General features: G+C 35.4%; 1 protein-coding gene across 3 annotated transcripts; it reads left to right on the top strand.

Annotated features, from left to right (window-relative positions):
* Positions 1-12188: 12188 nt before the first annotated feature.
* MS3_00003030 (uncharacterized protein) lies at positions 12189-27752 on the top strand. 3 transcript variants are annotated; one of them, XM_051210706.1, is made up of 12 exons: positions 12189-18615; positions 19363-19459; positions 19499-19617; positions 19660-19755; positions 19798-19920; positions 19966-20010; positions 20043-20111; positions 20147-20248; positions 20283-20517; positions 21752-21963; positions 23851-24247; positions 26702-27752. In XM_051210706.1, the coding sequence occupies exons 2-12, from the start codon at positions 19450-19452 to the stop codon at positions 26848-26850; spliced, it is 1557 nt and encodes a 518-aa protein (XP_051070724.1). In that variant the 5' UTR covers positions 12189-18615; positions 19363-19449; the 3' UTR covers positions 26851-27752. The 3 variants fall into 3 exon arrangements, with proteins under 3 accessions (XP_051070724.1, XP_051070722.1, XP_051070723.1); XM_051210704.1 differs by having other exon boundaries at positions 12189-15086; positions 15118-19459; positions 23851-27752; XM_051210705.1 differs by having other exon boundaries at positions 12189-19459; positions 20043-20248.
* Positions 27753-51966: the final 24214 nt, after the last annotated feature.

Here is a 51966-nt window from a genome sequence, read left to right as displayed (position 1 = left end):
AGGCGTTGTAGCAAGTTTAGGCGAATACCTAAGCGGGGGAGTTGACCGGCAACCTGCCGTTATACTAGAAGCACCAGGAAACTTATTTACTTCCCTTATCATATTTCTTATTTTTGTCTGTTGAACGACGAGGGAATTTTCATGTGGGTCCGACCAAGGCTAAACCTTTCCATTTGCTTCAGAGTATGAATTGGATGAACTGCTTCAAATCTACAGATCTGAAGTCTTCGGTACCTCTACTTCAAACGAAGAACCGTCTCTTATCACCGTATGAAAGACGTATACGCTTAAACCACATATGGGTAAATTAGTTCCTGACTACTAACAGTGCTTTTCGAACGGTCTGAAATCTAAGGGTTTATTTTGGTCTTCACGAATATTTTGTGACGTCATTCAGAGTGCAGAAACATGGTGTTTTCACCCATATTCGAGGGATAAAAAAGTTTTGAATCGTATTATGACAACTAGCAGTGACCAAATTCAGTATGCTAACTATTAACTCATAACTGTCTAATAAAAGACCTGAAAGGGACTATCCGTCAGCACAAACATCAAACGTATCCCTTTAGTGGTCACAAAATTAGTTCCTGCTATCGATTTAAAAACCTGCGAATGAGCACACAAGTGTACTAAATCCCCGTCCTGCCAAGTATAAAAGGGAGTTTTACGTTAAACAAGGACTCGTTGCGTTTCTCTTCTAAGAATCTTTTAAATCAGCTGCTCAGATTCAGTCCAACCATCAGTCATTGAACGAACACATATAAGCTATAATTATTATGCGCTAGTAACCTACACATACCTAAGCGTTGTGAAAAAGCCATCTCGAGTTTCGTCATAAATACAGTCAGAAACGAGTTTCAAAAATGTTTACATAGTATTTACAACATTTCGACAGGTTTTTAAAATCTATAAGGATATTACCACAATACTATTTTATCCTGTAGCTATGATTGTAAAATAGAGCAAGTGGTGTCGTATGTATAACACCATAGTTCCAAACAAACAAACACTTTAGATCATGTTATGGAGTGCACTACGTATCCAGATGAATTAAAGTAATATGTAACAGGGATTGAAAGTGGAAAATTGAACTAAAGAGAAGGGGAAAGAAAACAAAGAACAAACGGAATAACAACAGGATTCAAAGAATGCTGAATTTTGTGGAGGGCGACTCAAGGAAGATATGTAAATGATGTATTTGATGCATTATTGTCATTACTAAAAAGGTACTGTATAATTTTGCATAAGACAATAAATTGGTTTACCATACTTGAGTTCTCGTTCATCACAATGTGAACGGTTATAAGAATGTGAATATGAGGGAATTTACATCTACTAAATCTTAAGAGATAAACGGGATATATTTCAACAAAAGACCAGGTATAAATAATTACCAGCAGACAGTTATGTAATAACTTGCCGTCGTATTCTAACTAGCCATAATGCTATCTCAGTAGAACAATCAATCGTTTAGATTGTAGAATCCTTATCTGATGGAACCGACTGGTCATGATTTGACTCTAATATTTATATAGAAGTCACACTGTTTCCATCCTTAGTCGCTCTATAGTGGAGCTCGGAATTTTTTAATTTATGAGGAGTTATGATTGACAAATACAGCCTTACGTACATAAAAACATACTTCATATAAAAACGAAACAAGTACTCAGGGTGACCGCTCTTTTATTCCCGGGCAAGACAACGTCAAATTGCTTCCATCGCCAACCTGAGCTTTCACACAACATTAGTACGCTAACGCTGAGGTACTAATTAAAGATACAGGCAACACACACATAACACCCGATATGATATTTGGAGGACTGAAGTCCCTTTGATCGAATAAGTCAGCACGTTCTCATTAAAACCGTCCTACAGTATAAAAACAATGCATACAGACCATTCTTATACCGGCACACATCTTATTTTAGGCGCCTATCGGAATCACGGGCTCCACCTGTAACTTTTCTAGGGTGACTGATGGTTCCAAGTCAGAGTAAATGAGTAGGGTTGATCATAAGGTCGGCAATCCCATCCCGTGGAAAACAACCCCACAAAAGAAACGCTTACCAGAAGAAAATCATTTAAACTCTGTCTTGGGAGTTGAAGCAGGTGTCATTTTATCAGATACTAGCCATCCCCTTCACTCTTATCTTTCTCCTTCTATATCTTCTGGTAGAACGAGACGTAATTACATTAAAATCCATGCACGCAAGGAAAAGTATAAATGTTCTATAATACCTTACCTAGCAAATATACTCTGTGACGAACAGGTTGTTAGAGTTAACCTAGCCAATAACCTGCATTCTTAACATGACTTTAATTTTAAATGTACTGTTTTTCAGGTTTTTTTTGAAACTTTTTTTGTCTTTGTTTCTGTTTTCTGTGTAAGAAACTTGCTGAAATACCCTGTGCTGAGAATTCTATATTGTACCAAAATATAATATTGAATAAAGCCATTAATAATAATAATAATCTGTAAGAAATATGACACCTAATATTGAGGGTCAAGATTCTTTGATATTCACAAAACCGATGCTCATTCTGACAACCAGAGAAATAGTTAACATAAGTATTTGGAACGTTTGGACACTCAGGGAAGCCAGGAGATCAGCCAAAGTGCCACGGAAATTAGGAGATAAGACGTGGCGGCGCTCCGAATCAGTGAAATTCATTGGACTCATGCTGGAAAGCAAAGGTTAGGTACAGGAGAGATGCTGTTGTACTCTGGTTATGAAGAAAATGTTTCAAACAGTTTGGGAGTTGCTCTGATACTGTCCAAACAAGCACGAAATGCACTTATTGGGTGGGAATCTCATGGATTCAGGATCACCGAGGTATCCTTCAAGACAAAGGAGGTGGGAATCACTATGAATGTTACCCAGGGTTACGCACAAGTCAGTGACAGCAACGAATGCAATAAGGATCAGTTCTGTGACAGGCTGCAAACAATCATAGCGAAGTGCCCACTTAAGGATCGCCCCATCCTGATGGGAGACCTAAACGCCAAAGTCGGGATAGATAACATTGGATGTGAAGATATCATGGGACGGCATGCACTGGGAGAGAGAATAAAAAATGGAGAGAGATTCGCAAACCTATGTGCACTCAACAAATGGCTTATAGACGGCAAAATATTACCACACAAACGCATACACAAACTACATGGACCTCATCGGACCACACCACGGAAAACCAGATAGATCATATTTATACCAACAAAAAATTCAGGACAATAGAAGATGTGGGGACCAGGAGAAGAACTGACGTAGCTTCAGACCACCACCTGGTTTTGATCAAGATGAAACTGAAGTTAAAGTAACACTAGACAGCCGGGGAAACAGCACTACAAAGATTGAATACAACCTCTCTACGAGACCTTAACAAACTCAACGAATTCAAGATATCTCTAGACAACAGGTTCCAAGCCTTACGAGATCTACAGAAAGAAAAAGAAACTACGATGGAGGACAACTGGAAAGGGATAAAAGAAGCATTAACTTCAACGTGCCAGGAAGTGCTGAGCCGCAAAAAGCATCATCATAAGGAGTGGATCTCTATCGAAACCCTGAACAGGATTCAAGGAAGGACGAACAGAAAGGTAACAATTAATAATATCCCAACACGAGCAGAGAAAGTCAAGACACAAGTTGAATACAAAAGCAAGTGAAGAAGAACATTGGAGCTGACAAGCAGAAATACTTAGAAGACCCAACAAAGACAGCGGAAAAGCAGCAAGAGAAGAAAATATGAGACAACTTTATGATACAATGAAGAAACTAGCGGGGAGATACGGTAAACCAGAGAGACCGGCCAAGGACAAAGAAGGCAATTCAATCACTGAAATTTAATAACAGAGGAACAGGTGAATAGAGTACTTTGGGGAACACTTGAGTAGACCGGCTCCATTGAATCCACCGGACATCGAAAAAGCACACACAGACATCAGACAAATCAAGTGCGAAAAAAAACAGAAGGACCTGACAACATATCAGCCGAAGCACTGAAATCAAACATAGAGGTAATTTCAAACATGCTCCACGTTCTATCCAGGAAGACGTGAGGTGGAACACGTTTCGATAGACTGGCAGGAATGATACTTCATCAAGATACCCGTTATAATTCGATCTTATTACAACTAAGCTACTCCTATTGCTTAGAATTCTTTACTCGACAGGTCATCAAATCAGAAAACGGTTGAACAGGAAAGAAATTATGTCCCAAATAACAAGGTTAGATGGAAGTAAGAAACACAATAGGAAAAACGCTAGTATATTTATGTTTTACGCAAGAAGATTCTATAGTGTTCTACAAGTATCGACTAGCGCTGATTAGATAAGAACCAGCCAATCAGCATGCACCGACGCGATCGTGCATCGAGCATGCTATAATCCAGTCTGTGTGCCGCTAACACCTCCCTTTTGAGCAGGTTCGTAGAATCTAGTGTTATGGTCCAAGTGTATACGCTGCCATGGTGACTGTGGTAATGGACATAATTGCAATTCTTCTTTTCACGATGCTTTTGTTGCTAATGTACATTTGGTACACGAACGGGACAGATGTTACAGTTGGGTGTCTAGATACAGTCAGTATACATAACTTCGTGTTAGTGCCTTCATGCGATTTACTCCAGGATGTTTAAGAACTGCTGGTTGCAGCTTCCTTGTGATTGTGATACGTTTGGCAAAGAGCAGGCAGTCATCCATGATTGAGGGACAGTCTACGCTGGTAAAACTGTTGGAGCTCTGTAGAACTGATCTTCGAGAGCCATCCTTCTAGATAGAACTTTCTAACTTCTTGTAGGATTGAGTCTCGAAGTGTTTCTTCTCTGATTTCATCTGACAGCACTGGAGTGTTTCGAATGCCATCTGCCACTATACTTCGTATTTCTGGATCCACTGCTGTGGAGGCGATGATTGTGTCCTCTGGTCAACAGTGATGAAATTCAGCAAATCGAGAGGGAGCGTCGGCTTGACCGATAGTATGTTTGAACTGAAACTTGATATTGTAGTCATAGCTCAGAACCATATGGACGGGAATTTCTTTCTTGGAAACGAAAACTGCGGTTAAAGGTTTGTAGTCTGTCAGTATAGTAAACGTACAGCCGTAGAGAATTTTATGGAGTCTTTTGACAGCGAAAGTGATTGAGAGGTCTTTTTTCGGGCTGTTTGTAGTTCCGCTCTGCTGGGGTGAGTGATCGTATAGCACGAACAATTTTTTTCTGATCTGTCTGGAAACACGACAATGCCCAAACTGGGATCGAAGTGAGTGAAAAGAAGCTTTGAGCTGAGCACTGGGTTGACTTTATTAAAAGATGCTTGTCATTCTGTTGACCACTGCCAAGGTTTATCTTTCGATAGTAATTCATTCAAGGAACCTTACACTCGATGTATTTCAGGCAGGAATGTGCTGTAGTGACTGATTAACCTCAAGAATGATTTTAATGAAAAGACATCGGTTGGTGCAGGTATCTTCTGAATGGCTTCGATGTTAGCAGGGTCTGGTCTGCAACCGTTCTTATCTAAGATGAAACCAAGGTATTTGATCGAATGCATGAAGAAGATACACTTTACTTCACGTAGTTGGAAACCACACTCCAACACTCGGTTAAGGACTTGATGTAGTCAATCAGAAAGTTCACTATCAGTTGAACCCGTAACCATGATATCATCTAGGTAAGCTGCTGTACCAGGTATAACTGTTAGCAACGTATCAACTATCTGCTGAAAGATGGCAGGTGCGGTCTTGATTACAAATGGTAAACGGGTGTATTGAAATAACCCTCGATGAGTGTTAATGGTCAGAAGATCTCTACTATCTTCATCCACTTCCACTTGCAGATAGGCATCGGATAAATCTATTTTCGCGAAACATGTCCCACCATTAAGCTTGGAAAATAGGTCCTCAGGAACTGGTAACAGATACTGATATACATCCAATGTAGCATTTAAACCGGTCGAGAAATCAACAAATATGCGTACAGCTCCATTGGCCTTCTTAATCGCTACAATCGGTGTGGCCGATGCAGAGTAGTTGACTGATTAGATTACACAAGCATGTTGCAAGCGATTAAGTTCTTGATCTGCTAGTTCAAGAGCAGCATATGGTACAGAACTTCTCGGACGAGAACTAAGTTTGGCATCTGCTTTCACTGGTGGGTGAGCTTTCATCTTGGTACAGTGGCCAAAGTTGTTCTGAAAGACAGAGACTAACTTTCTCATCAGTTTTTCTAGTAATTTTTCACCTGTCTTCTTTGCAAGTGCTGGAGTGTCCAATGATTAACACGCTACTTTGTAGACACTGTTAATGGGTGAATCCATCATTCTAAGTTTTTCTAACACATCTAGACCAAGAAGATCAAGGTTTGGCCGTTCTTTTAGATAACAAAGTCCTTAACATTAAGTTGCATTGAAGGAAAATTCACAAACCAGTTTTAGCACACCACCTGATGTATTTTTAGCCATTTTCTTAGATGGATTCAACGGCGGTTTTCCCAGCAAGTTATGCGTTTCTCTAGACAGTAAGGTGATAATCGATACGGCGTCAGTTTGAAGACGGGCTGATATGCTGTTTGTCTGGATAGTAACATACTTTCTCCGAATGTCATGGTTTGCTTGAAAAACTGCTACTAGAGAAAGAGATTTGGACTCGGCTGATTTCACCACCTATCGAGGACGTTTATATTTCTTCTTGGGCTGGGACGTACGATTCGGTAGACTATGACCTTCTTTATGTCCATGTTTGTTGCGCATCTGACATTTATGCTTCTTAAATAGACAGAATAGTACATAATGCCAATCACCACATAAACACCATGCAGTCGTTGATTTGTTACGAGTTTTTATCGGCTTCTGAACTTTTAACCTTGCAAATGTACGAACAAACCACAGAAGCACACTTATATTAATACTAGGAAGAGTTTTCAACAGGGTGTTGGTGAACCAGATGAAAGATTTTGGTAAGTGCCCGATTTCAACACGCCGGATTCCGTAAGGATGGGTCGGACACAGACCAAATCGCGACACTACAGGTCGTTGTTGTTCGACCAATCTCATGAAATTAGTCATTACGGCTCAACGCCCTTGATTAAAGAATGCGTTTGATAACCGAATAGAAACTAATTTGACACTATAATGTACCTGAGGAGATTGTCAATATCACGTGGAATTCATACGGTGGATTACACTGAAACGTCGTGGGTGCAGAACAGACTACAGACGCACTCCAAGCGAGGACCGGCGTTAGACAAAGCTGCTTACTTTCATCATTGTTCTTTTCTCTGGTGGTTGACTGGATTATGAAGACCTCAACATCTGTAGAGGTGCACGGATATCATCAGCAACAACCTACTGTGGCACGTAACAAAAAGAAAATTAGGAAATGACGTTGGAGGTAGATAGGACGAAGATTTCAGAAATCTCAAAATTGCATCACGAGACAAGTTCTAGCTTGGGATACTGAAGGGAAACGGGAAAATGTGAGACCAAGAGATACAACTAGTCGCGAATTGTGAGCAGACATCAAAAGAATAAATAGCAAATGAGAACAACTGGAAAGGTTTGTCCAGGTCGAAGTTCTGTGGAGAATGCTGATGGGCGGCCTATACTCCTCCATGAGGGGTCACAAGCGTAAAAGGTAAGTGCAAGTGTCCGAACAACATTCAAAATTATGTTATCTTTCAACCTTTAAATATGAGATTGGAGAGATCAAACTTTTTGCAAATCAGTCGCTCTTTTTATAATACGAACAAGGTTGTATAAGGACAAACCGTTGGTAAATTTAGCCAACATATAGGCAAGATGAGACTTTACACGAAGTCTAACAAATATCTGGGAAAGAAAATTTTCGGGCTCCTGACTACTCTCAGTGTCTGGAGGCTGGACAAACCATATAGAACCAGAGAAGGAATTCTACTCTTTTCAACACGCTCTCTTTGTAAACAAAGTTAGTGAAGTAGACTTTCCCGAATACTGTTATCTTTGCTTAAAAACTGTCTGAGTGATCAAATGTTTCTGAATAAAATAAAGGCACCATTATGGCACACCTCATTTCCTCATAAAAGATTTCCCAGGATCATGTATAAGCTCAAACTGCACATAAGTGGCTTGTTCAGAGGCTATACAAGTCTTCACTTTATACAAAGGTACGATGGTACACTCACCCAGGTACTAATGTAGAATTGTGGTCTACTGTAATATTAGCACTGCTCTAATAGTAGAAGCAGTGATGCAAAGACTAGAAGCCGCGATATTACAATTAATCAAGCCAAAAATTTGGATTCGCTATGTAGACGACACATTTGTCATCGTCAAAATGGATGGGCTGGAAAACACTTACAAGCTGATCAACAACGTCTTCGATGACGTCAAGTTCACAATGGAACAGGAGTCAAACAACAAGCTATCATTCTTCGATATATTAATCACTAGAACCGACACAGGAAAACTGGAAACTCAAATGTATAGGAAACCGACCCATACAGATCAAATTCTCAACTACAAAAGCAACAACCCAAGAGCTCACAAAATCAACTGCGTACACACTTTGTTCAAAAGGGCGAGGACACACTGCAGGACACTGGCAGCACGAAAAAATGAAGAGAAGTAGCTGAAGGACCTATTTCAAAAGAACGGCTACCCAATCAACTTCATCAAAAAATACCAACCGCACGTAGCATCAGAACCTAACTCAGGCACAGAAATCAACAAAATGATCGCCCTACCATACATAAAGGTCATATCGGAAACAGCAACAAGACTGCTGAAAACCTTCGGGATAGGTGTGGCACACAAAACGACAAAGGCACTACAATCAATTCTATGCAAACCAAAGGATGAAATAACAAAGGAAGACAAATCAAACATCATCTACAAAATAAATTATGCCAACTGCGAAAAACACTACATCGGACAAGGCGGACGCTCCCTTCACCTTCGCCTACATGAACATCAATTAGCAGTCAAACTCCGTGATATCTCCTCACTTATATCAATACACGTGAACAACTGAGGACACTCATTCGATTGGAAAAATGTGGAAATCTTGGACAGAGGAAATTCCAAAAACACCTGACACTCGGGTCAATCAGCGATCAACAAGCACACTGAAATTGATCCAATTTATCAACCAATCAGGAAAATTATGCAGAAATATAGGAACAAAAATCAAACCAATGGGGGATACAAGCAAAACAAAGAAGTAAACAATGATAAATTTAAGGTCAATAAGAACCAATCAACATCGAGGTGTACAGAACAAGCTGTGAAACGTATATGGAGAAATTCGAACACTTCACCTCTATCTGAAGTTTGCGCTGATGATGTCGTTCAGAAGAACGATGAAAGCTCCACGACCGAGCCATCCAGCTCAGAGAGCAAAACTCCATCAAAATGACGTGAGTCGGATATATACCCGGAGAATGGTAGATGAGTTGAAAACGTATATGATATAGACTTACTCTTTGTCGTGAGAAATCCTCTGATGATGTGAACAGAGGAACAAGAAGCCTTGACAAACTATGGAAGCTATTTTTGGGGACGTTATTTCATTTAATTCAGATCTTGTAAAACAGTAGCATTTATTTTTGATCCTATTTTGTTTTACAGACCATGAGCTTTCTTTTCATGTATGTTTGACTGCCATAACCTTGTCTGTTACAGAACTATTTTAATTCAAACGTAATATTTTTTACTCTATTTTCTATTTTAATCTCCAGTTCTGGATGTAATTGTATTTTCCTAGTTGTTTGTGCGTTATGGTCTGGTTAGTCATCTATTTATTCATGCATTTCTTTACACTGATCTGAGTCGAGAAACAGATCGGAATTAGGCATAAATCGGGTAGTGTTGACTTTTTTCTCTCTCGTGCTTGCCAGCCAATCAGGTGATAGAATCTTTTTCGTCTTTCTACCCTAAACAGTTCGTCTCACTTCGAGCTCACGCATACCAGCCTCAAGGTTTAGCCAATCAGTCTATCGCGTCAATGTCTTAATCTAGATTTAGACAAGTTATCCTCCGCATAGTAGTGGGTGGACAAATCGAGGCATAACAACTGAAGATGATTAGGCAACTTCAGTTGTAGTGTGTCCAGTAAAATTAATGTGGTCAGGATTAGTATCGCAAACGTACAAGACTACATATTTCGGGTATCGATTTACGGCCACATGGTTGTAAATTATGTTCGTATTAATTATTTAACTGAGATTGTTGTTATCCTCGATCTCTTTATAATTCCAATCCTAAAATCTTTCATATTGCAACTAACCGGCCAAATGCCGCATGGTGTAGTGGTTGTAATTTCTATAAACCCCATCGCCCTAACCTTCAAATTTCTGTCAAACGTACTAGGACTAATGCAGTCGAGCGACTAAACTGCTGACTTTAAAATATATTGAAGGCATAAGGATGTATCCTGGTATCAGGAAGTGATTGCAAGGAAATTAACTGTTTTTCATCAGCTCGTTATAAATATGTTGGATAGTGAAAAAGATACAGGAGGCAAACTTGGAATCGTTGGGTCTTTTTAAGGTAATATAGTACTTAATAAGAGAATACCTCATCAACGAGTTTAATTTATACTGTCAGTCTGGAGTTTCACTCATCAGTTGCCATCTCAGACAATGGAACTCTTGATACATTTTCAGACATGTGACCCATGTTAAATGTCGCGACTGAACTGATAACCCTAGGTATATTAACGACGTTGGTAACAACCTATGGATGTTGAAGTAGGCTTGGGTAGAGTAATAAATTAGTCATGTTTGCTTACATACAGTACATTATTTCTAACATTCAGATCAGTAAGATCCAATGTCCAATATCTTTCTCGCAATCCTATGTTATCCGATTGACTTCTTTGCGCTCGCTTCTTGTTTAGGCATGGTTCTAAGTTTTTGATAATATCAACTGGATGATAGTCTAGTCAATGGACTACCTTTATTCTAATAAGTTCGGTAGTTATTCGTAGATTTGCATATCTTGTAGTTGGGTGAGTGCGTTTGTCTCAAGGCAGTAGGGCTTATAGGTACCAGTGGCCACCACATCACCGGAGAGGAGGTTGGTTGATTGCAATGCGAAAATGACACAGTGATGGTTCAAATAGCAAGAGATGATTGTGTCAAGGGTAAATAAATAATTTACTTAAATGATTATGTGTAAAAAGGACAGAAATGAAAGTACAAGAGGGAAACGGAGACGATAATAAGATACATAGAAAGTAATTACTGGTTTCCACTAATTATAACTGTAGTAATTTGAGTCATGCATCAGACACAGCTAATCCGCGAAGGAGATGGTTTAATGAACGGAAACTTGGTGAGAAAAACCGATATATTGTTTCATGCAACTTACACAGTGCCTTGATAAAATACTAAAATCATAGATTGAATGCATTATTGCTACCACGTATTACTCATATCTGTCAGCATAAGCAATATACACAACCGTGGTAGTCTGTAAGTGAGTATATCTGTCAAGTCTTCTCTCAAAGCTATTCACTCATGGAGATGTGGTCACTTCGACTGGGAGAATATTCATAATAAGGGCAAGCCTTAATGAGAATAGTGAGGGCGTGAATAGACGTTCGCTCTTTCGTGTGCAGTCTTTCGATGGTTGTCACCATGAGAGAAGTGATGATGTTCCGTTAATTTAGTCGAATTGAAGCGGCTTGGTATACTTGATTTTCTTTAAGCTCAAAAAGCAGATTTCAAATTGAGGCCGTACGTACGTCTCAAACATCGTTCGGAACAAATCTGAGGTGATAAAATCATGTTGTCTTCGCATAAAGGGTAAATTTGTGTTTTCCACATCATCCATATTGTTTGATCTGCTGTCTCAGTTCTCTGTGGTTACGAGCCCGAGATCGCGATATGAGGAAACAACCAGGGGCGGATTTCCATAGAGGATGAATGCACCTTGAGTCAAATGGGACAGAATATTCATAACATGACGTTTTTACATGTTGCTTTTTAGCCGACTATCTACTGATCATTCCTCTATTGCTTGAAGATAAGTTACGCAAATTACATAAATACGAAATGATCAGTCGTCTGGTGTCAGATGAAGTAATGGTAACTATTATATTTTTATATAATCTGACAATACTATACTTTCGGATTAGTAAAGAAATAAGCTAGTCCATAGAAAATTCAAAGTCAGTAGTATCGATTTGTAAAGACAGATATCTGGCTCGATTTTTAAGTGACAACTGTACAAATGCATTTTAGGGTCATTTAGACCGCTGCGTACAACTAAGGTTCTATGTTATGTATTGTGCTTAAAGCATTATTCCACCTAATTCCAGTCTTAATCTCTAGGTTTTTTTCATTTTTGACTTGTATTGCCACTGATTAATGTCCCAAGTCTTGGGAAATCTTTGGGGTATTTTGGGGAAACTCCCGAAGTCAAGTGACCTTCACCAATGTTTGTGGAAATTTTGGAGTTTTTGTGCCATTTCCCCAAAGTTCACTATAGCTGCTTCCCCAAAATTGGGAGCTCGAGGTCTGTTAATCTCCTTACTGAGTGTATGTGGGTTTTGTGCTACCACTGTGCTGTCAACTATGCTTCATTTCCAGCTCTGTCCACGCACTACTCCGCACTCCCCTTTAATACCGAAGTGCCTACAGGCGGAACGTGAACCGTTACAATGTGATGAAAAGTAAAATCACACTTGTATATTGCCTAAAACGCTTGAAGAAAGCTGCAGCTTTATTCAAGAAATGGTTCTCATGAGAACTATTAATTAATACCATGTAGTAAAAATGATTACAAACACTTCACTCTGTCCCTGAAGACTGTATATGACCAATTGTATGTAATTGACTCGACCCCAGAATCCTGACCTTTAGTCCTGAATGTTGTATATAAGCTAATTATAGAGTTTCTCCCATATTATCGCATGAAGTTCATGAATCAGTATGACTACGTACCAATTTATGTTCGTATTACCACGCGTGCTATTTAAAAAGGACTGGTATTTTCTTTCGCTGGGTTGGTTTTCTTGTTTTGACCTTTTACTACGCATCGAGACTACTGTTTTCGTTTTAATTGGGTTTATTTTAAAGTAATCTCCCAAAGTACCTTTTTTAAAAAGTAATCTACCAACTGTACTTTTGAGTACATTGGTAGTTCTTGTATTTGATTCTACCCTTGGTTTAACAACTCAGTTCACTTTTCTATAGTGATCACTTTCTATTGTCTCTGGGTATTGTTTGTGTGGTTTCTTTTTTAAAACCTCTGACTGACAACTGGGCAGTGTAAAAAAGCAATTGTCAACTCCCAGACTGTCTATACCCTGTGCAAACCATCATGCAGTGCAATGAGTGCAAATGATAATATCACGAATCTAACGCTTGTAGCTTTCGAAGGGTTTAGTAAAATTAGTTGCATTTGATTTTGTCAGCAATGCTGTTCGGACGCGAAGCCATTGCAATGGTGATTGCTGCTAAAAGGAGTATTAACAAGCGTAGTTGAGACATTAAATGGTACTCTCTCGGTCGACATACAAATTGATGTAAAGTTACCTTAAATAAATTCAGAGTCGATTAACTTACGCGGACTGATTGAGGGAGGATAGAGTTCAAAGAGATCTGTTAGAAATAAAAGCTCAAAAAAGGAAGTTTTTCTGCTCCTCGCCCTTCGAATGGCAGCGGACAAAAAACACCTGCAGACCCAGTCGCAAGGCTAGGTCTATTTCTAGCGAGAAAAACAACAACCTAACTACCTAAGTTATCGACAGTTATCCAGGATACTACTGTATGTGTAACACGACTGTAATTGCTACTCCAATGAATGTAGATGGATGGGTAAAGATCAATCATAAAAAACGACTTAATGTTGCTAAGGAAAAGTTTGTCCCTGAAATAGCAGCTGAGAAATTGAAGACTGATCATATTGAAAGGTCAGTTGTCTTCAATCGAGTCAAGGAAAGTGAAAGCTCAGAACCCAGAACTCGTTTTGAGCATAACATTGAGTTGGTAAAATACGTACTAAACTAGCTAACGCCTCAGGATATCTCCAAAGTCACCTTATTAAGGGTTTATAGACTGGGTAGCCAAATGGACTTGAAACAATTAAACCAGGCTTCTAAAAGTATTAGTGAAAGGAACTTGATACTACGGTGGTCTTGAGTGCTGTTAGAGATATGAGGGCGATTACTACTTCCCGGATGCCCACACCGTGGAAGGGTTGTTCTGGAGGTACCTGAAAAGGAAATTGGATTAGAGGTGGTCTTAATGAATGGAATGGACATAAACTAAAGGGGTCAGGATTTTTGTCCTCAAAGAATTGCTGCTCGCGGACCATATAAAAAGATGAGTTGAAAACGAAGTAAAACTAGGGTTAGATGGTGGAAATAATGACCTTAAAATTGTAAATTTTCGGGTGGTGAGGCTCTGGAGCCACTTTGGGTGCATCATGGAGCCATTTAAATGGTCCTCAAATCTGTTATGCAAATGTCCGGAGCTACAGATAGACTCTACCAAGCCAGAAACTTGGCTGCTGCAGTCTATAGACAGTAGGGGACTAGTAGTAGCTCCATTCATTCGAAATACTATCCCATCTGTCGTTATTGATAACATGTCCTATAGAAGTGGGACGTGCTTATTAGTTAATTGCCACTTGAAATACAAAAGGGAAGAGCCGCTGATTGTTTTTAGTCTACCGAAGTCCAAACTTAAGTGAGTAAAGTCTTGTTAGACGGTTTCAGCTCTTGGTCATCAAGTGATCGGTGTTTAATCGTAGGAAACTTTAATGCACCTACGGTAGACTTGAAAAATCTGAAGACTGAACCGTCATAAAATTATTTCGAATAGAAACTCGTTGACCAGCCCGGTCATTAAGACCAAAGTCCTCCAGTGAAACGGCTTGGAACGCATCCAGAAATTCGTACATAAAAGTCACTGCACCACATATCCCTTGGACTACACCAAGGGGTCTGAGAAACTCCACCGTGGTTCAGTAAAGAGATTTGCACCCTTCTCTATAAGAGGGGAAAAATATCGCTGCTGACAAGACAATCTCAATATTGGGAAGCTCGAAATATTTATGCCTCGACCCTCCGCAAGTCTACAAGCTTATAAGAAGAAAAGCTTGGTAAGGAGTATTTTTTCGCGAATCCCTTAAGCACATGTTTTAATCTATCTGTATCCCAGGGTGGATTACCAAAAGGCTGGAAGAATGCCATAGTAAGTCTCGTTTTCAAAACAGGTACAAGACATAAACCTGAGGATTATTGACCCGTAAGCCTAACCAGCGTGACTGTTAAAATTTTAGAGAAGATTATTCAGAAGGAATTGTTTAAGTACCTCGACGAAAACCGGATTCTTTCTGAAAAGCGACATGACTTAAGAACAGGTAATTCATGTTCCACTAACTTATTAGTAGCCTGTGAAAGTTGGTACGCTCTTAAATACCGAAATTTACTCATAAACGTAGCTTACATTGACTTCAGCAAGGCTTTTGGCAAAGTTCCTCACAACTGGCTGTCATATAAGTCAAGTTATATCGGGGTTAGAGGCTTTTTATTTATATAGATAAGGGACTTCCTAGTTGGACGTCAACAAAGAGTACGGGTGAACTCGAAATTGTCTAGCTGGGAAACAGCTTAGTGGAGTGCTTCATTGTATAGTTTTGGGACCAGTGTTGTCCCTTCTCTATGAAATGACCTTCCTAGTCTCTCATCATCGGTCTTGTTATATGCTGACGATGTCAAGATATGGAGGGATAAAAAGTAAAGGTGATTGTTCGGCGCTTCAAAATGACCTGGAGAAATTATCTGAATGGTCTAAAATTTGTCGGTGGTCGATACATACACGATGGATAACAGTGAGCTATCTGTCGTCCAGACACATTAACTTGAAAGTCATCGTTAGCGAAAACTTAAAAACTACCGCACACTGCCATGCGATAGCCGGGGAATCTTATGGTCAATACGTGGGACCTTCAGCTGTGTCGATACTAAAACACCTTTAACTTCGTATACAGTATTCGTTCGTAATAAACTCGAGTACTGCATACAAGCAGCTATCCCTTGCCTAAAAGCAGACAGTGAGCTCCTGGAAGAGGCTCGAAGAACTGCAACTAAGCTGACTCCCGGAATAGCAAATCTCCCGTATGATGTTCGATTGGTTAAAATAAGCCTACTTACATTATCATATAAAAGAACCAGAGGCGAATCGATCACAGCTTTCAAATTACTGAATGGTAAATTTGCATCTGATATGCCCTCATTTTTGTTGTCTTTCAAAACAGAATTTACGAGGACATTAAGAAAATTCACAAGCCCAGAACAAATTACTTGTCAGTTGACTATCGACTTTCCCATGGAATCATCAACGAGTGGGATTCGTTACTTCAACACGTGGTCGACGCTTTCAAAATTAAGTTTGATCAACTGAGAGATCACCATTGCCAGGACTAACAAAGACCACTTAGCCTCCTATTCTTTTCGGACCAAAAGACTCCAACCCTTAACCTAATTATCTGAGCCTAACTAAGAAAAATATGAGGAATCTTGGAAGTCCGTTTAGGCCCTTAAAAGGGTTCGAGAAGATAGACGGTATCCACTGGGACGAGTTTATCGTTATGGGTGGAGTAACCGTAAGAAAAAATCAATAGACTTATTAATTAGATAACATCGGTTGACACTTTGCAATATTGCTGTTGAATTTTCCATAAATTATCCACATATAAGGTCTTTTCCGATTAGTCAGGAACTGATTGACTACTCGTTGCGGTTGTTTTAAGTTCATTCGGAAAGTATATTTTAATTAGTCAGGCTTACTGTACAGTTACACAGATAATAGCTCCATATAAACATGACTAAAAGCTCAATTCAAAGAACGTATTAATTGTTTGTTACTTCTCTTTACTTACATGCTTACCGTTTATTACTACAAAAAGGTACATGAAGACAATTATTTGTATTTTCCAGGTTAGCCCTAAATTTAAGTAAAATTTAATCCAAAGTTTTCGTAGTACCTTGAATCGATAGCTTTTTTGTCAGTCCGCCATTGCTAGGATTTCTTCTGCTGAATACTATTCTTTTGTTTTGTCGACTTTTGAATATTAAAGCTGATCCGGTTAAAATGATCCCTTACATAAGAGTAGAATTTCTGAATTGTTGACACTACTAGAATTAGAAAGCAAACTACAATAAACTAAGAGTAAAGGTGGGAATTTTGGCTGCGTTTACATTGAAAAAATCAATTGTCGTTGAATGCTAAATCAAAAATATCAACTGTAACTTAGCTAATGGTGTTCTCGTTTTCACGCTTGTTGTAGCTTATGTCATAATCCTCAATGATGTATCTACCTTGATTAGTTACGCTTAATCCAATCTATCAATTTGACCTTTAGAAGTTCATGATTTGTTTCCGAATTTCACATGTTTACACTGAGCCACAAACCATCTGTTTTAATGGCTTAAATGAGCTGATCCAGCTATAAACAGTATTCCATCACTCATTTGTCCATATCGGATATCCGTTTTGGCTACTTAGTCTGACGATCCCTTTGTAAGTTTTCGAATTTAGGCGTCGGTGTGCTGTAAGGAGCACGAAAATAACCACTAAAATTATATAGGACAACCTTCAGTAATATCTTTTTAGAAGAGTTTTAAAATAGTATCACTATTCATATACGATCTTTTGTGGATTGATGACAGATCTAAAATCCACTTCGTTTTTATATTGAATCACAACACGGATCAACAACCATTTTAAAATCAATATGGTCTTGCTAAATACTAAAGCTTGGAATTAGTCCAGTACGTACTGAAGTACTATTAACATCTTCAAGAATGATTTCTAAGCATCAGCAGCATTGTATATATGTACCTTAGAAACTAGTTAAGATCTAAGTGTCACAAGACTTCAAAAATGATGGATAGGTTGTCTATTTTATGGCCATTTAAATCATAAGTGTTAAACAAAGAATTTCGTATGATTATATTTTATAAGTGTACCTTGACAAACTTAAGCTCTAAGCATATTAGTTCGTCGATTCAAATTTTCACTTGTAGAAATTAAAGTAGGTTAAAACTGGCCTAAATAATAAAACCAGTGGATTTTCTAAAGTATAAAGAAGTGAATTAATATCCACCAATCATTAGGATAATCCATTAATAAGGAGAAAGCTACTCATATGTGTCGTTGAAATTTACTTTAGGTGAGATTACTCAGTCTAAAACCAGATTCTCTCGTGAAATGCATTCACTACGTTAACAGTTTCTCCCTGCTATTTAACTGTTATTAACTTTTTAAATTAATAATTCATCTTAGTCCGAGCTTTCCCGATAAAATAATCTCAGTTCATATAAGTTCTCAATCTCATCAGTCTATTCCGTTAAAGCTCATCACCTCCTCAACCCCCTTATGTTTTTATAGCCCAATGCTTTCACCAAAGATCATCGATTCTTACTGAACTTCAAGAATCCTACATACTGTTCCTATATATACTTAGCCTTTTCAGGTGAATTGGGTTATCACTCAGAAGACTTGAATTTCAATCATTAAGTTCCAAGTTCAGATCCCACTCTACACACTCAGTTTGATTTACAATGTTGTTCCACTGTTCCTCAAAAATAATAAAGGTATTCAGTTTTTCCAACAATGAAGGTAATGTAAGTTGATACCGGTTACTTAGAATTGTGTATTCATGCTGAAATTTATTTGGTGATCGAGACTGATGTAATTTACTAGAGATGCGAAGCGCTCAATGTGCTCAACTATCTTAACAACCTGAAATCAAACTTCATAATTCTGAAGTTCTTTGTACTTGTTAGGTGGAAAACTCATGATAAAAGTTTTAAGGATTTCCCTCTGTCTTCGGACAGTTGAATAGCTATGTAACTCAGTAACTACTTGCACTTTCATGTACTAGACCATAATCCATACATTGTGAGAGTCAACTATACATCCTGGTTACTCAACTCTATTAGGTGAATTTTGAGGGTATGGGATCTTCAAACAACTTTGGAGGAAGAAAGTCAAAACCAATTTAAAATGAGTTTTCTTCGCACCAATTTATTTAGTGTGAATTCTGTTCATAGACTTTCACTATGATTTGTGTTCATTCAAAACTACTCAGTTCCCAAATCATAATAATTGTAATCGACATATTATGGGTAATCTTAAATGCATTTTTGAATTTCTACTGTCTTAATCAACAAGGCTTTTTCACAACTAAACTTCTTAATCTTGTTAGCGGAACAGGGAAGAAGAGATTAGCAAAAGCCTCATGCACTATAGTGAGGTTGAAGCTAATAATAGCATCTTCACTTTTACCGAAATTTCAACAGATATTTTTACATTATAAACGAGCTGTGCTTTAATTGTGTAATTTGTTGAGTTTTTCCTACTTATTTCAGATGGACTACATGATAAGTACAGTCGATATATTCATTTCTTGTTAACAAAAGAAGGCCGCTCCTCATAATCAATTCATTTCTTTCTCAATGAGGCTAAGTAAATATAAAATTTTATCTTACAGAACTTTAAAACAAGTTAATTCAGCCATTAAGTCTCCTTTTCGTCTATTAAAAAGACAATTTTCAAGTCAAATTCAAATTTGTATCATTGGTAGTGGCCCATCAGCATTTTATACTGCTCAGACCTTACTAAAAGTAATTATTCAATTGATCAAGTTAACTAACGAACAAGTGTAGAACCATCCAGGTGTGCATATCGATATGTTTGAAAAACTTCCTTCGCCTTTTGGTCTAGTCCGTTATGGTGTTGCTCCAGATCATCCTGAAGTAAAAGTATTGTCGGCTAATTTTTATTTTACTGTTATTTAATACAAGAATGTGATAAATACTTTTACAGATGTTGCTAGGAATACACGATTTTCTTTCTTGGGCAATGTTTGCATTGGAAGAGATATTAGACTGAGAGAATTACAAGAAGCTTATTCAGTCATTATTTGGGTTTGCTTTTATTTTCATAGTATGATAAATTTTCTATTTTACAAGGCTTATGGTACTGCTGTTGATCGGCGTTTGGATATTCCTGGAGAGGTATATTCATTTAAGATATCTGACAGATAAAGGATTTACCAGGTGTTTTGTCTGCTAAAGATTTAGTAGGATGGTATAACGGTGCACCCAGCAACGTCAATGTAAACAGCATTTTAAAAAATTTACGTTTAATAAGTTTTCTCCTGATCTCAGCTGTGAAACAGTTGCTATTATTGGTATGGGGAATGTAGCAGTTGATGTTGCACGGATTCTTCTTTCTCCAGTTGATCGATTAAGGGTAATTAAATTGCAATTTATGGATTTACATTTAGTCTACCGATATACCAGAGCCTGTGATTGATTGTCTATCAAAAAGTAAAGTTAAGAATGTCATTTTAATTGGTCGAAGAGGTCCTTTACATGTGGCGTTTACTCTAAAAGAAATTCGCGAACTCTCAAAACTTCATATAACTTCATCTCAGTCTAAATGTTTCATAAACTTACTACCAAAGGATGTATTCTCTGTAACTATGGGGACATCTGATCAAATTCAAGAGTTGTTATCAGGTAATACTTACCAACAGTACTATTTATTATGCAGTTAAGTTTGGAAATACTGATATTTTATTTATTTGGTTGGCTTCATCAATTATCTAAGAGAAAATATACCTAGTTTTTCGTGAAGAATAGTATAAACAGGTTTCCAATGGTGGTCTAACATTGATCGATTCATGATAACGATCAAAGACTCGACAATCTTCACAACCCCATACTGATAAATAGGAAATTCTATCTATCAGATTAGCCTCGAATGTTCGTGTATAATTACGTCTTATCAGGGCTATGGGTTTACCGGTTGAACGTTGCTGTAAGAAGGTGCTCCATGTTTAGATACAAAACTTATCATCTAGCTTAATTTGATAGCTTTGCCACGTTAAAGTTGCTCTATGAAGATATTTGTGATGAAATACATTAAATTTCATGTTATCTGCCGTTAACAATAGTTTTATCTCTGGGATAAAAAAGTACACTGTTCCGTAGTAGATTGATTTTTTGGTAGGAAGTCAGTTGGTTCATCTACACTATGTGTCATTTTGCTGTCGTAAAATTAATCTATATATATTTCTTTAGTCAACAACCTTCCTAGGGTAACTCAGGTTTTCAATAAAATGGAGTCCCTGCCCTATGTATTAATGCAAACTTTACCTGAAGCAGTGCTTGTATTTAAGATTAATAAAATCATGTCCAAATCATCCCTAATTTCTTAGTTTCTACACTTACCATAGACACTTCATCGTTAAACGCCAATCCGCCTTCAAATAAGAGATAATTGTACGGAAAATTGGAGGAAGGGATCGTTACTACCAGGAACACCTATGTCAAAAATCTAAATGTTTGGTGTATATTTATTTCAAATAGTGGTTGGCTAGCCTGCAATTTTACGCATAACTAGTTTACCACATTTCTACTTGTTCTTTCCAGAAATCGTTATCCTCAAATTGAGTTTTTATCGTATAATTGTAAATACTCCGATAAGTAAATATTTGACCTAAGAAGTACCAAGACTTAATAATGACTAAAAAATAATCACAACCCGACTTATAAAATTTCTCACAGGATCCAAAGTCACTGAATACGGTTCTAGAAATGTGTAATAGATAGTTAAGAAAAGCTTAAGCTGAGTTGAAACCATTATTGTTCGTTCCTCAGTTTTGATTTCCTTGAATATGATTTCAAAAACCTACCTTTAACATTTTTTTTCAAAACGGCATATATATTGACGTTCTAACTTAATTTACAGAACTTCCTCGCCCTCGACGTCGTTTAACAGAATTTCTGTTAAAAATGCATAATTCTTCCGATCACAAGACGAATCATACAGCATACCCAGTGTATCATTGTAATTTACAGTTCTTACGTTTTCCAAAAGAAATTGTTTCTTATGGGGAACATCATTCTGACAAAAATCGTTCCATAGTTTCTCACATAAAATTAGCAACAGTTAAGTTAAATGTAAGTGTTGTAACCGTGAGATTTAAAAGTAAATATTTGTGTTATTTATACCGACATTTTTATACTGATTTATAATATACTTATAATTCGTCTCTTCAGGTGTGATTACAGAGCCATGTATTATATAAAATGATAATTTCATATCACCATTTATTAAAGTTTTAAATTTCAGTCGTAAGAATGCAAAACGGTGATGCGTAAATAGCCTTTCCTTTTGAGCGACGGTCTTCCAATACACCTAAGCATTGCTTTATTTCATGCCACGTTCCCATCAATCTTCATGAGTTGCACCTACAATATGAAATCAAATAAATCATAATCAAGTTATACACACTTATATAGAGTATTGTGTGGAAGTTTATGCATTCAATGTAATATCATATAACTCTTTTAATTCGGGCTACGAAGTTCCAAGTGTAAAATAGATTCTAGTAAATTAACACGAATTGTAGAATGCTATATTTAGAACTGCTTATTCTCTCATGTTCCATCTTGAAAGTATACATATAAAATCGTTGTCGGTGATTTTGCGTTAGATTCCTTAAGTTTTATTGTTATTAATCGTAAATTTAGTCTCATCCTCCTTAATTCACATGCTTAAATTATTTATAATTTTTCACACTGTATGTAAAACAGATTTTGACAATCTAAGCCTATGTAAATCTAATGGTAATTAAAAACTCTGAAACTTCGTAATCGGGAACGATGTTTTCGATAAGAAAATGAATAAAAATTTCTTATATTAGAATTTAAAAAACTTGAAATCTTTATGTCTATCTTCTTAAACCAAAATGTTTCTCTCGACGTCATAATTACTACTTACTTATCAGTGGGTGTCGTCTGAAAGAGAAGTCACTGAATTCTTGTGGTTAACGGAATACTTGTTTCTCACCACAAATTATGATCCAGTATCTTATTAATGAAAACAGAATTCAGTTTGTCATACTGGATTATGAATTAAATTCGTTATTATTTCCTAACTGTTTCATGACAGAAAGTCTGCGAAAAAAACTATGAATGAGCCGAACAGGAATGAAGTTAGACAAAATAATTAGTTCTCCATATTATCCTCTCTTAAAAATCTGTTTTTCTTAATATCTGAAAAATCTTATTACTGATTTCTTTGCTGAATGCGACCATTAGGAATCATTTAGATCCATGTTCTATACTTGTTGATATCTATCAGCAGTGTGAATATACGGCCCCCAGTAAATTTCATACTTAACTGGGCATTGATACATACGTCGTTTGACGTCTTTAATTATTGACAGCCGTAAAAGAAGCCTGACTTATTAATGTATAATGGTTGATTTATGACTGACCATCACTGTATGTTTGAAACCTAATACTTGTCGCTAAATATTAACTGATTTTAGAAGGATGTGGTCGTTGTTTACTATTTTGCTTTACGTAACCATCAAGGCTATCTAGGTCTTTATTCATATTCATCTTCTTACCACCTAGAATCTAAAGCTTACCTATTGAAATCAATTTGAAGAGACGGTGCATAGCCATCATTGTTGTAGCCATTGATTTGTGCAGACTGGTCCACTTCAAAGATTGTCTTCGTCATGAAGTAACACTAGACACAGAACTATTGAAAACCAAGACATAAGACAGTTGTTTCATCTTATCCTGGGACTTAGCAACACCTCAAATTTTAGCGTTTCTCCAGCTGATGTAATAACAATATCTGCATATATCCACTAAATAATACAATCTGTTGGCATTTTTTTTTCAATTTCTTAATTTAGTATTTTTGCCGATAAGCATTGATCAATTTCCATTGTTTAGATCATTTGGTGGTAAATTGTTTTGCTTATATTTAATGAAATGACGCCTTTTCTGATTCAAGACAAAACATTACATCTTTTATTTTTATCTTAGGGTCCGACCGGTCCTCATCAGCAAGGTGTAATAGACGATACTCAACCCTTAGAAACTTTACCTTGTGGCTTAGTTGTGCGTAGTATTGGCTACCGTGGCGTCCGTATTGATCCAGACTTGCCATTCGATGAACAACATGGAGTGATTCTTTGCAAAGATAATAATGGACGCGTAGTTGATCTACCACAAATTTCATATAGTTTCTCTTTAAGCCCAATGTATTGTGCTGGTTGGATTAAACGTGGTCCAATTGGTGTAATTTCTGATACGGCTGTAGATGCTCGTCAAACCGCTGAAACTATTCTTAAAGACTTGTCTGAATTTGAAAAACGTGGTCATGTAGATGTATTAAACAAACGTGGACTATCTGTAGTCCAACGTTACCTTAACGAAAGAAGTCAGTTTTTGCCTTTTGACCATACTTACGATTTCATCATGTTTTTTACACATGATATTATGTGAGAAAATTAACAAGTATCATTGATCAAGCTTGATGTTTCACTCTGTATTTCTTTTTACCTATTGATTACATATTTAGACTAATAGGAGGCTCACTTGGGACATTTTAATACTGTTTATATTATTACACTGATTATTCACGTTAGTGGTACTCAGTAACCAAGTCTCCATTTGATTATACAACTACCCACTGTTGAAACTAAATTGGGTGAAATGAGATTCTCGCTTTCAACTTAGTCTTTTGAATTATATCTTACTACGAGGAAACCAACATAAAAATATAATTACCACAGATTGGGTTGGAAAATGTACTGGACATGTATCTATCTTTCTCACTATCAATGTCAAGCTATGCATTTGGTTTGTAAAGCCTTCTGTTACGAGTCTATACTTTTAAAAAGTCCTGATCAGGAAGTTCTTCGTATTACTACATTAATTAAAGTCATCGACTAATAAATTTGTAGATTAAAACGTTGCATTGATCTAGTTACCGTAAATCGGATTCCAGTTTATTTCTCTAGACCAGTCGGAATTTTACATTCAGGTTGGCAGTTGTAATTTATGTCTTCTAACTCATTTATCAATCACTTGAGCAGTCAATGTTTTCAATTTCCTGTACACTTAAAACTCATTGATTAGTAACTACACTTTTCACTTAATTATCGTATTGATACATGTTTGTGATCCGTGATAGTTTTTTGATGAATTTCACATGCGTGAATACAATTGGTTCATAAAACAAATATCCTATTACATATACTTTCTTATCGATTTTACGTTACACTCATTAGCATTTCACAAGTGATAAGTTATTAGTAAGAGTCGTCACAAAGTTCATGTTTAGTTTTATTTTTATCGTTCGAATAATTTTCTTTTCACAGCTTTGTGCAGAAAATGTGTGATTTATTGACCAGTATATACGCGAATATCTCATCACTGATTGACTTAAATATTTAGTGAAGTAGCGGTGTATGTTGTTGTATAAAAGGGTGTATACTAAGGTTTACGGAAGCCTTAGCCATACGAAAATTCAAACCCATTTGTATGTTCAAAAACAGTTTGTTCTCACCTTAAACCCACCCTGGTAATATTGGCTTATTATCCATAGTGATTAGGTTCCAAATTGTGTCCACATTATTATTATTACTCTTGTTATTGTCCTTGTCTCCTCTTACCCCGTTTCCAGTCTAGTTGACCCTTTATTTTTATGTAAAAATGTTCTTAACAAGTATAAGTGTGATCAGATTGTTCGAAATGTATTGCGCTAACATATCACATCATACAAAGGTACAAGGAGGTACCAAATACATATGCGCCACACAAATCTCATTCGATATGTGTCAGGGGTGTGATACTGCCCGGGTGCCCAAACCGAAGCAGGTGGTTTTCTTAGGGGGCCACACCCCGAGCCTTTGACCTAAAGGTCTGATCCACAAAACAGTGGAGTATCGTAAGGAGATGCAGTCCCATGGAAGCCGGTGACCAACAATTGGTTCATACGCCATTTGTTCCTTCAGGATACTGGAGCCCATGTGCACTATTGGTTTGGAATCCGGTTAAAGCACCGGACATTCGCTTTTCGTCCTCTCATTTTCGTAAACAACACCTCCGCCACGAGAAGGCAGTGAGTAGGACTACCCTGGCAGAGGCTATATACGCGTGGCCATGTGAGAGCATTTCGAGAGGGAGAGCGGACTCTTCCCACTCTCAGCCGTACCAGGGCATTTGGGGGCAACATATCACATAGTTCTGATAATCTTCGTCTTCTCATTACATTATCGAAATTTATCAAAGGGACTAATTACTTTAAAGAAATAGTGATAAATGAATGAGAAATTTAAAGTATGAATATATAATCAGGACAAAAATTACTTATTTTGAAGTTGTTTTATTTTTTGTAAAGAATATAATGGAAAGTTACGACTGAATCTTTACGGACCTATACTCATCCATTAAAATTATCAATGAAGGAAATAAAGATTATGAATTGTGTCACCCTACAGTATGGTTATGCTTAGAAATCATAAGAATTGGAATTATTTTGTCCTAAATTAAGATCTATGACGGAAAAATGTGTTTTCTATTATTTAAGAAAATCTGTTAACTATCTACAAGTTTGTTTGCTCGACTTCCAATTACTCATTTCTTGTGTGAGGGTCGGCAGTTTTTTTTGTCCAAACTGAATTTGATGGTGTCTAATTCGAACCTGCAAGCTGTTGATTCAAATCTGAGGGTACCACCACAGTAGTATTATTCCTCACTAATAAAAAATGTATTCCTTAAAGCTAATTGCACAAACCTAGATTTAATAATTTGTAGAATATAATTTATTCGGTCACAGTTTAACGAAATTCTGAATGTGTGATTATTGTTTGTTCTTCAATTAATGTAGATATACATGTTGTAAAATTTAAAAATTGGGAACGTATTGATGAAGCGGAAAAATTAGCCGGTCAAATACTCGATAAACCAAGAGAAAAATTGACTACAATTCAATCTATGTTAAAAACAGCTTTTACTGATGTAGAACAACCTAAATGATCTCGCCGATAGTTTCTAGTTGTAACATTCTATTATTTACTGTATAAATACCCTAAGTAGTAGGATATCTTTAATAGTTTGTATTCTCACTTCAACTCTAAATTTGTGTAATGCCAGTTAAATTTCATTATTGCGATATTGTATAAAAGAAATCAATTCTTATTCTGACTTTTATTTTACTGCATATGGTGTCTTCATGATATTGTATATAGCCGAAAATTTTTAAAGTATTTTCGTATGTTCAAATTCTGTGGTATGGGTATATCGTTAGTGATAAAATAACTATAATATTTCGGCATGGATTACTCAAAAGTATAAATTGTACCCAAACAGAATTAGATTATTTTTAACGTGTTCCACAGCATACCCTATTTGGATTCGACTCAACATTAAACCTACACCAACCTAAATAGTTAAAGCCTACGCTACCCATATATAACCACCTCCTACCTCAATATTCCATGTAACTCATCTGCGAAGTACATGATTTTATGAAGGGTTTTAACCACGCTTTGTATGAAGGCTGACGATACTACGCGGCTTCCCAAACTGAAATAAATGGCACAAGATTCAAACTTGTAGCCCATTAATTGTATGCCCAGTTGTCTAATCACAATACCACTTCTTCAAGTACGTTGTATTCATTAATGTTTGAGTAAGTTGGTAACAGGTTCGAGATAGCCGAACCAATTTATGGTATCAGTCTGGCGTAGAAGAATGCTTGAAGCCCTCTAAACCCTGTGTTTGGTTCCTTTTACTGTTTCTTACTTTTCTATCATCATGCATATCTTTACTTAGACTTTTTTTAATTTCTATCCTGTTTTGATGTAATTTGAGGACCGATATTTACTTCTGTCACGTTCTACGGTGTTCATAAATAAATGATTGCATGTTAATTCAGTCAAACTTATGACACTTAGGTGTGTATGTCGATATGTACCAGAATGTCCACAAATGGTTCTTATGGTTATTCTCCATCATATATATATATTATGGTGAAATTATATCTTATTAATTTGTGCAACTAAATCCCAAAGATTTGGTTGGTTCCCGTTTCGTTTGTCTAAGTTTAGGCACAAAGATGCAACCATTATCACTCGCAGAAGAAATGTGGGTCATAGTCGAATGTGTGAATGAGAATTTGAGTACAAGTGTGTTGTTAAGGCATTCCTGTTAAGTAATATCAATGATATCATTACAACATTAATTTTTAGGTTATCTTTTTAATAAAAAAGCTCCGAATTACAACAAATTCGTGTATATGCTATAGGAATCCACTTGTGTGTATAACGCTAAGTTAATCTTCATTCTATATGTTGATGATTGTCAGGAATGTCAACCACCGTACACCAAATTAGTGGTCAGAATTCTAAGCGCTTGCCTTGAATCCCGAACGTCTGGAGAAATCACGAGTGAACACCGCCAACGAGTCCCAAATAAAGACTGAAGGGCTATATGATGCTCCCTAGTTTCCAATATCTAACAGTCATTTCGTGATTTGAAATTCTTATTGTCTTACTTCCATCTTATTAAAAATGGGTACAGTTCATCCCTTCAGTTCTTGCTACTACTACATAACGACAGCAAAACTTTAATATTCCTCCCAAAATCGCAATCAAAGAGAAGAGAACGTGATTCGGTTTTATTTAATTATAACACCAAGCCGATTAGGGTCAAAGAAACGATTCCAATGTTAAACTAGGATGAACATTATTGAACGATATCATATCAGAATGTCGGCCTTATAGTGAAGAAATCCTAGTTGAGAACACATTAAGTAATTCAATTCACGTTGAATTCCTGAGGACAATATTCGCCTGTAAATATGAAAATGATGATTGTGAGCGAGTGCGAAAAAAATTATGGATAAGGTGATATTTCTCTGCTATTTTTGTTAGAGTTCGAATAGGATCAATAGTACAGTTTATGGTTTGAATCATGGGTTAGTATACACATAAATTGACAAAAAGGTCTGACGGTCAAGAACCTATTACAAACCTAGAAAAGTTAATTAATCATGTAAAAACATTATACTATTCGACTTATCTATTATTCAGTCGTATCTGCTGCCTTCTGACGAGTCACGTTTTTTCAAAGTCACATTATAAGTCGCTCAATTTTTGGATCACAACTAAAATTAACCAAAGTTTCTATCTCAGCAAACCTTTCGATTCTCGGAAGTTATAATACGGCATTTTTATGTGTATTAGTAACAACAATGCTTTTATAAGCGTATAATGTGACAGAGAACTAGTAGAGAATACAACCAGTATGATAATAGCAAAGATTAGCCTGGTCGAGCATTTCTTTATTCATCAGAACTACAGCTTGCTAAATGAAGGGAAAACAGCTCTATCATTCGAGGCGCTCCTAGAAGCCAATTCAAATTTAACGGTCTGCACGATATCGAATAATGACAGTGCAATTCCGTTGTATCCGCTGCTGTTACCGACTGTGTTTATGAATAACTTATAAACAGTTGATAAATTCTGAATACAGGTGTTAATTTTATTATATGATTAGACGAACAAATAGTTAAGGCTGATTTCAATTCACTAGATTGCAATTGTCAATTTTCTCTATATAGAATTATCGTTCCCATAATTCTTCAATAGCTTCTAATTTGTAAACTTATTTTTCTGGGTTTTTTGAATTGCCTTTTACTTGAATTAACTTGATTTCTCAAAACTAATATTAATTTAAGTGCAGATTCACTTAACAGCATATTTACAAGCTTTTCACTTAGTTTATATCGGTTTACAAAATGTTATTGTCAAACACTTATTTGTTTCTGTATTAGTTCTTTTTTTGAAGATGTGGATTTATTTAATGTTGATTGGTAATATTAACCAGATTTTCACCAGAAGAAATCTCTATTTCGTTCTACTAATTTGATATTAAACGTCTATACTAATTTTGCCAGGGTTGACTTATATGGAAATTGGAATAAAAAAATACTTTACTGTTTATTTTCAACTTAGACAGGCTAAGGTAGTTTCTCACTAGGTTTTCGTAAGATTCTTCATTGAACTTTTCCTTATTGGGATATTTATCTGTCATTTATCTTAGGCAAACTTAATAGATTTTATCTGGCACATAACACTGTAACTACAACTACAGTCCTTTTAGGGTTACTGACGGTCACAAGTTCTAATAAAGTAGGATTGGATGTAGCGTTAGCAACTCCATTCTGTAAAAAAGACGGACATATTTGCTTCGCAAAATGAACGTTCCATTTCACAAGACTACAATAAGTTTGTCCCAACCCATCGCCATGCTGCCCGTGTAAACACTTGAATCGTGTAGTACTTTTAGGGGTTGTTTTATCACAATACATACTACAAATAATTAGACCGTAAAATTTTGTCTCCAACTGGGTGATGCAATGCACAACCATTTTCATTAAAACAACTGTATTACTTGTGAGTAGTATATTTTCAAATCGACAACTTCAGATACTGTTTCTGAAAATCATTATGAAAAAATCTAAATTAATATCACTTAAAATTTTCTTTCATAAATATTGTCAGATATGTGGGAACTCTTACATCAGTTTTAATGTCTTTCAACCAAACATTAAGGGATTTTCCAAGTTCGCCCACTTTCAACTGTCCTAACTCTGTGTGTTGATTTGCAAACATTTTAATTACACGCAATTACGTAGATATAAATATTGAATTGGTTTGGTTCGGTAAACTTTACGTCAACATTAATAAGTGATCAATGAAACTCTTTGTGTATTAAAGTAGAACAAATTGCCTAAAAAACACGGGACATTATCAACATGTATAGGACAAACGTCATAATCATGTGTCTCATCAATATTGACTCAAAGTATTAGTAGATTAGTCCTACTATGTTATCATTTGTGTTAAACTAATTCTATCGATATACCAATAATTAACCATTTAGTGAGGGCTTCTTAGGTGATATTTCTTGTCTACTTGATTTAGCATGTTACCCTTTGGATAGTATAGGCCATAGACCAGAGATCTTCAATCAACTCTATCAGGAGAGCTTTTTCCAACTTATTCCCAAGTGCTATTTACGCTCTTGAAGTCTGCATCTCACCAACAGCTCAATTTGTTCTTTGGTCAGCCTCTTTCCATTATACCATAACTATTCCGAATTCGCTCTTGCCTTTCAATCATTTCCGTGAACTTTGACCTAATCACCTCCAGAGTATTTTCTTAATTCCTTCATCGACTGTAAGATAGTTTATTTTATGACATAGTAGTTTACTGCTGAGAGCCCCTGCTTAATGGACCCGGAATATCTTGCACTAGAGGATGTTCAATATTACTTGTACCTCCTTGGTAACGGTTGTGATAGTTATCTAAGCGTCATCCCCAAAACGTAGGACCGTTTTAACTTTAGTGTTAAGAAATCTGACCCTTATGTTGACCGATAGTTCTTTTGAATTCCAGACGTTCTTCAATTGTAGGGATGTTGTCCTTGCTTTCCCAATTCGTATCATGATATCTTTCATGTTTATCACTGGTGCTGTACAGGAAAATGAAGACTTCCATCTTATCCAGAGCTTCGTCATCAAGTGTGATTTGGTTACTGCCCGAGGTGTTTAATTGTAGGTCATAAGGTCTACTTCTCTGGAGACCCTTGGGACCCTGGCTTTCTTCGCCTATATTTAGTTGCTGTTTGTAGGATAGAAGGACCAAGTAATCTGCGAATTTCGGTTCGGCCTGTTGTTTTCTAACTGTTCACTGTATTCCATGCCTCTATTGATATGTTTAGCTCTTCAGAAGCAATAGGAATGACGAAGGTAGCCAGAGTTGTCGGACATAAGAATTCACTTGCGTCACATTTGTGAGCTGCCCCCATCCACGAGTTTCCAATTCAGCGCTTTGTAAGATTGTCGTACAATCTTTTCAGGTACTCCACAATGTCCTCCGATCTACGCTGTCAATTGTTTTTTTTCGTAATCAAGAAACTTAATATATAACAATAAGTTCCATTTAACTGATTTTAATACTGATCCGCAGTGTCACGGTTTTTTGGTACACTATTCATCCTGAAGAAATCCATTTTACCTATCTTGAGGTTGGACATCTAGAGAATCTTTCTCTCGGTTCAGTAGCGCTGCTAAAAACATTGTCTCATACTGATATTAGTGTTTTGCTTATTTAGTTAATATTTGGATCTTCAGATATTATAATGATCAAATCAATTTGTCAAGTTTTTGCAGCTTCGTTACGAAATAGGATAATCGTTCAGTTGAAATGGAAATATTTGATCTTAATAAATATTTTACTGGCTTCGGATTAAATAGGCGATAGCTTATATTTTAATTAATTCTACTCATTTTAAAATACAGTCACTAATTTAGCATAGGACCTATATTTATGGGTATAATTTGAATACAATTAGTAGTAATTTCATGGCGTCGTTTAGTTAAAGCATTTAGTTTTCATTAGGGGACTCACAAGGATGTCTATATAGTATGCTGAAAAGAAGTAATTTATTGGAAATATGAAAGGAGATACAACATTTGTTTAATGGAAATTCTACGTCAAGATATATCAATGAATATTCCTTCTCTCATAAGTTCAACATCAATAAGTACCTATCATAATTTTTACTATCGTCATCGTAAATTTATTACTTTGTCTTTAAGAAATTAAGTGATACAGTTTTTTAGAATATTCAATCAAATTAATCAAATTGTTTAGTGTCCGTGTATGAATTTCTTTAGATAAGGAAGAAGTTTGAAATCGAATGAAAAGTCGGTCTGTGATTTACTTACTTACTTACTTACTTACTTACTTACTTACCTTACTACTTACTTACTTACTTACTTACTTACTTACTTACTTACTCTTACTTACTTGCTTACTACTACTACTTACTTCTTACTTGCTTGCCTCTTTGCTTGCTTCTGCTCCTCACTTGCTTGCTTCTTGCTCACTCTTACTTACTTCTTACCTTGCCTTACTTCTCTTGCTTACTACTCCTTACTTACCTTACCTTACTGCTTACTTACTTACTTCTTACTTACTTACTTCCACTTACTTACTCTACTTCTTTACTTGCTTGCTTACTACTTACTTACTTACTTACTTACTTACTCTTACTTACTTTTACTTACTTACTTACTCCTATTACTCCCAATGGAGAATAGGCCGCCGACCAGCATTCTCCAACCCACTCTGTCCTGGGCCTTCTTTTCTAGTTCCATCCAATTCTTGTTCATTTTTCTCATGTCTATCTCCATTTCTCGGCGTAATGTGTTCTTTGGTCTTCCTCTTTTCCTTTGGCCTTGAGGATTCCATGTGAGGGCTTGTCTTGTGACGCAGTTGGGTGCTTTCCTCAATGTGTGTCCTATCCACTTCCAGCGCTTCTTCCTGATTTCTTCCTCCACTGGGATCTGGTTTGTTCTCTCCCGCAGTACGTTGTTGTTAATAGTGTCCGGCCAATGGATCTGAAGTATTTTGCGTAGACAATTGTTAATAAACACCTGTATTTTCTGGATGATGGCTTTCGTAGTTCTCCAGGTTTCTGCCCCATACAGTAGAATTGTCTTAACATTTGTATTGAAAATCCTGACCTTGGTGTTGGTAGACAGTTGCTTTGAGTTCCAGATGTTCCTCAGTTGTAAATATGCTGCTCTTGCTTTGCCGATCCGCGCCTTCACATCTGCATCGGATCCACCCTGTTCGTCAATGATGCTGCCCAAATACGTAAAGGTTTTTACATCTTCCAAATCTTCTCCGTCAATTGTGATTGGATTGGTGTATTCTGTGTTGTATCGGAGAATCCTGCTTTTCCCTTTGTGTATATTGAGACCTACTGCTGCTGAGGCTGCTGCCACACTGTTCGTCTTCTCCTGCATCTGTTGTTGCGTTTGGGATAGAAGGGCCAGACTGTCTGCGAAGTCTAGATCATCCAACTGCATCTTAGATGTCCATTGTATCCCACGCTTCCCTTCAGACGTTGAAGTCTTCATGATCCAGTCGATCACCAGGAGAAAGAGAAAGGGTGAGAGTAAGCAACCTTGCCTAACACCGGTCTTCACTTCGAACGACTTTGTCAACTGTCCTCCATGAACAATTTTGCAGTGTAATCCATCATATGAGTTCTGTATGATATTGACTATCTTCTGGGGCACGCCGTAGTGTCGAAGAAGCTTCCATAGTGTTGTTCTGTCCACGCTATCAAATGCCTTTTGTAGTCAATGAAGTTGATGTAGAGTGATGAGTTCCATTCAATTGATTGTTCCACAATCATCTGTAGAGTTGCGATTTGGTCTGTACACGATCTATCCTTACATAATCCTGCCTGTTGGTCACGAAGTTGGGCGTCTACGCAGCCCTTCATCCTGTTTAACAATACCCTGTTGAAGACTTTTCCCGGTATTGAGAGAAGAGTGATGCCCCTGTAGTTATCACACTTGCTGAGATCGCCTTTCTTCGGTATTTTGATCAGTAGTCCTTCTTTCCAGTCTGTTGGTACTTGTTCCTCATCCCAAATCTTATTGAAGAGAATGTGGAGTATCCTTGCAGTTGCCGCTACCTCTGCTTTTAGTGCCTCTGCTGGGATGTTGTCCGGTCCTGCTGCTTTGCCACTCTTGATTTGTCTGATGGCCATGCTGATTTCTTCAATTGTTGGTGGGCTAACATTGATTGGGAGGTCCGTGTGTGCTGCATCGATGTTGGGTGGGTTCAGTGGAGCTGGTCGATTCAAGAGTTCTTTGAAGTGTTCTACCCACCTGTTTTGTTGCTCTTCAATGTTGGCGATTACCTTGCCTTCTTTGCTTTTCACTGGTCGTTCTGGTTTGCGGCGATTTCCAGAGAGTTTCTTTGTCGTGTCATACAATTGTCTCATGTTTCCTTCTCTTGCAGCCTTTTCCGCCGCCGTTGCTATATCTTCCACATATTTACGTTTGTCGGTTCTGATGCTCCTCTTCACTTGTTTGTTTACTTCTGTGTATTCAGCTTGTGCCTTGGCTTTTTCTGCTCTTGTTCGTCTGGTATTGATTGCTGCTTTTTTGTTCTCCCTTTCTTGAATCTTATCCAGTGTATCAACAGTGATCCATTCCTTGTGATGGTGCTTCTTGTGGCCCAGGACCTCATGACATGTTGAAGTGATTGCCTCTTTGATCCCCTTCCAGTTGCTCTCCATAGTAGTTCCTTCTCCATTGAGTAGATCATGAAAGGCCTGGAACTTATTGCTGAGGACTATCTTGAATTTGTTGAGTTTGTCAGTATCCTGAAGAAAGGCCGTATTGAACTTTTGTGATATTGTCCTCCCCATTGCCCAGTGCTTCTTGAGTTTCAATTTCATCTTGGCGACCAGCAAGTGATGGTCTGATGCTATATCAGCTCCTCTCTTGGTTCTCACGTCTTCCATCGTCCTCCTGAACTTTTTGTTGATGCAAATATGGTCGATTTGGTTTTGTGTAGAGTGATCCGGTGAAGTACATGTGATTTTGTGTATGCGTTTATGTGGGAATATGGTGCCGCCTATGACCAGCTTATTGAAGGCACATAGGTTTGCAAATCTCTCACCATTTTCGTTTCTTTCTCCAGGTCCGTGTCGTCCCATGATGTCTTCATATCCAGTGTTGTCCGTTCCAACCTTGGCGTTGAAATCTCCCATCAGAATGGTCAGGTCCTTTGTTGGGCACTTCTCGACGACTGACTGCAGCCTATTGTAGAATTGATCTTTAGCGTCTTCATTGTAGTCGTTGGTAGGCGCATAGCATTGGATCATGTTCATTGAAATACCCTCCTTCTTTGTTTTGAACGAGGCTTTGATGATCCTTGGTCCATGAGATTCCCATCCTATAAGCGCATTTTGTGCTTGTTTGGACAGCATCAATGCAACTCCTTGTGTATGTGGGGCATTTTCTTCTTCATGGCCGGAGTATAACAGGAGCTCTCCTGTAGTTAGTCTTTGTTGTCCAACTTGTGTCCAATGTGTTTCACTGATCCCAAGTACCTCTAGGTTGTATCTTCTCATTTCTGCAGCAATTTGGAAGGCTCTCCCGGTGTCCCACATTGTACAAACATTCCATGTACTTAAATAAATGGTCGCTCTGGTTGTCAGAAGGGGCATCGGCCACGTCACTTCCGAAGGAATTCGGCTCTCATCATGAGGCGTCGTAATTCTTCTAAATGAAGACCTTCTGACTCCCAGGGCAGAGTTTAAAAGGTTTGAATAATTTTTTCTGGTTAGCGTTTTTTTAGCGAGTTAGTTTTCTACGGGATGGGGACGCCAACCCCATGCCCAACCCTCCTCCTTTATCCGGGCTTGGGACCGGCAGTAGCCCCCAGAGGGACTCCAGGCGGAGTTCGGTCTGTGATTATCTAACTTATAAAGGACTTCATAGGGTGATGAATACCTCAAAGATATGATTAGTATCATATGACTTCATTTTCCACATTAGAAAAACGACAATTAAACAATTTGAATCAGTCTAAGATACTGCCGAATACATATTCTTATCTTTTACAATTATCTTGAGGACTCAACATGTTAATGATATCCTGAAAGGCTGAAGAGCTTACAATTGCAAATAAACTATGATACTGTATCACAGTAGTAGCAGAAGACATAAAGTCTTTCAAATTTTTATACCACTAATATTAAACCTGTAGAACAACGAATTGTGTTAGTTCAAAGATCTTTATGTATTTTAAATAGAAGATAGTTAATAAATGTCTGGGTTTGAGTTTTCTCGTTATTGATCTTAAGGACTGGAGTTTATCAGTCTCTGGTGTCTTATGTACGTTATGAGCAGTTCGTCTCAAAACACCCAAGTTGTTACCACTTTTAGTATATTTAGTTTGTGGCTCTCAGTGTAATTCAAGCCCGTGTTTCCTATAAGCTGGAACTCGTCATGCGGTCTTACCTGTATATCAGAGTTGATGTTCATAATAACACTTGAACCCAGTACATTCTGCATCAAACGAATAAGCATTATAGACGGTGCTGCTAAGTTATCTGGACCCATTATCTCAGTGGAAAACACTTCATGATTTAAAAATTCTATGTTATAATTTTAGTGTAAATACCAACACTGAGATTTGGGTAAATTCTGTTAAGGAGTTCCTAATTTTATGAAACGTGTATCCTGGATTCCATTCATTGCTACAATTCAAGTATTACAGAAGATTCTTTGCTTATCAGCTGACATTTTTGTATTAGTTTGATTACGATTTTTACATCTTAAGTAGTTATTAGTTCGCCTTGACTTTCCGAACTTCATGGCTATTTATTTTGCTTACTATATCCTACCTAAATACAAAATATTTCACTAAGTCATTTGAAACAATATACAACGAATCCTGGCTGAGCTTTTTGTGAAGAAACAACGCCTCTAGTTACATTTTCAACATTTAACCTCTTCTGATAGATACAATTTCACTTATCTAACAAATTCTATTTTAATTCCACTTTAATGTATTAATGACTTAATGTAAATGTGAACGGTGTTCAAATCTTACCAAAAATTACTACTCATTAAACAAAGTGTGTTAATTATACTTCTTCAAAATTAAAGATAAGACAAAAGTATTATGTAATGTCAGTGTTACTAGGGTGAAAGTTTCGTTTTCATTTATTACTGTTGCTAGATTATGTTGAGTCCGAGTTAAGTTGTCTACTTTATTCGAAAAAACCTAAACATTAAAAAAAGCCAAATCATTTAATTGAACTACTGTTACGTAATATGCGCTGACCGAAATTAACACACTATGCATATATTTCATGTAATGTAATGATTCAACATTTAGACTGGACAAATCTACATCAAATCAACTCTAATTACCATATAAACTTGATCAGTTTCACTTATGAACGACCAGAAAGATAGTTTTTGGGTTCATCTTAAATGAGCTTTATAATAAATAGACAAAAGGAATACTAGTTCAAACTGTTAAACACAACAGTCAATAAAATGATTATAAATAATTCTTCCCATTTTTACAGCAAATATACAACGATTGAGAATACTAAGGGATTGAATGGATTCATCAGCTTAGTAAAGGAACTCAGACACGAAATTTTCAGGAGAGAACCTAAAAATTTTAGGTGCTGAATACCCCTTACAGATTTAGATAATCTTCTGAAAACAATCTGATCGAAACTTTAAAAGTCTTCTCACTATATAATTGTTATGAGATAAATTCATGAAAATCTAGACGGAAGTTCTTCCAGATAACATTCAAAAGTGTGTTTCACAAAAGACTAGTGTCCGAGATATCACCTTGGTAGTGGCGAAGGAACGTAAACTAGTAATGCAATAAAAGGACGAAGCTAAGCTGTTCCTCTTCGCCCCAAACCTGTTAATTAGAGGAAAATGATCATAATCAGCAGGGAAACTATTGAATTCCACTAATTGTCCGGAAGAACGAATAACAATCACTCAACTCGTGTATAATATATAAAAAGCAGAAATATCCTTGAAACCAATCATAAAACAGCGTATTAAAAGAGAAAATGAACTAATGACTTTTAAGATTCTTCCAGGTAGTAAACAAAAACAGCAAATAATAATGGAAACAAGAAATATGAATTTCTAGAATTAAATTGCAAAAGAAAAAGTTTACAAAGTGATTCCTCGAGATCCAGCATATACAATACTAATTCATTGAACAAGGAATTATGTACAAAAGAACAAAAATTGTTACCCCCAGTAGATACGATTGAGTGTTATGCGTTCGAATCTGCTCTGGGTTAAGGGTATTAACTAACGAGAAATTCCGAAATCAGATGAAATATCAAGCAAGTGCGCTCTAGTTTCCAGTGGTACCACGGTTGATATAAAACGTTTTACCCTAATTACTATCGCAGGAACCCCTTTAAATTATATACTGCTTGTCAAATATGAAAAGAAAAGAGGCTTTTATTAATATTAAGACCATATTAAACATATGTATATGCCAGAAATAATCAACGCCATTTTTAATGATAAATTAATAGCATTGAATCATCATACACTTGTTGATACCATGTAGTTTATTTGTTTATATTATATTTCCAATAATCCTTTAATATTAATTGTCTTATTAAGCATGATCGTCGTCACTAAGCCGAATGTCGATCTTCAACTTATCTAATTTCTTATCACTTCTTTAAAAATAATAAATCGTTGAATTACTTAATTTTATTTCACAGTATGTAGCAAACACCAACTTGATATCTTATGTCATATACAGACAATATACACGTCGAAATGTTCCTTATTCATATTCTATCTTTGCAAGAATATGTTCGTACAAGTAGCTTCAGTGTACAGATTATGTGATTCACAATAAGGGTAGGAGTAAACCATACAGAACAACAATCAAATACATACAAACAACCAGTTGGATCACAATGTTTTTTACTATGAGAACTCATTTACTGTTCTGTGTGATTCCATCTTATCCACTCTTGTATCCACCACATCGTTCTATTTCCCTACTCAACTCACTGTGAAATACAAGTGAAAATAATTGTGCAAGGAGATAATGAAATATTAACCAGAATGTTGTGTCAGTCTATGTGGTCGAGTTTGTTCTTGTCTGTCATGGTTGGATTAGATAAAATAATTATTCATTAAACTTGATAAGATGAGATGATTTGAGGAAATGGATTGGTGAGGCGAGGCGAGGCGAGGCGAGGCTAGGCTAGGCTAGGCTAGGCTAGGCTATTTCCATTACTTTAGTATATTATATATATTGGAATGACATGAAAAGCCTTTAGGGGTTAAACCAAATATGCATTAAGTTCAATTCATATGAATCGAGTTTAAATAAAAAACACCATGCCTCTTCTCTCTCATATTTCTCTCTATCTGAGATTAATTCAATGTTTGTTTTTATCACTCAGCTTGTGTTTTTTATGAATGAATGGACAGGTGATTGAACTTTAATCTTTTTTATTGTAAGGTTATTGCTTAATGTTTTTTTATTTTGAAAATTTATTGGATTGCGTCATCCTCATCATCTTTTCATATTAGTTATTTTTTATTAGTAGATGAACAGGGGCACACCTGAATATATTCACCACAGATATGTTCACCTAGAGCGAATGAAAATATAAAAAAACATATGGGTGGTTCCTATTCGTTTTTTATCATCTAACACAGAGCAACATAAACTTATACAGCTGTAAAACCTATATCGATAATGACCTGATTTGCTAGCTACTTTTCGATAAACATGGTTCCTGTCTGCCCGTCTGTCTATCTCTTCATCTTATGAAAAATTCAACCACATATGTCAAATCATTCAACTGTGAATTTCCGATAATATATCAAAAATTGCGACTTTATATTGAGGTGTTTTACTATCCAGATTGCAAAACGAATACTTTCATTCTCAACTCTTTCAAACAGTAATTTACAACGTGGCTATTTCTTGTCTTTATTTCCTCCAGTGGATACCTCTTCGTTTCCCTCCAACTGGTCTCTTATTATTACATGTATTGTAAGTGTGTGTGTGTGAGAGAGAGAGAGAGTGAGTGAGTGAGTGTTTGTCAGTTTTAGTGTAGCTGATATTTCAAATATTTGATTTTTTAATTGTAGAAAGCAAGCTAGTGAGTGATTGCGTGACACACATTACATATTTTCTCACTATGTGAGTATGACTGGCTTGGTTTCATCACTCATGGTGGACATTGGTGATTTGACGTTGATGGATATGAACGGAATGTGATGCATGGTCAGTAGGAAGACCCAGAATTTGATTAATGAATACGTGAGAATATCAATAACACTGTCAAAATGATACGTGTGAAATCCACTTCATTTCTGTTCAAATTTAGTAACTATAATAGTGAAGACAGACGATCTGAAAAATATTCAAAATTATCTAGCGAGAATACACTCGATGATGATGACCAGAAAAGAAAAGAAAGGTGAGATGGAAAACTGAATAACGGATTTACATCTGTTGTCATTAATGGCGCTACTTGTAAAGTCTGGAAGACTTCTCAGGAAATATAGAGCAGTGTTACTCTTCAACAAAGTACATTTATTGCTCCAACATGAACTACAATCTCGAATAAAACTGGTAACTGTCACCTTCATTGCCAGTATTCGTGAGTGCATAGCACCAAACCACATCTATTCTAATCTATCAATGACTACTAAATAAGATGTAATTATTCATTTATCTATTTGCAGAACAACATAAGATATCCGATAAAAATAATTTATTATTCTTGTTTGTACTTAATTTGTGACAATATTTTATTTGAGGAATTTGAAGTATTGTAAATAAATTAGTCGGTTGTAGTTGATGTTCTTAGTGAAAACAGAATGGATTGAAGACGTGTATATATTTCTTAAAAACAAAAAAAAATTTTTTTTAAGAAATGTCCATAACATTATGTGTAACTTCAAAGCTCATTTCCTGTAACACCGTAACGTAAATCACATTATGATTTCACGTGATTGTTAAAAATGCCAAAGAAATCTTGGGTTTTCTAGTCTTTGGTGAGCTGACTTTACGGCTGGGATATGAATTCATTTCACCATATTGCTCATTTATAGACATAAAACTTTTTAACTTCTATTAGGTTGAGATATTTTCACTACTTTATCACAATTATTAGGAAATTTCATGGGGTGCAGTTTGTTGTGTCAGTAAAATTCCCTCAATATAATTGCAGTTGGTTCACTCGTCCGAGTGACTTAAACACTAGTTTCTATAATATTACATGTGATTTTCTCTATATGGTCCTAACCAATGGAAAACTGTGATTTAAGGTTGTCAGTTGCTTTTCACTAAATACCTCCAGAATTATTTCACCTATATCCCAAATTGCTTGAACATTGCCTATATTTCAACCAGTCTATAGATTTTAGACCGCATTGGGGACTGTATTACTCAACAATTATTTCTACTTAGCGATTAATTAGTATTAATTGTTAACAAAATTAATCATTTAAAAATCTTGGCTCTGAATATTCTTGCAAATATGGACACAAATAATAGTTACTTGGTCTCACTACAGCGAACAGCGGATACACCAGTGATTATACCATGAATATTCAAGTTCTCTACGTAGGGAGTTAACATAGGAACATGAGTCGAAATCCAATAAATAATATTTTCGAATATCGGTTGTGGTGAATACTTTACTGACATCTAAAGTCAATGAACCACCTAAAGCCTAATAAGTTTTTCAGACACCTGTTACAACTTTCTAAAATCACATACTTTGAAAGTTATCAGAATTCCTACTTAGATTAGATGAGAACGAAGAACAATTTGAGGGTGTTATCCATTAGATACGAAACTGCTACATTGTAAACCCTTCTGGTTTATACGCTAGTTTAGAAATGTAGTATCCACACACGTTACGATGGTGGGTGGAAACCTGAACGAAAACAATGTCAAAGCACTTCTGCTTTTCACGAACAAATATCCAGCATGGATATAACGACAAATTGGTATGAAGTTAGTCGGCTCATTAATTAAATACATTACTTGAACAAAAGAATTAAGTGAGTACTCGAGGATAGATGGAGGTGCATTGGATAGAATATTGTGACCGATTATTGCAGTCCTGGGCCTAATTACTGAGAATCATCCACTATTTTTATTTTGTCATAAGCTTCACTCGTTATTTATGTAGTTAGAAACTGTTGATCTAAACAACAATCCCTGAAAAACATCGGAAATTCTGATTCAATCATGAAATTCTTTAAACATATTTGCTCTCTGTTGTCAGAATTAGCGTGCTTATAATTAATTGCTTATAAAATAAAAAAAATGTTTATGTATTGTCATATATTTAACCACAGGTAATTAATCAAAATTGTGTTTAACAATTGCAGTTTTGCCAGTTTTCTTTTATTGAAAGTTAATACAAGATATCGAAGAGTTATCATTCTCTTTATGATTATATAAAACGTCTGCAAAACACTAATTAAATATTATTTATAATATGTGTATCATTATGATTACTATCATTATCAATAGTACCATTCAATAAATAAAGGGTAGGTTAAAAGTCATTCGACTTGAGTCAGTGCAATCTACTACTCAAAAATCATATCGTATATCAGTAATCAAATAAAATGATAAGATTTCCTATTCCATTTTCGATTACATCATAATGCAATAATACAGTCTATGACAATATCAGAAAAATGTTAGTGAACTATACAATTCTCTCCAAATAATAACTGAACAAGGATTATCTCTAAAGTGATACAGAACTAAATATACATTCAACATTGAATGTTATATATATATATATATTACTTATTCTCTTATCTACGAGTATTATAATCGAGTCAATCAGTTAGTTTGCAAGTGATGATGAATAATACAGCGAGAATTATATGTCTGTGTGTATGTATACGTGTATGTGTGTGTGATTGTGGTGATGAACAGGTTACAGTGTCAAGTAATTGCAGTTTAACGAAATGATAAATGAATGCATGTAATTCTCTATTATATTCTTCTGACAAACAGATTCCGTCACATTTCCTTGTTTGTGGATTTTTCATCTGAAGAAGTACTAACCGATTTACTGAAAAGACAGTATAAATCGTTGTAGTTCCCAAAATCCACTTGTTTGATATTTCATGTTACAATGAAAATGATAGACAGAAAGCTTTATTATATATGTACTGATTAATGAATGTCATGTTTTAGCGGACTTGTGGAATTCTCGTAGATGACATCACGGACTGATATTTTCTAGGAAAACGCTGAAAGCTGGAAAGTAGTGAATAGATGCTCCTTCTTTACATGGCAGTACAATCTACTAACCAATCGGTAATCTTACCCAAGATCTTTGGTCTCGAGCGCAAACGACCAAACTCTAAACCTTTGGGTTGGTATCCAGTGGTGAAAATATGTAACTCTAGTCATTTTACGATGTAAACTATGAATATTCTACTACCTACCAACCCTAATAAAAATCTTCGGCTACACAGCAGTAACTAACTTCGAATGCGATTCCCAAAGTCCTGATGAGATGTACCCAGTGAGGCTTTACGTGTGAGATAGCTTCGCAATGCATCCAATGTCATGTTTATGTAGTTTTAATCTCAGAGAAAGCATTCATTCTGTTAGTATGAGAGATAAGTCCTCCTGACATGTGGCAACTAACATGAAATCTAAATACAGATTTATCTAACAAATGTTAGCAATCATTTAACTCAATTTATCATGGATTAATGAAACGAAGGAAATAATTAAAAAGTTGGAAAACAGTAGTTATAAAACAAAAACCTATTTAATTATAAGTTATCTACAGTAGTACATTTCAGTTCTTTTATTAACTTTAACCTAATTTACTTTTTTTATAGAAGTCGATGTAGCATTTGTCATTATTGTTATCTTCTAAGGTAAATATAAATTTTGTTAGTATGTGTTTACGAAATAAAATAATGTATCTAATTAAATTAGTGATAAAAATTACATTGAATTAAGAAAGTTAAAATTATTCATCAAATATTTTTAAAGATAGTAATTAACTGTTTTGAAAGAAAAAATAAAACATACTGAAAATGCGGACCAATAAATTCTGTATCAGTGATATAGTTGGTAATGCATTTACTAAAAGACAAGATGATCCGGGATTTGATCCCATATTAGTTTGTGAATTAAAAATGCTGAAGAGTCGTAAATCAGAATTAAAACAAATCTCTCGTTTTCGATAGTCACTCAGTTGTGATTAGTCCATTTTGCTAAATTAATTTTATACAATTGTTAAAACTCAGTTCGAATAACAATAAACGAGATAAATATAAACCATTACAAATTAGATTGGAATTCATACATGTCGCATATTGGTGTTTAAAAATAAAGATACTGAATTGGAATCCTGGATAGAATATCAACTCTGGGATCCAGGGACATCCAAATGACCAGTCCCAAGTAGCGACTGATTTCCTTTAAGGGTAGGATATTAAGTAACCAACTTCATATTCGTATAGTCTTTAGTAGTTTCATATATACCTTCAGCTACACATTCTATAACACACATTAATTTATATGTAAACGGTATATCTTGTCTGTTTTTGTTGAAACGAGGATTAGACACTTGGTTAACTTGATAAATATCATTCTACTGATAACTGTGTGACATATGTTCAAAAATCTTGTTAATCTTTTTCAAAATCATCTTTAAAACATTATATATTACTTTATGGATGCTATATAAGAAGAGTTATTCATACCATTTTTCAGTTTTAAAAGCACTTCTACTGTCATAATCAACGATTACGAGAAAGAATCACACGTTCAACTTTCAATAGATCAAGTGAATATTGGACAAATAATTATGATTGTCAATTTTTATTAATGTTATTACCATTGTCCTCATTTTTTGAAACTTGTATCCAATTTTTATCGAAAGAGAATAAATCAAATTGCGCAAATACTTGATAAACTTGAAACTCATCTCACCACCATTACAATATAATTAATTTTGTGTATAAGTATCATGAAGAGTCAAGCAAATAAGTAGATTAGACAAAAAGTGATGAAAGAATTAGTGCCCAGCTGTGTTCCTAGAAAAATTCATACAGCTTACACTTGCTTAGTCTAATTCTTCCACTTAAGTATTATTCACTTATGCTAATCAGCAGCTGGATGTATTGAAAGCTGAACTGTTTGTTTGTATGCGTATTCTTGTCTGTATGTGTTCTTCATGATGAGCCTTGGATTTTTATTCACATTAATCTTTTGAATTTATTATGAATTTCATTTAAATGCACCATAATAAATATGTTGAATCATATATAATGTGACTATATTTATCATTTATCAGAGATTGTTGACCGAATGAAACTTTATCATATTTGATTTAATTAGGTAAATTGAACATCACATTTCCCCCTCGCTTCGTTTCACTATCATTTCACCAACATCATCATCCTAATAAGAATGTGAATGGTTAAAAAAATATATTTCATTTCAAAACATTTAATACCAGTGTCTCATTTTAAATACGAACTAATAATTTAACAGATTTTATTCAGCTTAATTACTTTTCTCAAAAAAAACCAATTTTATTTTCGAATTATTTTCACTGTGAAACTAACAAACGTTTCATTTACTAAGGAGATATTTTGGTTATACTACAAACATTTCGAAGTATTTCAGAAGTTTTATACGGAATAAATGAATTGTATGTGACAGTGAAAACCAGAAAGCGTATTTCGTCCTACTTGGGACTGGTGATCTGAATATCTCTGAATCTCAGATTTAATATTCTATCCAGGATTCCAATTCAGTATCTTTCACTTCGAACGTCAGTAGGTCATTCACTTAGCTACTGAGTACAGACGACCGTTCACTGTTGCAATGGGTACGAATTTTAAAATTTTATCATAATGTCTATATAGGAACAATTCGTACAAAATAAGGCAAATAATTATCAACTAAATCACATGACCTACGTTTTTACTTCAGACAGTTAATAACAATTAACACAAGGCTATGAATCTATGTTTCGTGTTAGCATTAGGGATTTGATAAAATATAATTTTTGACTGATATTCATTGCCATAATCTCTGAAAGATAATTTGCTAGTTGGGTTTCATGTTCTAATTTTGAATTTACTTTGACTTTTTCAAGTACTCAAAATATTACATAGAAAACCGGTATTTCTATGTAAACCCATTTCAATATCACTTAGTCATGACACAATTATGGTGTTATTCTGTCATTTCTGTTCATTATGTTATTATATATTAGCATTTACAAATTCTTTTGTTACAAATAAAACTTACGTAACATTATAAATCGTCGGTAAAATCCTTACAAAATTTTCATTGAATCCATATGGTGTATATTGTGTTTACTGCTTTACTTTAGATACAAAAATTCACTATGAATATTGACTATTCATTTATTACTGGTGTACGAAGTATTGTCACATTTGGATTTTCTTAACATCATTTTACAAACTCATCATTTACGTAAACGGGACACCAATATCTGTCAAACTATTGTGTTATTGGTATTTGACAATGTATTTTATGAATTACATGAATATTTTTTACATTATCTGGAATGAGACAGTCACCGCTGACAAAATTGTATGAGCACTGGGAGTAAATCTAGAAATAACTGAAGTTGTAAATATAAATCGAAAATGATGTGGTCGCTGACTGATCGAAATATTCTTGATACCATCATGTATGAGACTTATAGGTACACACTGCTACACAGTTCTGAACTAAAACTAAGCGATTGCTCGGTATTTTTTAAATTTTCAATAGTTCCTCAAATGACATCAGTTCATAAAGTTAGTCATGTTCAAATCAATTATTCAGTGACAATGATCATAATAATAATAGTTGATTAAAAATATAACCATACTTCTTATTTACGTTCTATGAAAAGCGAATCCACAGTTCTCTAGATTAGATATATTTGATTCGAGCAGTGCGGATTTCTAGCTAATTTGCATCACATCTGTGAAGAAACCAGTTTGTTGAATACTTTTCTGGATTGTTCTTTTCCTAAATGCTGTTGATTTATACTAAGTATTTTTACCAAATCTTCGAAAAAACAACCTGATGAAATTGTATTTCTTACTGGTAAACCAGGGAAGAGGTTATCTTCAGCGTTTATCGAGTCGCACCCATAATTTTTGGTCATTTTTCTGTTTACTTATTGGTTTAGTGATAGATGTTAAAGCGCAATATCAAAAAAAAAAATATTTCAAGCCATTACGTCCACATTATTTGTTTTCATTCAGCAAATCGAGGTACTCTTTATTTCGCATATTTATAGCAGGGAATTGATGATAACTAATATCAATTTCACACACCAACATCTGTTCTGAAAATGCTGTAAAACTGATCGATGGAGAATTAAATTCCTGGTATTTAGAAAAAATGTCCTTTAGATACAAAATATATGTGCTCGCAGTTCAGTTACAGTTCCTGACTTCAAGCACTACCGTTTTCCACCGTAATCACGAACCAATCAAAGACAACAATTTAAATCCAGCAATCTTTACAACCCTATACTGATGATAATCATGTGCTCACTACTGACTAACTTCGGAATGGAATTCATGGAGTTCTAGTGAGAAGCCATGATCAATGGTGCTAATCTGTGACAACTATGAGAAGAGTAACCAACAGGGACAATGGAAGATGGTCACTCAATACCGTGAACTAACTGAAGTTAAACTTGTTCACTATCGAATCTCGGGTTAGTGATCAGGAGGTTTGGCGTTTATGCGCGAGCCTGAAGTTTTGGAGTCTGAATCTCGCTTGTAATGTGAGTGATACGCACTGTCTCATACTAAGACGAAACAATCGTTCAGTGCTTTCTCATAGTAACAACTATTTTTCACTGGGTTGCAGCTTAAGATTTATGGAGCTGTTTGAATAGTAAGCTTATCACAGACTATTCAATTTTCATTATAAATAAAATATTGAGAGTTTCAAGAATTTGACATTTATTCAAGAAGGAATTCTATGTTTCTAAAACAGTAATCACTAAAAGTTATACTTCATTGCAATAATAATAAACATAATTCATTGTCAAAATCTGACTAATCATCAAATATGACATTGAGATTATGTAAACTCACTCCTTATATGTTTATTACGTATTATGAACCGAAACACTGTAAATTAATGGTCGTTTGGCTAATTTGTTACTAATGTCGTAACCATCAAGTTATCGGTTTGAAAAAGTTACATATGCTTATTATGAATGCAATCGATCTTTGAAATAATATAAAATATAATTTTTATAATATATGATGATATAATAACATATATATACTAGCTTATAAGGAAGTGCTGAAAGCCATAGTGTGTAGGGGAGGTAAAGCAACCCCAATATATCACAGTTACGACATAAGAAGAAATTTTAGATCAATAAATCTTATTCATTTATCAAATAAAGTTTACGTAATTGAGGAAGTTGAGATTTCATCTAATGGTGAACACTATTTATGAGTATATTTTTAAATATAATTCGTCTTTACATCAGTAGTAAATGAAGAGCATAAGCATGTATTGATTGATCATCCCTCTATCAATACCTAGCAATAATGATACAAATATTGTTATATTGATGACCACTAATCATGCAGATCATCTGCGTCATCGTATTTAGAATACATAATCTCAATGTTTTGAATAGAGTTTTGTAAATAATTTTCAAAAAAACGAGATAATTACTTCACTGTATATTAATTGTGGATTATGTCTTAATTGTTTACTGATCCATTCAGATAGTAACTGTTTTAAAATGTTCCCTAATTATGACAAAATATGAATTTACTGCTGATTGCTATCAGGGTTGCTTAAAAGTAAAATTTATATTGTTAGATTAACAAATAATATGCATGTATTTTCGTGTCCATGATGTCTGCAAACTGAATGGTTTAGTTACAGAGCTTTTATTGTCGTTCTAGACAACGTCGTCAGAGCTTACTTTATTTACTGGTGATCTTTATGGTTACTCAACAAGATTTGAATAAGATTGCTCCCTGGTCTTGTTTGAAGTGTTTCTCGTCGTAGGAGTTTTAGTCTTCGTTTGTCTTTGCATTAAAGTTGACTGTCTTATAATGTTGACTTCTGACCATGTTGTTGGTCGGCAATTTTTAAACTGATAAATTAGATCTATTTTGATTCGTTTACATATTGCTGACTAATCCAATACCTATACTTCGAGAAATTCTCATAATTTCCATGATCTGAAGTTTTGATAATTTCTCGGTCGAATATATACCCATAGTGTTGTATAAGTACGTTGATTTCGGCTATCATATATCGTGTTGTTTCAGTAATGGCTTGTGTTTTTGTGTGTACAAGTGAAGACAATGTCCTCTTTGCAGTTAGTAAACGTATTTTAGGAGTTCCGTTGCGTCTAATTTCTTCCACTGTTATGTCTTTCGGTTTACATAGAATAGAGTGAACTTACCACTTTGAGTACTTTAAATCTCAATAGTAATTTCTGATAAATTTTTCGCATATTGAAGTGTATACGTCCCTTGGTTTCGATGGTTAATTTTGTGACGGTTGATAAATTAAACAGACATTTCGACAGATTTTGTTGGAGTAAATATTTTTCGTGCATCGACAGTGACTTCTGGCTGTTTGCAACAGTATCTTTGTATAATTCTTCTTGTATATTGCTGTACTGTTACTGTTGTAATTAAGTATTCAATAAGTGTGACCTGTTCACTTGCATTTACAACGCTTTTATACTTATTCCATTTACTAAGACATTCAAGAATGCGATTTTACCTTCTGATTCTTCTCTTGTGAAATTGATGTCATCGAATTATTATTGGTCTATCTATGAATAATTTTGAGTTCATATCCCCAACAGCTATCGCAACGATGATCACAAGTTCTTGTATTATTCGCCTAACATATAAAGTACTGAGTTGGAATTCATTAAATTAAATTCATAACTTCAGACTATTCGAGTTATAGTGCTGCAATCATCCAGTGTGAATATGAGGGACGACCTCACCCCGATGAGCCGATATCCGTGAACGCGTAGTATTTAATATTAACCTATTTGATGTCTGTTTATGAATAAAACTATCTACAAGTATTTGGTGATTGATTTACCTTCTTATTACTCATTGGAAAAATAAGAATATTTGTCGAGAACATAGATGAAAGAAAATAAGCATTTTCTGGATTGTTTGTTTGAATCTCCCCATTATTGTTTAGAACTGCAATTGATCAGTCTCTTATTGGTGTGCATACTGCCTCGACATTGCCATAAGACACAGGTATTCTAAGCAGAGATGGCTGGTGACTAGTAGCGGAATCCAGGACGTGCGTTTCGTCCACATATTTCAATAATGGACTGATCAACTGCGATCAGAAACACCAATGAGAAGATCCAAAGAAACAATACAAAATGAACTAAAACTTCAACTCATTGTGCAAGTTAGCGGCTATCTGGTTCAGTAGCTAAGTGTATAACGTGATGGCATTTGAAGAGAACAGTACTGGGTTGGAATCTCAGAGTAAACATCAACTCTGGGACGCAGGCGTATCCAGCTGATGAGTCCCAGCTAGGATGAAACACGCGCTTTGGATTCTTTTACTAGCCACCATACACCTCTGCCTAGAATAAGCATTGTATTCAGTACTGAAATATAAACACTATGTTGTTTAATATTTTCTCGTTAATCTGTGCAATATTAATAAATAATTGCACAGGTATTATTCTAATTTAACTATCAATATAGCATTGTAATTAGTAATTATTCTGTTATCTACCAACACAATGTCATCAAGAATGTACTGTGGATTGTTTTTTACAAAATTTCTTTGCTTTTACTGGGAAAACTAGTAGTTTTTCCCAATTATTTAATATATTTATCAATTTTTGGTATTATGTCATTTCAAATTAGAAAGCGAAGATATAAACTAAGGTGTTTCGGTGACATAATAAACAGCTTCATTGTTAACACTTATATCTCGAATCTTAGTTCAAACTGATACCAGATAGCATATCAATAACCGTAATAATAATAACAATAATAACTATTATTACATCAGATTAAAAATGTTCATTTTTTTAAGACTAAGTTTTAAAAATCATATCATAATCACCTTATTTCCCGATTAAAACAAAAGACCACATCATTATGATGTGAGAAATAGTAAAGAAAGTATTGAATATGTTAGAAGGAAGATTGAATAACGCAGAAATGTGTGAACATTCTGCAGATATCAAGATGAAGATAATGTATATATATATATATATATATATATATATATATATATATATATATATATATATATATATATATATATATATATAGCGTTTCGTTATGGGTGACTGTATTTTGTGTGTGAGTATATGTTTATCATGATGCATCATGATAAACGGAAGAGATTGAAGTTATCTTTATCACAAATTTAGTTAATGAAAAGATTTTAGCCTAAATAAATAAAAACTATGTACTGTTAAAAGCTTTGTAAATTCATACTCCACCTATCAAATTATATTTTTTGTGCTCGTAATAATAAACTATTTTAAAATGAACTTCGAATGAGTTTAGGATTTTGGGTCACAATGAAGAACTCAGAAATATTTTTCGTCTAGAATAGTTTTTAAGACAAACAGAACTCTATTTGTGAAGACGTGATTTGGTCAGTATTCCTGGGTATTTCCTGTCACTGTCCACTTTGATTCAGGTGG

This window comes from Schistosoma haematobium, chromosome ZW, assembly GCF_000699445.3.
Source record: "Schistosoma haematobium chromosome ZW, whole genome shotgun sequence".
Taxonomy (NCBI): Eukaryota; Metazoa; Platyhelminthes; class Trematoda; order Strigeidida; family Schistosomatidae; genus Schistosoma; species Schistosoma haematobium.
Note: the sequence above shows the minus strand (reverse complement) of the source record. Positions and strands in the feature narration are given on the sequence as shown.

Excerpts from the sequence above, each read along its gene's own strand:
- MS3_00003030 (XM_051210706.1), top strand. Across the intron at positions 20,112-20,146 it reads GTGCACCCAGCAACGTCAAT|TTTTCTCCTGATCTCAGCTG; the intron begins GTAAACAGCATT and ends ACGTTTAATAAG. Across the intron at positions 20,518-21,751 it reads AATTCAAGAGTTGTTATCAG|AACTTCCTCGCCCTCGACGT; the intron begins GTAATACTTACC and ends CTTAATTTACAG.